This window comes from Peromyscus maniculatus, chromosome 7, assembly GCF_049852395.1.
Source record: "Peromyscus maniculatus bairdii isolate BWxNUB_F1_BW_parent chromosome 7, HU_Pman_BW_mat_3.1, whole genome shotgun sequence".
NCBI lineage: Eukaryota > Metazoa > Chordata > Mammalia > Rodentia > Cricetidae > Peromyscus > Peromyscus maniculatus.
The window spans coordinates 19,421,289-19,493,377 of NC_134858.1; the positions used below are offsets into that span (position 1 = coordinate 19,421,289).

Consider the following 72,089-nt stretch of genomic DNA (forward strand, 5'->3'; position numbering starts at 1 on the left):
CTTGTATATGCCTGAAACAGCTTTCATTTTATATTACAGATGCTCACTGTAACATGCTGAATGTGCTCCTTTCAGTAAAAACACAAAATCGGATCATTTTTAACAACTTAATTCTTATAAACATGTCAGTATCATAATGCTTTTAATCAGTTTAGAATAAGCACTGGGGGTTGAAATACAATCAATGAGTATGAGATACATAATCACTTTATAGATGTCTATTTCAACAGCATTCTTACTCAGGTTCTTTTCTTACAGATCTCAACAAATTTTTGCCTCCAAGTCATAGTGTGCCACCTAGTGCTACATAGAGATTTTACATAGGCTTTTTAAATACTTAACATTTCAAATAAAAGCAATAAACACAGCATTAAGTTATATTCAAATCTTGCCCAATACACTCAAAGAAATCAATTACTCAGATGTTCACCACAGTCTACATACTTCTGAGACTTGCTGCTATATTCAAATCTTCCAAGGAGGGACTTGGGCAAGACTACATTCCCTCTTCCTAAGCCCTCCATTTGAGTAGTTTCAGGCATATAGAAATGTCTGGAGACATTGAGCTGCCCAAGTGTGAGGAATGACAGCATGTTTGCTTCCATTCTTGGGGGGGGGGGTGTAATCTTTTTTCAATTAAACGCTGCTGGTGTTACGCCCAGATTGTGGGGACCCCCAAAAGACCACCATAGAAACAGACTCCCATATGTAAAAGCAAAGAGCCTTTATTTTCAAACTTGGAGCTTGGACTTTCTGTGGAACGCAACAGTGGGAGCAGAGAGCCCTGAACCCAAGCAGGGTGGGGTTTTTATCACAGCAGAGGTTGGGATGAGGGAATTCCAGGGTTCAGGACCCTGATTGGATAACATTTGTCTAGGAATGGGAATGTTTGGAATGTCAGGTATTTTCTCTTAGATGCAGGCCTCCCAGGGTGGGGTCAGCTTATGGCTTTTTCTGGGTCCAGGTGTTGCCTGCCAGAAGCTATATCTGGGCTGCTAAGCCCATCATGGCAGCTGTGTGGTCAACCTACTTTAGACCCCACACACATTGGCAGCCATCCTCAGATTCACCCTCGGACTATGTCCATCTCCTGCTGTCCCCACCCACTTTACACATCCTCTTTGGGACCTGAACACCCCCTACCCTTTGCCAGAGCAGGTCTCCTGTAGTGGAGTGTTGTGCATCTCTATGTTCTGGGGACGACCTGACCACTGCGTTCTGGCTCACATGACTCACAGCAGCTGTACTTGCCTGCTATATAAGTTACATGAGTGTTGTTGTGACAAATGCCTGCAATTTATCAAATGAAGAGTTTATTTTGGCTTGTGGTTGAAAATCCAATCCATCAGGGCAGAGAAAGCATGGAGGCATAAGTTTGTCTTCAACATTTAAAAAGCAGAGAGAGGTATATTGAAAAGTTTAAATCCCCCCAGTAGTAACGCAGGCAATGTAATTAGTCAGATCAGTCTGAATTACTAAATCCAGATTTAATCTGAGCAGAGCATTCCCGGGTGGTCCCAGAGGAAGAGGAGAAGCCATGAAGGGAAACCACAATGGGATGTCTTAGGCCAGATCTTAAATACCCTCGGGAGGTGGAACGGCAATGTGGCGGGCTTTCTCAGGGGCAGGGTTTGGAGGGAGAGATGCCCAACATGTATGTTTGTGCTCAACTCTTTTTCCTTTTCTTCTTTGCTTTTTTTTTTTTTTCAGGGGCAGGGGGACAAGCAGGATGGTTCAAGACAGGGATTCTCTGGCTGGAATTTGCTCTGTAGACCAGACTTGAAACTCAGAGATCACCCTGCCTGCCTCTGTTTCCCAAGTGCTGGGATTAAAGGCAAGTGCCTCCACTGCCCAGCAAGTTTTATACTTTTTATTCACTCTGAGACCACAGTGGATGGAATGATATAGCTCACATTTAGGGTGGGTGTTGGTTACACAGCAGTGCTCCTGTTGGGCGGCGGCCATGGTGACAGAGAAGAGTGCTGGATGTATTGGTGGTGGAGGAGTCATGAGCCATAGTTACCTTTCTAGAGCTTTATTGGGAGAGTAGGGTGAGAGAGAGAGACAGAGAGACAGAGAGAGACGGCACAGAGTGGGGAATACAGAAGGAGAGAGTGCGGAAAGAGAGAGAACAGAAAAGGCGCGCCTGCTTTTTTAGACTGGGATGCCGCCATCACAGGACGGTGATGTAATTAAGGACATAATTCTTACATCCCAGACTTTTGCTTATTATAAAAAAAAAGCAGGTAGATGGGAATAGGGGCGTCGTTTCTCTCAAAGACTGCTTCCAGCTGACTGTTGGACGTTGGCTGGCTCTTGGGGGAATGGGGAAGGGGAGTCTTCCAAGGTAGACAGGCGTTGTGGGATACTGTCTGCCATCCATTGCTCTGGAGACATGTATCCCTCTTGGCTGTGGCTGGGAACTTTCTGTCTGACAAGATGCTGGTGACACAGAAAAAAACTTAGAGAGAAAAGAATCATTATTATTTTATGTTGGTAGATCTGGCCTGTCCAGATGGATTTTGAAACATGTTAAGCTTTATCAGAGACAGATTATTTTAAAGTACCTGTTTCCTTTCCTAGTTTGGCATCCAGAAGACAGGTGATCAATTGTTAAAAGCATCTCACAGTAATAGATGTTTACATTAAAGTCTTTTTTGTAGCGCCCAGACACTTTTGGGTCTGGGGGTGTAAATACCTTTTAGCTGTTACAGTTTCTTACTTGATGGTCTCTGGACTCTGGTTCTGTGGTGGTCCTGTATCATTGGCTGAACAGTGAGTTAGAACAGGGAACTGGGAAGAGAAAAGCTTGTGGTGTACGAGAATTTATTTTTTGGAATTAAGGACAAGGCAAAGATCAGGGCCCTGTCTGTATGCACATGAGAAACATAGGCAATAGATCTGGAGTGAGACAATGAGCTCTTATCTTAGCTGGGAATCTTTTTTTATCAAGTAACTCTGAAAGTGTAATTAAATCCAGTGAGGTGGGTAAGGCTGTCCTCTGTACCCGACAATAGAGAAAGGAGAGGTGACATCCCAAAACTCCCAGGACCAAGTCAGTGGCTCTGGTGTCCAGAAGAAAAGAAATGGATCGCTTCCCTGCTGCGTTCTGGGTTCCCTGCCATATCTGTGGCCAAGCCTAGGTCTGCTGGAGGTCTTAGCTTGATGTAACCATGCATCTTGGTGCCTGGGGGCAGTCAGCTGACTGGTTGTCTTTCTAGGCAGCACTTTTAACAAGGTTGTTGATGGCTTGGCAGGGCATTCACTAGCCCGTGGCCTTTTTCCTCACTTAAAACAGGGACCCAACAGCTTTTGGGAGTCAGCAAGTGCCAGCACTTGGCAATTTTGTTTTCGGGCTTTTATCTCTTCCCTGGCACACCTTAAATGCCACAGATGTCTCTCTTGCCTGTGGGGTCAGGAGCCTTGCTCTCCAGATGCCTAAGTTTTAGTCGGGTAGGTCTGGGGAAAAAGAGATGGATTTTACTCCATATCCTGATTTTTTTTTTCCTGATGATTGGTGGCTTAAGGACAGCTTTTGGAAGATCTTCCAGGAGGCAGACTATAAACCGATCCTTTTGGAAGACTTGTCTGAGGCTATCAGCTGATTTTTGGCTTAAGAGCCATCCTGACTACTGTAAACTTATTTGTATGGATCTTAGCCACTACCAGACCTGTCTGTGTTTGAGAATGAGTGGGTGGAGTTAAGGTGAGTTAGGAGGAGAGTCCATAGATGCTGCCCAAGCCCGCCCATTTGAGCCCACCCACTGCCGGTGGAAGTCAGACAGAAATGGTTGCATGTGGCAGAGGCAGAAATGGGGAGGGAGAAGGGTTTAGAGCTTTAGCAGAAAGCTTGGGGATAAAGTAACTCTTTTATTTGCCCATTAGCTGACAGAAGTTCCTGCTACGCTGTTATGCAGCCAGATTTATCAGTACCACGAAGCTGTTATGTGGTCAGATTTACCAGTACCCGCCCAAATGGCCTTTGCCCATTTGTTGGCAGAAGTTCCCGCAACACTGTTATGGGGCCAGATTTATCGGTACCGCCCCTATCCACCAATGTAAGTGGTAAATGTATCCGCCCCTTTGTCCCATGGCTGTAGCTGAGAGAAAAATAAAAAATTAAAATAACAAACCGGGATCAGACTCCAATCTCAGGCGTCCCCAAGTGTGAAGAGAGATCTAAGAATCAGCTCAAGTTCGCCATCCTCTTCATCAAGGGATGGGAAGGGCTTCAGCTGTGCTGCAGTTGGTCCACAGTGGACCCGAGACGGCATTGACCCCCTTGTCAGGAGCGAAAATGTACCTGCCGTTGTCAGCACAGCCTGAGGACAACCCCCTCCCCCACAGCCCGAGGACAGCACTACCACCACCACCACCCCCGGGGTGTCCTTTGCAAAGAATATAGCTCAGACTACAGTCAAGAGAACTTCGGACTCGCTCACTGTGGTGAAGAATCATGGTGGTAGCAGTAGTGGTAGCTGTGTGGGGGTCCAGCGGAGGCGAGGGATACGTGCGCGCTCACGGTCTCACGGTCTTGCGGTCTCGCTGGATTGGGGAGGAGGTGGCAAGCATCAGTGGTCTATCCGAGTCACAGCACAAATGTTGGTTACATGGTGGCCTTCGTGTCTGGCCGCCGCCACAGTGGCCATGCTGACGGAGAAGAGTGATGGATGTATGGGTGGCAGAGGAGTCACGAGCCATAGTAACCTTTCTAGAGAGAGGGAGAGAGGGGTTGAGAGAGAGGGGGAGAGGGAGGGAGGGAGGGAGGGAGAGAGGGAGGGAGTATTCTGAGGGGGGAATATGGAAGGAAAGAGTGCGGAAAGAGAGAGCACAGAGAAGGCATGACCGCTTTTTTAGGCTGGGGCTCGTTGTAGGCTGGTGACATAATTAAGGACATAATCCTTACAGTGGGCCTTTCTACTTCAAGTAACTTACTCTAGATAATGCCTGGAGGCTCTTCACTGATTCTAGATCCAATCAAATCAACAAGCAAGACCAACATCGCACCTATACAAAATTGGCCTGTCCACATTTTGCCATGGGGATGTTGTGCCTGCCTTCTTGAGACACCCCCAAGCAAGACCGCCACAGAGTTGATATCTGATGCAAACCTGCAGGAGTTCATTGATTACAAGCTCAAGCTCGGTCCATAATCCAGCACCCCTATGCAGCCCCAAGCCCTCAGAGTAAGGGGTTTTTAAAGGGAAAATCTGCAAGCAGGGAGGTGGCAAGCCTTGGCGTCTTATGCTTGGGTGAGGGTATATAACCTTTGAATTCACTGGTCGGTGTCTGGAGGGATTTTCAAGAGTGGTTATCAGAAAGCCACAAGGACACCACCGCCCGGCGTTGTTTGTTTTATTGAGACAGGATCTTACTATGTAACTCTTTGGCTGTCCTGGAACTCACTTTGTAGACCAGGCTGGCCTCGAACTCACAGAGATCCCCTTCCTCTGCCTCCCAAGTGCTAGGATTAAAGGCGTGTGCCACCACTACACCCAGCTGGACTTGTCATATATCCTTATTTTCAGAGCACTCTTGGGTTGTGTATGTAGCTCAGTAGGTAGAGTGCCTGCCTAGCACGGATGAAGCCCTGGGTTCAGTCACAAACAACACATAAGTTGAACATGGTGGTGCACACCTGTAATACCAGAACTCAAAAGATGGAGGCAGGAGGATGAGGAATTTAAGGCCGGGCTTGGATGCATGAAACTGTTAAGAAGAGAAAGAAAGAAAAAGGGATGAGGGGACTGCTTCAGACATAAACACAAACCTAACACTATAAAATTTCTCAAAAAAAGAAAAGAGAAAAAAAAGGACAGAGCCGGGAGGAGTGGTGTACACTGAACGCCTGAAATCTCAGCACTCAAAAGCTGAGGCTGCCGGACCCTACTGCAGCCAGGGTCTGCCTTGATGTCCATGGCTCCTGCTGCCGTGGAAGGATTCCCGGGTCTGGGTCACCACCTGGGGGCCATGTTTGTGTCCCAGGACCACGATGCCTTGATGCAGATCTGGTGACCTGGGCTGCCACCTGGGGCCATGGTGACACCCAGGCCCAGCTGCTGCCAAGGACCATGTCTGGGTCCATGGTCCTACTGCTTCCGGTGGTTCTGTGTTGAGGTCCATGGCCCATGTTGCCACCAAAGGCCACATAGAAGGCTGGGGTCTAGGCCACAACATATGGCCTTTGGTGTTCGACATTAATTATATTAATTATAATGAAATCAGAGGGCCATGATAAACCTGCCCTTTACTGGCCCTACCCCTCACTGGGCACTGCAGGAAGAGAGCTGGCCCTGACCCTCATGGGAGAGCTGGCCTTACCCCTCACCATGTGCAAGGGTGAACTGGTGTAGGGCCCTGGCCCCCCATTTTGAGTTAATTGTTGCCTTGCTTGCCAACCTTGACCAGATGTCCTCCCTATGCTAATTCCCTGCTGGTTTCCACCCTCCTGAATGCTTAAGGGATGTTCCTTGTTTGTATATCCTGCATATTGGGCATTAACAGCTTAGATGTAAGATTGTAAACATCAGCAGTGAACTTCTGCCCTCTGGGGTTCTCCCATTGTGCTGTAAGCCTGTATTTAAGGTTTCCTCCCTCTTTCAATAAGCGGCATTTGGCATTCTGCTGAGGCGAATAAACTGCTGTCTTTTGTCTCTGTTTTTCGATCCACAGCCCCTTGCTCGGACATGGTGAACGGGTGGTGGTAGCGCGGGCATTATTGCTACAAACTGGCCCTGATGCCATGGGCATAGGGGAGCTGGTTCTGGCCCACAGCCAGGCCCTTGGTTGGCCCATCCTAACATCTACCCCATCTAGGATCTACTGGAGCTCGTAAAAGGGACTGGTCCTGCGGAATAATACTCAAAGGATCTCCATGACTCGGGGTCAATGGGATTTGCCAAGGGAGTTCTGGTGAGGGCCAGTGATGATGGTGTCCCAGAAACCAGAGGCCTTGAACCGGCCCAGTAACTCATTACAATGAACATTTTCAAGTAAAGCTGACTGGACAAAAGGGTATGCTGTGTGACACACCTGGGCCCCTAATGCCACCAGGACAACCGAAGAAGTGTGGGAGAGGTGGAAACCACACAAGAGAGAGGAGGGCTGTTTGTCTGTTTGCTTGTTTGGGTTTTGTTGTTCAAATCTTAGATGACCTTTTCATAAAAACCCCGGTACCAGATATTGGGGTGAAGGCTGAAAGATCAGAGAAGCAGAGCAAGCCACAGCCACCACCTATTACCTCACTAACTCCACGATTCCTCAAAATGAAATCCTCTGAATCTTCACCCCAAAGCAGCTAAACTGCTTTCGTTCCTGTCTCCTCAGCCTTATATACCTTTCTCTGCCCTGCCGTCACTTCCTGGGGTTAAAGGTGTGTGTGCTTCCCAGTACTGGGATTAAAGATGTGTGCCACCACTGCCTGGCCTCTCTGTCTAATCTAGTGGTTGGTTCTGTCCTCTGATCCTCTGACAAGCTTTACTGGGGTACGCAATAAAGATATCACCACAGGGTTTAGTTTGGTTTGAGTTTTTTTAATCTTCTCATGGGTGTGTGTGTGCTGCAGAAGTGAGGGGTGGATCTGGGGGCACTCTGGCAAGCTCCATGGTGGCAGGCTGGCTCTGGCAGGCATGGCCCTTCTCCCCCATTCCCTCTGCCTTGCTAAAAACCATTAGATTACATCCCTAAATCTAGCCCCCAAGATCTGTTTTCTATTTGTCCACTTCCTCCTCCTGAGGCTGATGACCAAGGTCCAGCTACCAAAGTATTGAAGTCTAACAATCAAAAGCCCCAATTGGTTCACCTAATTAACATGCCCAATGAAAATTGAACAGCTCATCCTAGTTCATTTTAACACAGACCTCCCCTTTTTTTCTTCTTAGAAATTGTACCTGCAAGGTCATTTGCTGCTGTTTTTCTGCCTGAGTCAGAAAGCAGCCACTTTAACTTCTCTTATTTGCTTAATAAAGGATCTACCTCTCTGTGAACACAGGTGTTTGAGTGTGGTTTGTGCCTAATCCGGGGTCCGGGAGGGAGCCCCCACTGTGCAGGAGGGTGCTCTCCTTCACTCCCTCCCCCAAAGAGAACATACTTCATGATTTAATTCATTTGAAATTCTAGAAAATGCGAATTACTTTATGATGACCAAAAGAGTGCATCTTGGGGAATGGTGAAAGAGGGGGAACAAAATCAGGAAAGTGAAATTGCAAAGACGTACAAGGCAATTTTGTGGGGTGATTTGTGACCATGTTTTCATATACATATGCAATATGCTAGCAATTACCTAATTCTGGTTAGGTGGATGGCTCAGTGATGGTATGCTTGTCTCTGAAGTATAAGGCCCTAGGTTCAATCCCCAGGACTACCAAACAATGAAGGGTGAGGACGTGCCCATTGACATGAGGTTGAATTGAGACTACTGTTTGGACTGCAGGGGCGGCCAGGTGGGTAAAGTGCTTCCTATGCAATCAGCAAGCATAAGGACTTGAGTTCAGATCTCCAGAACCCACATAAAGGACAAGCATAGTAGCGCTTGTGGGGCAGGCATGCAGGGGTGAGCACACCTGTACCCATGTGCACACACACACTCACACAGTGACAAAATGTAAAGAATAATGGAAATGGACAAATAACACACTTTAAATAGCTTCAGCTCCTTCTATGTTAATTCTAGGTCAATAGAACACTATTTTTCAAGTAGTTCTGTATCGAGATGGATCAGTAGGTAAATGCACTTGCCACCAAGCCCAATGACTTGAGTTCAAGCCCAGGGACCCATAAGGTAGAAAGAGAGAACTGTCTTTCACAAGTTGTCCTCTGGCATCCACAGATATCCCAGACATGGAACTGGGATCCTCAGGGTTGGTGACAAGCACCTTTACCGTTTTGCAGTTTTGCCTTTTCCAGAATGTGATATAGCAATAATTATGTAGAAAGCAGCCTTGTTCATGTAGGATTAGACACCTTGTAACTAAATCTTCCAGTGTGATCTTCTTTTCCTAGTATACATTTTTAGAAGAATATTGGGTTCTTACGGTTTTGAAGATTTTGATATTTGTCAAAATTCTTCTATACAAATTTTCTTCCAGCTTACATTCTCTTTAGCATTGTGGAGAAATATACCTTCCCCACAACCCACTGCCAATCTCTTGCCACCACCTCCAGGGAGTTCATTTCCTTTTATTTCTGAGTAGTATTGTCAAATTGATATTATGAAATGCTTTAGAAATGGAAATCACTTTCTTTTATTTGCTGAATATAAAGAGAAGTCATATTTATGCTATCATTTTAAGTTATTTGCAGATTGAAAGGTTAAAATAGTACTCCATTATTTAATTTGTATTTGTTCAATTGCTAACAATATAAACATTTTGTCAGGAAAAAAAATATTATCTTTGTGCCACTTAGATGGCATCAATCCAATGGGTAGGTGATACGTATGAAATTGCAGCACGGTTGTCTTAGTTAGGATTTCTGTTGCTGTGAAGAGACACTGTGACGGCAGCAACTCTCGGAAAGGAAAACATTTAATTGAAGTGGCTGGCTTACAGTTCAGGGGTTTAGTCCATTATCATCATGTCGGGAAGCAAGGCAGCATGCAGGCAGACATGGTGCTGGAGAAGGAGCTGAGTTCTACATTTTGCAGGTGACGGAAAGCCGTCTGAGATAGTGGATATGGCTTGATCATATATGAGACCTCAAAGCCCACCTCCACGGTGACACACTTCCTCCAATAAGGCCACGCCCACTCCTAATAGTGCCACTCCCTTTGGGGGCCATTTTCTTTCAAATACCACAATAGTACTCCTAAAAATCAAATTTTTGAGCTGTTATTGTAACCTAGTACTTTGCTGGGCATTCCATCAACATGTAGGGAGGAATCTATTTCTTTTTACATCTTTTTATTGATTGGAGGGAGGGCACATGAACTACAGTGGTTATACAGAGGTCAGAGGGCAATCTGTTCTCTCTTTTCATCACATATGTTCCAGGACCCCCTGGAGCTGGAGTTATAGACAGTTATGAGCTGCCTGACTAGGTGCTAAGGATTGAACCTGGGTCCTCTGGAAGAACAGTACAGGCTCTTAGCCATCTCTCCAGCCTCTAATTAGAAGGGGCTGGATTCAAACTCACAGAGATCCTCTGGTCTCTGACTCAGGAGTTCTGGCATTAAAGGCAAACACCACCATGCCTGGCTAAAAAAATTCCTTTAAAATAAATAAATAAATCTGCTGGGTGGTGGTGGAAAGGATCAGAGTCCAGCACAGGACAAACACCAAGACTAAGTTCTCAGCACAAAGGAGATTTATTCACCCCAGAGGGACAAAGGGCAGGAATAAGAGACAAAGACAGGAGATAGAGGATGAGGGAGAAGGAAAAAGGAACTAAGGAGAGGAGACAGAATATTTGCCGCAGAGGGACAGAGGACTGCTTCTGGATAGACAGGAGACAGATGTGGTCCATAGGCAAATACCAGTTTATAAAGGTAAAAGGAGAAACCCCATGTTAGGATGAGGTGTTTAACTTTAATTGGGTATGTTATTTAGGTGAACCAAAGGGGGCTTTTAATTCCTGGACTTCAATACTTTGATAGCTGGACCCTGGTAGTCAATCTCAGGTAGAGAAAATGGCCAAATAAAGGAATAGACCTTGGTGGTTAGCTTTAAGAATATAATCCAACGGTTTAGAAAGGAAGAGGGAATGGGGGAAGGGGAACGCCTGTCAGAGCCATGTTTGCTGTGCTTGGGTCTGTCAGAGCCCTTCAGGGGTGCCACTCGCCTTTAATTCTATCACTTGGGAGGCAGAGGCAGGTGGATCTTTGTGGGTTCAAAGCCAGCCTAGTCTACAGAGCAAGTTCCAGGACAGACAGGGCTCCACAGAGAAACCCTGTCTCAAATAAATAAATAAATAGGTAAATAAAATCTGAGTTATAATCAATTGCTAGTATTAATAGTTTACTGTATCTGGCACCAGTAGGACCAGGCAGGTGAAAGACATGCACACGCCCACCTGGAGCTGCCAGCCCTGGGTGGGTAATAGAAACCAGGGGCCAGCAGCACACTGAGCCATAGGATGCCATTATGGTGAGCAAATATATGGTGGGGTATGGGAGGGAGAGAGACAGAATGGTTCATGTTCTGTGGAGAGGGGCATCTCTAAAGAGGCGAAGATGGTGAGGACTGGGCTGATATTATCCTGTGACTTCTGCACTTGGGCTTCTGCCAAGGGCCATACTGGTGTCCATGGCCCTGCCACAGCCATGGTCTGCATTTAAGTCCATGGCTCCCGTTACCACCAAAGACCATGTGGACATCCGAGGTCTGGGCCACCATCTGGGGCCATGTTGGTGTCCAAGAGCTACCCTACAGCCAGGGTGAAGGCCATCTGAGTGGCTTGCACTGTCACCTGGGACCATGGTGACATTCAGGTGGGGCTGCTGCCGGGGACCTTGTCTGGGTCCGTGGTCCTACAGCAGTAAGGATCTGTGTGGATGTCCATGGCCTGTGTTGCCACCAAGGGCAAAAGGAATGCTCAGGTTCTAGGTCACCACCTGGGGCCATGTTGGAGTATGGGGACCACACTGCTGCTGGGGCTGGTGCCATGCAGATCTGGGAGGCCTACACTGCCACCGGACACAAAAGGTCACTCTTCAGGTGGTTTAGCTGCCTGAAGGCTGTGTAGTGTGTTCCAGGTTCCCAGCATTGTGAACTGTCACCAGTGCTGGGCGGGCTTTGGAGATGCTGCTATCTCTGAGTCATTTCTGCTCCTGTAAGTAACCCCTCAGCCATGTTCCTGTAAGTAATGAAGAACCAGCCTGCCTTCATCTTAGGCTTAAAAGCCATCATATACTAAAGACAAAGGAGGTTCATTCCTGTTTATGATTAAACCTGTTCTTCAAGGATTTTTAACCTTAACTACAGATGGTTCAGTACTGCTTGTTCCAGGAATGGTAATCATGTCTTTGTTTCAAAAAGCTGTTTATAACCATCTCGTAACCCTAACTTTGTTTCAGAAGGTTACACAACCACCTTGTTATGCCCACCTTGCAACCATGTCTTTGTGATGGTTTTTAGCGGCACTCTTACCCTGACAGGAACAGTCAGAAAACACGACAGAACCCACTAGCAAGAGTTTTATTGAAACTCTTGTTATTCAGGCCTGCTGAAAGGACAGGTGAGGGAAGGGGTGGGGAGGAGAACAGGACACTTGGGACCCACCCTGCACGTGCGCACACAGGCCCATGGGGCTACTCCACGCATGCGCATAGTTCACATGGTCACATGGTGTGCAATTACGGTAGGACATATGACCAGGAGATGACTAAGTGTCCTGCCTGGGCATGAGCAATCATGGGGGCATGGCTGGAATTCCTGTCACTTTCTTTCAGGAGATCCTTAGAACTAATTGGTATGCTTATATTCTGCTCTTGTAACTCTGCCTTTGGAAACCCCCTACCCCTGAGTTATAAAACCTTGTCTTTCTCACATCCAATGCTGACCTCTTGGACCCAGCTGTAGGGGAGGCAGTCCTTTACACAAATCAAAAAACTTTCTTTAATTAATTTGGCCATAATGGCTTGGGTCGGTGGTCTTTCTCCTCCCAACTTTAGGATTAACAGTAATCCCAATAAAACTCATAGGTTTGAGCCAAGCAGTGGTGATGCACACCTTTAATCCTAGCACTGAGGAGGCAGAAGCAGGTGGATCTCTTTGAGTACAAGGCCAGCCTGGTCTACAGAGAGAGTTCCAGGACAGCCAGGGCTACACAGAGAAACCCTGCCTCAAAAAACAAAAACAAAAACAAAAACAAAAAAAACAAACCAAAAACCCTCATTGGTTTACCAAATTGCACTTTGTTCTGTTGTAGGATCCCTATTTGGGCCGAGTAGATAGATGTGTGTGTTGAGTCTCCCCAGAAAAGACTTTGTCACACAACACATAGTGAGACACTGTACTGAGAAAGAAAGAAAGAAAGAAAGAAAGAAAGAAAGAAAGAAAGAAAGAAAGAAAGAAAGAAAGAAAGAAAGAGAGAGAGAAAGAGAGAGAGAGAAGGAAAGAAAGAGAGAGAGAGAGAGAGAGAAAGAAAGAAAGAAAGAAAGAAAGAAAGAAAGAAAGAAAGAAAGAAAGAAAGAAAGAAAGAAAGAAAGAAAGAGGGAGGGAGGGAGGGAGGGAGGGAGGGAGGGAGGGGAAGGGAGGGAGAGGAGGGAGGGAAGGAGGGAAGGTGGAAGGGAGGGAAGGAGGGAAGGAGGAAGGGAGGGAGGACGAACCCAAACAAAGGAAGCTAGAGAGGAAAGATGTGGCAGTCACACTCTGTCCCTCCTGAAACACTGTGACAGAACATTAGCAAGAGGATGAAAAGAGAGCCATCAAGATGTCTCAGGAGTAAAGACACTTTACATGCAAGCCTGATGACCCAAGTCTGAGGCCCCAAATCCGCAGTGAATGGCCCGAGTCTGACCCCCAAAATCCACACTGGAAAAAGAGAGCCAACTCTTGAAAGTCATCCTCTGAACCCCACATGTATGCCATGACAGATGTCTCCACATTCACACATGTACCATTCCCATGTACATAGTAATATGTAAATTCCTTTCTAGAAAAGGGTGGGTTGAGCTGGGTGTGGTGGTGCAGCCTTTAATCCCAGCGCTCAGGAAGAAGAGGCAGGTGAATCTCTGTGAGTTCGAGGCCAGCCTGGTCTATAGGGAGACTTCCAGGACAGCTAGAGCTATATAATGGAGAGGCTCTGTCTCAAAAAAAAAAGAGGCAGGGGGCAGGGGAGGGTGAGCTGGGTGTGGTCGCACACAGCAGAAGCAGGAAATCCAAAGTGAGTTTGAGGCTAGCATGGTCTACACAGTTAGTTCTAGGCCAGCCAGGCTATATGGTGGGACCCTTTCAAAAAAAAAAAAAAAACAGAGGTGAGGCTGGAGAGTTGACTCCACAGATACAAGTACTTGCTCTGCAAGCCTGCAAATGTGAGTTCTGTCCCTAGAACCCACAGTGGGAGCCGGGAACCAATCCTCAAAACCTGACCTCTGACTTCCACACACATTCTCTCTCTCTCTCTCTCACACACACACACACACCCCTATAAATAACAATACTTCAGTTGTTTTGTTAGTTTTTTTTTAATTGAGAATGATATGAAACTTGGAAACATATGCTTCCTTCAGATATATACCAAGGAGTTGATTAAAATACATCAGAAGCCCAGGGCATTGGCCACACCAACTCTGATGTACAAGCACTGGGTCCATTTATTCTTCTCCTATGTAATGAGACTATTTTTAAAATTATGATAGAAAGATATATGCAGTAACACCAGTAATCTCAGCATTTGTGAGGCTGAGGCAGGAGGATTTCCATGAGTTTGAGGCCAGCATGGGCTTCACGGTAAGTTCTAGGCCAAAGAGTAAAACCCGTTCTCAATACTGAAACAAAGCACAATAAAAAAAAAGAAAAAGAAAAAAAATTAAAAGACCCCAAAAAAGTACAACATGGATATATGTGTGCTGTGGAGAATTGTCTTTACCTGGGGAAAGGTCTGTCTTCGTGCACACTCCTCGGAGATTCTCTCTGAACTTTTGAAATTCTCTGAAAGGTAGAAGGAATGAAACCATCCTGACAATAAATAGAAGGCATATGAGTGAAACTGAGTTAGTTCACCCACGAAGGGAACACTAAGTCAAGCCTGCTTCCCTAATGAAGCTTCAACCTGAAGTCTAGACACTGGGCTAGGGTAGGCTCCTTATGACCCTCCACACATCAAAGTTCAGAGGATGACACAGTCCCTAGGACATAAAGCCTGGGACCTCTGCTGTAGGTGTCTCTAACTTTGGGTGGTTGTTTGCTTTGTTTTTGTTTTTGTTTTTTTTCCCTTCGAGGCAGGGTTTCTCTGTGTAGCTTTGCGCCTTTCCTGGAACTCACTTGGTAGCCCAGGCTGGCCTCGAACTCACAGAGATCCTCCTGGCTCTGCCTCCCAAGTGCTGGGATTAAAGGCATGTGCCACCACCACCTGGCTGCTTTGGTTTCTTGAGACACGGTTTGGCTATGTAGCCTAGGGTGACCTTGAACTCACAACCCTACTTCAGCATTCCCAGTGCTGGAGCAGGCATGGGGCCTCTATCCACTGACTGGTCCGTGGTTGTATCATTTCATTACTGACTTGTTCCAGAAGATTTTTGAACTTTCATTAAGAACTCCCTAATTTATAACCAGCTTATTAAAATCGAGTGAATCTGTTCATAATGAGTGAAATTGGCACATTTTACTTATTTAAGAGGCAATATGATCTCTCATACTATCAGACTTTCCCAGGGGAGGAGATAATTTATAGACTTCATTAGGACCAAAGTTGGGTGTCTAAGGAAACTTGTAGTTCCCAGAGTAAAGACTGCAAACTATCCCAGAACTGGTAACAAGCACATCTACAATAACATGTGTAATTTCATTAGTATACCACAAGATAACAAGCCAATAAACCAAGAGGACAACAAAACTGGTGAATACCAATTTCAAGAAAAGAAAATATAGCTAAGTAAAATACATCCAATTCCTCTCATACTTTGAGAAGTAGGAGTTAAAAGTACAGGGAGATGCCATTTTTTTTTTTTTTAAGGGGAGAGCGCGAACGCAGTCCCCCACTACCACAAATTATGCAGTCGAGTTTCCCGCATTTGGGGAAATCGCAGGGGTCAGCACATCCGGAGTGCAATGGATAAGCCTCGCCCTGGGAAAACCACCTTCGTGATCATGGTGGGAGATGCCATTTTTAACTATCAAATTGGCAAAGGAAAATTTTTGGATATCATGCCACACTGTGAGACATAGGGAAACCGGGTCTGGTAGCCTCACACCTCAAAGGTGCAATTGAAAATCAACACAACTTCCATGAAGGGTAATGTGGCAATGTCTCGGCAAACTCCTGATACATTTGACTCAGCAAGTTCACCTTTAGGAACTTACCACAGCTCTGTCCACATGTTGGCAAAGAGCCATTTGTTACAAGTTGGAGAACACTGTCCCAATATCCAATAACTCTTCTATTAGGATTGGAATCACTTAGGTCTTGGATCCAAGATAGCCCTGTGGTCTGGTTGTATCTGTAAAATGCCGCAGAAGGCACGTGGTGCTGGAGCCGAACCTCTACAGGCTTGTGTCCTCCATTGCCATGGTGTTGGAATTCTGCTTTTGAACCAGCTGGGGTTTGGAACTGGAAAGACACCAAGGAGGCTGTGAGGGAAGGCTGAAGGGTTGGTGGAGCAACAGCTGCTGGTGCTGGGAAAAAAGAGAGAGAAAAGAGTGTTGAAGCTGGGGAAAGGACAACTCGTGTTATGCAGTCCTCACGTGCCCGGCCTTTGGCAGACTGAGAGAGAGAAAAGATAGCTAATACTGCTTCAAACAGCTTTTGGATTTGTTTATTATTGTACATGTGGTGTGTGGATGTGGGGTGTGTGGATGTGTGAGTGAGTGGGAGTGTGTGTGTATGTGTGTGTGTGTGTGTCTGTATGTGTATGCGTGTGTGTGTGTGTGTGTGTGTGTAAGTGTATGTGTGTGTGTGTGTGTAGGTATGTGCTTACCATAGCATGCACATGCAGGTGAAAGTACAATTTAACTACAGAGCCATCTCATCGACCCTGGTTCAGATTTTTAAGTGAGGAGATGGCAGGGCTGAATGTGAATGTTCCATTTGGTATCCCTAACTATGTACAATAACACATAGGAGAGGAGAAATGAGCAAAAGAAGAAATGATACCTTTTGCAGGCAGAATTCGGAGGACCTTTTATTTTTTTTTATTTTTATTTTTTTTTAAGGCCAAGGGTTCACCAGTTTGGAAGATAAAGCTGTTTCATTCCTATTGTCAGTGGCTAAATTTTTTCTCATAGCCATGGGTTGTATCTGTAGCACTGAAGATAAAACAAATAAACAAGCAAAGCAAAGGACAGAGCCAAAAATAAATGAATGAATAAATAAACAAATAAACAAAACACCTCCCGTTCATATCTGAGATGGGGGCTCAGGACAAGGGCAGGCTCGGCCGCAGTGTCTGGGTACAGCTGAAGTGGCCCTGCTGCTTGGCCCACATGGAGTAGCTCCATGTTACTAGAGGAGTTTGTCATAGATGGGCATGCCACATGGAGTCTCTCACAAACTCCATTAAGAAAGTTATAATAAGGAGCTGAAGAGACGGTTCCACAGTTAAAGGCACTTGCTGCTCTCAAAAGAGGACCTGAGTTTAGTTCCAGAGTTCAGTTCCCAGCAACTACATGGAGGCTCAAAATCATCTGTAACTCTATTTCCAGGGGATCCACTGTCCTATTCTGGCTTCCTCAAAAGCGCTGCATTTATGTGGTGCACTTACACGCAGGCAAATCACTCATTCACATTAAAAAAGTTACAGTAGTTATAATATGCAGGGTTCTGTAAGGCCATTCCACACCTCACTCTCAGTTAAGAGAGATGGAGCTGCAGCAGATGGAGAGTGTGTAGACGAATATTCCAACTCTGCTCCCCCGGCAGAGTAAGTCTGAGATGAGCTTTACACCATCTCCCAGAAGATGAAGCTCCAACTCTTCACCCTTATTGGCTTCCTTCCCTTTCGTCACACATCTGTTTCCTTATTGGTGTCTCATTTCTCCTAGAAACTTCTGGTGCTTAAAACTTTGTTTCAGCATTCCCTCTGAAAGACCTACCTCACCCTACCAGAAATTAGAAGGTAAAATATCTTGTTCATCTTTGAAATCTCAAAACAGAGCTTCCTCCGAGAAGAGAAAATATTGCTTCAAAGAGTCAAAGCAATATCCTGGCTTACTGGGCATTCGGGGAGATTTTTGTTATATTTGCCCATACTAATAGATGCCAGTCGAAAGAGGAGAAAAATAATGGGTCTGGTGAGATGTCTTAGCAATTAAGACAAATTCTGTTTGTGCAGGCTGATTTTTTTTTTTTTTTGAAACAGGGTTTCTCTGTGTAGCCGTGGCTGTCCTGGAACTCACTCTGTAGACCAGGCTGGCCTTAAACTCAGAGATCTGGGTGTGCCACCACCACCCAGCATGCAGGCTGATTTTTTTTTTTTTTTGTCAACTTGCACAAGTTAGAGTCATTTGGGATGATGGATATGGTAGATATGACTGTCAGGCTACACACTCTAGAGTCACCCAGGAGACAAGCCCATGGCATGCCCATGGGGGTTATCTAGATTGGGTCAGCCTCTGGGTGTGTCTGAGAGGCATTGTGTAGATGAGGTTAACTGAGGTAAGAAGACCTACTTTGACTATGAACAGCACCATTCCACAGGCTGCAGTCCTGGATCGAATCCAAGGTGGCAAGTGAGTTGAGCATTGGCATTCGTCTGAGAAAACAGAGTGGCCAGCCTCTGGAGCTCTGCCACCTGTGGTGATATGTTGTGTCCCCCAATATATTGTGCATTTCTAATAAACTTATCTGGGGCCAGAGGACAGAACAGCCACTAGATAGACATAGAGGCCAGAAAATGGTGGCACACACACCTTTAATCCTAGCATCCTGGAGGCAGAGATCCATCTGGATCTCTGTGAGTTCAAAGCCACACTGGAAACAGCCAGGCATGGAGACTCACGCCTTTAATCCCAGGAAGTGATGGCAGGAAGCAGAAAGGTATTTAAGGCGTGAGCTAGAGCCTGGTTTTTTTAGGCTTTTGAGCAGAAGTTCAGCTGAGATCCATTTGGATGCGGACTCAGAGGCTTCCAGTCTGAGGAAACAGGATCACCTGAGGAACTGGTGAGGTGAGGAAGCTGTGGCTTGTTCTGCTTCTCTGGTCTTCCAGCATTCACCCCCATACCTGGCTTCAGATTTGTTTTTATTAATAAGACCTTTAGAGATTTGTGCTACAGCCACCATCCCATGATGGACCGTGCCCTCAAATTGTGAGCCAAGACAAGCTTCCTTAAGCTGCTTTCCTTGGAGTGTTTTATCTCAGCAACAGGAAAAGGAACTATGATGATAAGCAAAGATTTAGGGAACTGGGAGAAGAAGCAGATTCTCAAAGCAGCTCCTTAAAACGTCCAGACAGTAACATTTTCAGCAAGTGATCCTTAAAATATTTGTCACTTCCTAGATAAAAACGAGTAAAAGAGAAACTTGGGGTCCTAGACTGGTCACAAAGCTAAAGGTAAACTGATAACAGTAAATACAGTTAGCTGGGGCTTCGTGGCCCAAAGTTAATAAAGCTAAAAGGTACACTGAGTCTTAAATACTCTAAGTTATCTCCTCCCTCAAGGCTGTTATCTCCTAGAACTCCCCAAACAGTGCCGCCACAGGTGACCAAGAATTCAAACACTAGCCTGGCGGTGGTGGTGATGGTGGCGGTGGTGGTGGTGGTGATGGTGGCGGTGGTGGTTGTGGTGGTGGTGTCAGTGGAGGAACACACCTTCAATCCCAGCACTCGGGAGGCAGAGGCAGGTGGATCTCTGAATTTGAGGCCAGCCTGGTCTACAGAGTGAGTTCCAGAACAGCAGAGGCTACACACCCACACCCACACACACACACCCACACCCACACACACACACACACACACAAAAAAAAAAACCTGCCTTGAAAAAAAAAAGTTCCCTTAATCATTCTTTTGGTCTCCATTTGGTTTGTTTTCTTGGAAGGTACCTCAAGATGTCTCTAACCTTAGGCTGCCTCATCCACAGGCTGAGGCTCAGCCTGACAACAGATGCCATCCACACGTAGTCTGTCACCTATGAACCCCGAATGACCTCCTGTTTAGCTCACCAGAATGGCTCACAGAACTCAGGGAAACATTTTACTTGCATCTACTGATTTTTTTTTTTTATAAAGATTGCTTACTACAAAGGATTCAGATGGACAGCCTGATGGAAGAGATGCATGGGGCAAGCATGTGAGAAGTGGTGTGATGCCTCCTTACTCTCTGTGGGTTTTCAGACACCTGTTTCTCTGCAAACCTCCACCTGTGCAGTTAATCTAAAGCTCCACGGACTCTAGAAGCTTCACTAAGTAGGTGTGATTGATTCCATCATTGGTCATTAGTAATCAGCTCAAACACCAGCACCTCTCATCCTCCAGAGGCCCAGGGGCTGAAACTCCTAACCTTCATACCTCAGTCCTTTCTGAGAGCACTCGGGATGGTGCCCCAGCCACCTCAATAGCACATGAAAGATTCTTATCGCTCCCAGAGATTCTACGGGATTTAAGAGAGATAAGACAAAATGATAATAATAATAATAATAATTCACAATAATAGAGGTAAAGCAGTTGGAAGTCACAGAGGTCTGACCAGCTTCTGTTCACAGAGAAGTTTGAGTTCGGTGGGTCTAATCACTAATGCTTTGTATTCCAGCAAGAATTGTACAAGTGTTATTTTACTTCCTTTATAAGAGACCATACTACCATATGCTGGGATCAGGCTGTGTGTTCTGCCCTGCATTACTCCATATTATGCAAAATGGTGTTTTTCCAGGCTGCGTCTTGCCCTGAGAGAATCCATTTTATAAACAGCTTTTTACTCCATTCTGAGTGCAAACACTGAGACAAGATGACTCTGCACCTTGGCAGACCAGTAAACAACACCAGCTGTTCAGCACCACCCACGGGCACACAGGGATAAAGAACTTATTCTTAAAAGCAAAAAAGGTGCCACTTTATACATTTTTCAAAGTAAATTGGGACTAAAGAAGCACATGGGGATAGTAAAACCATTAGAAAAGCCAGGCCTGAGAACCTACCAGACACACACCAGGCTGTGGAATGGGAGCAACTCCTCTCCTGGGCCCCATGAAAAGAAGCACTGTGATGTCAAGCTGTCAAGTGAGAACATAGTGAATGATCAAGGAACTGACAGGCAGGGAACACTGGAGTGTCCCAGGGGATTGAGCTCAGCTTGTTTCCTGATGTTGATTCATCCTACTAGAATTGCTGTTTGTCTGTCTGTCAATCTGTCTGTTTGTTCATTGCTCTGGATCTGCCATCCACCTATTTGTCCTTTTGTTCACCTGGACCCAACCCTGTTCTTTCTCTTTGCAACTTCTCCTACAGCTTCTCTGGGAGTTGGGTGGGGGAGACATTCATCTAAAGCATTTATCTAATTATTCTTTCATCAATAAAAACTCAAGAGTCAGGTTAAAAAACCTGATGGACCAGAGAAACAATAAGGAATCCATCAGTAAGCTGGGCGGTGGTGGCACACGCCTTTAATCCCAGCACTTGGGAGGCAGAGGCAGGCAGATCTCTGTGAGTTCGAGGCCAGCCTGGGCTATAGAGTGAGTTCCAGGACAGGCTCCAAAGCTACACAGAGAAACCCTGTCTCAAAAAACCAAAAATAAATAAATAAATAAATAAATAAATAAATAAATAAAAGAGAATCAATCAGTGACCTCCTCTTTCTCTCCTTCCTCAATCCAGAAGACTAAGCCTCTTTCTAAACTCCTCCCTACTATTTTCTGTGTCTCTCTATATGTCCTGGGTCCTCCAAAACCTCTATGGCTAATTTTGACCATCTAGTAGCTAGCTTCACCCTCTGATTCAAGGTAAACTTTATTGGTAGTCTTGGGAGTGTCAGAGTGTGATCAAAATATCCCACAACACACCTCCAGCCCATTTATTATCTTTTAACTGTAGAGACTTTTTGAGTCTCTACTTGACACTCCTTGAGGGTCTCTTTAACGGTTTGCAGTTGTTATAATGCACAGAGAGAGAGAGAGAGAGAGAGAGAGAGAGAGAGAGAGAGAGAGAACATATGACAAGAGTATTAGTAATTACAATTAGAATAAATTGTAGGCAAAGTTCCTCTGTTTCTTGGCAGCCACTCCCAAATAACCTTTCAGAGACTTATTATTAATTATAAATGCTCAGTCGATAGCTCGGGCTTGTTACTAGCTAAATCTTACATTTTAAATTAACCCATATTTCTTATCTACCCTCTGCCATGTGGCTGTACCTTCTTTCAACACAGCACACTCATCTACTCATCTTACTTCTCTCTTGTGACTCTGGAGACTCCACACTTCTTCTTCTCAGCATCCTCTGTCTGTCTGTCCTGCCTATATCTTCTGCTGAGTTACTGGCCAGTCAGCTCTTTTATTAAACTAATCAGAAGGTGCCTTGGCAAAGACACATCTTTACAGTGTACAAAAAGATTATTCTATAACATTTCCCCCTTTTTGTTTAATTAAAGAAGATGATTTTAACTTTAACATACTAAAACTATACATAACAAAAACAGTTATTAAGCAAGAGTTACATTACAATATCCAGTCCATTTGTATTTGGAAAATTCAGAGAAAATACTCCATTATCTATCTTATCTTGGTGAGTCCAAAGTTTTGTACCTAATTTACTTTCTATCCTAACTTGTATTACCAACCCAAAACTATCCTTTTGTGTCTCTCAACCTTATATACTTTACACCTCTTTTGTGAGTTTCTTTTCTGAATTTGGTAACAAGGAAAACTATATATATTACTATCTCGTCTTCAAATCCATCAGAGACTCAAGAAGGATATAATATTACCCAAGTAAATAGAAAGTGCTGAGCAAACAACTTCCTAAACTAAGAAATGACAGAAACAGTTGGCAGCCTTGTCTCATGTCTCTCATGCTGGCTACAGTACCAAGAAGAGTCTTTCGGCAAAAAATGAACCTGTGTGCCTTGGTTGGCTATCCTGGAAACTAGGACTACTTGGTAAATTGCTGGAAAGATACAAACATACTTGTCTGTGTTTTTGACTTACAATACTCATGATACCATATTACTGGAAATGCTGGAGCTGAGCTCTGAGCTTGGAAATACCTGATCCCACTTTCTGCTTTAAATTTATAGTTTCCCTGAAGTTAGTCTGCACAGTTTCCCCATTGATGTCAGGAGAAAATGCTTCTTGTTTGTTTGTTTGCTTGCTTGCTTGTTTGCTTGTTTGTTTTAATTGAGGTTATCTTAGAGTTTCTATTACTGTGATAAAACACCATGACCAAAAGCAATTTGGAGATGAAAGGGTTTATTTTATCTTATAGCTTATAGTCTACCATTCAGAGAAGTCAAGGAAGGAACTCAAGGCAGGAACTGAAGCAGAGGCCATGGAAGAGTACTGCTTACTAGTTTGCTCAGCCTGTTTTCTTATAGCACTCAGCTTCCTGGTGATCAGGATTACAAGTGCACAACACTGTGTTCAACTATTGTACTATCCCTTTTTTAAAAAAAAACATTTATTTCATCTATGTGGTGTGTGTGTGTGTGTGTGTGTGTGTGTGTGTGTGTGTGTGTGTGTATCTTGTCCACTGGTGTCAGCAAGCGTCAAAAAAGGGCATTGGATCCCCTGAAGCTGGAGTTGCAGGCATTTATGAGCTCTTGACCTGGGTGCTTGGATTTGAACTTGTACCCTTTGGAAGAACAACATGTGCTCCTAAGGGACAAGCCATCTCCCCAGCCCTGTGCTTGCTGCAAGCTGCAAGACTATGTTATAGAGATTCAGCTGTATATAATAAAGCTATACCTAGAAAGAGTTTCTCTGTGTAGCTTTGGAGCCTGTCCTGGAACTCACTCTGTCGTCCAGGATGGCCTCGAACTCACAGAGATCCGCCTGGCTCTGCTTCCCGAGTGCTGGGAGTGCTGGGATTAAAGGCGTGCGCCACCACCGTCCAGCTCTGAAGACTTTCTTTAAATTTTATTTTTTTGTATGTGAGTTTCACATCATGTACCCCAATCCTACTCATTTCTCAGTCCTTCCATAACCACCCTTCACCTGGTAACAGCCCCCTCAAAAGAAAATAATGAAAAATCAATCTCACCATGGCAGCTTTGGCATGTCACAGTATGTCACACAGTATACCCTTTTGTCCAAAGAGCTTTGCTTGCAAATGTTCATTGCAATGAGTTATTGGTCTGGTTCAAGGCCTCTGGCTTTTGCTACTCCATCCATACTGGATCCTCACTGGGACTCGAATACCCTGCTGTTGTCCTGAGTCATAGAGATCCTGCAGCTTTGGTTCTGCAGGATTGGTCCCTTCACTAGCTCCAGCAGCTCATAGATGGGGTGGATGCTGGAGTGGGCCAACTCAGAGTCCTGGATCTAGACCTTGAGAGTAGCCGAGTTGGTTTGTCTACCAGCTCTCCCCAGCTCAAGACAACAGGGCCAGCTCTCCTGCTCTGCCTTGGCAAGGGGCGGGGCCAGCTCTCCCACACTCACACTATCACAACCAGCTCTCCAAAGCTGGCCTGTCCAAGGGCAGGACCAGGTCTCTGCATCCACACCACTGATGTTGCCACCATGCAGTGGCCAGTGATGGGTGGGGCCTGCTCAATGCAGAGCTCAGACATTAACATGGCCCCAGGTGGTAGCCCAGACCATAGATGTCCACATGGTGGTAACATGGGCCACAGACATCGACACAGACCACTGGTCATTGGCAGTGACAGGTCATCACCACAGCCTCAGGTGGCAGCACAGGCTACTCTCATCAGGCTGTTCCTCACCGAAATGGCATTTCCAGCTCCACCTCTCTTCCTCTCCCATCTCTCTACCACATACTTGCTTATTGTGGTAGTGGCATTCGTGTGAAGGTGGGTGGCCTGAAAACTCTTAATAAGACCCTATAGGGGCTGGAGAGATGGCTCAGCAGTGAAGAGCACTGACTGCTCTTCCAGAGGTCCTGAGTTCAACCACATGGTGGCTCACAACCATCTATAATGAGATCTGGCACCCCCTTCTGGCCTGCAGGTATACATGCAGACAGAATCCTGTATACATAATACATACATACACACATACATACATTTTTTTAAAAAAGACCCTATAACATAGATGCTACACAAGAAATGGGGGAAATTTCTAACCCAGGGCCTGAAATAGTCATGTAAATGTCTTGTTAACTAATTGAAAGGATTGGTCTGGAGAGATGGCTCAGCAGCTACAAGCACTTGCTCTTGCAGAAGACTGGAGTTCAAATCCCCAGTACTCTTATGATGGCTCACAGCTGTCCATCACTCCAGTTCCAGGGGAACTAATGCCCTCTTCTGACCTCCTCCAGCACCAGGCATGCATGTGGCAGCCAGCCACGCATGTGAGAGTGACAAACACATAAAATAATTAGGTAAACAATCAAAAGAAGATGCAGCCAACTGAATATATGCATATGCTAATAAGAGTTGAAATTTTCAATGGAAAAAAATAAACTTATGACATCTCCTTACATTTATAAATCAAATTCAAAGGCCATCTGTTGGCTTAAATGAGTCTGTTTTTATATTGGTCAAGAAAAGCAGACTTTTTTCAAGCCTAGTTTTCTGGCATGAAGGCATGAAGGTGTGACATTCCATGACTGTTATAGATGTGAACAGTTTTATTTACTGGGGTCATTAATAGCCTCTAACCTTCTAGGTAAACATTTAACTTTGAAGCATTAGCATATGATGATTCACTGGCTTGAAATCCTTCTTTCCTTATATGTACATGTTGGAACCATTAGGGCTTCAGCTTTTAAGTCCATATGCCCAGACAAAGGAACAAATTCACATGTATTATCTGCAGTGTGCCATGGTTTACGTAAGACCTGCCTATAGTTCAAATGAGATTGTTAGTTTTGTATCTCAAATTAGTTCCTGCCAACCCAGCAACTAAGAAAATGCCTTTGAAAAAACAAAAACTTTCCAAGCATGACCTGGTAATTGTTTTAATGGATTTTCAATGAAGGGTGAAGTGTTAAGTTATGTAGCCTGCAGGCATTCCATAAATATATTCAGACAGACTCAGCAGCCTGCATAGAAAAAAAAATCCAAATATGTACAGGTTCAGTCTTCTTATATTGTTTCTTCTGGGCCCTGGTAGCAAGATTCACAAGAACCTGCTGCGGTGAGTGTGGACCACCCAGAGCACAGAGACACTTTGTACTGGAGCCACTTGTTGGGCAGAGAGCAATGAGCTGCTTTAAGAGAGAGTGAGTGAGAGAGAGAGAGAGAGAGAGAGAGAGAGAGAGAGAGAGAGAGAGACGGGATTATATGAGCAAGAGATATCGAGACCATGATTGGAAAAAGACAACTAGCCAAACTAGTGGAAACACATGAACTGTGAACCAATAGCTGAGGAGCCCCCATGGGACTGGACTAGGCCCTCTGGATAAGTGAGACAGTTGTTTAGCTTGAACTGTTTAGAGGGCCCCCACGCAGTGAGACCAGGAGCTGTCCCTAGTGCATGAGCCGGCTTTTTGGAACCTAGGGCCTATGCTGAGACACTTTGCTCATCCTTGATGCAGGGAAGAGGGGCTTGGACCTGCCTCAACTGAATGTACCAGGCTCTGCTGACTCCCCAGGGGACACCTTGCTTTGTAGGAGGTGAGAATTGGGGATGGGTTGGGAGGGAAGGCTGGGGAATGGGAGGAAAGAGGACAGGGGAATTCATGGTTGATATGTAAAACGAATAGAAAAATCTCTTAATAAAAATAAATAAATAAATAAAAAGAAAAAAAGCTGGCTAGAAACAAGTCAAGCTAAGATTGGGCATTAAAAAAAACACATGATCATCTCATTTGATGCTGAAAAAGCATCCTCTTGCTTCCTGTGGACACAAAAGCAGAGCCTCCTTTCCAAAGAAACATATTCTTAGATCCAAATTTTGAATTCAAGATAACCTTTAATATATATAGGTTTAACTTAACAGCCTTTATAATCAAATGTCTTTCTGCAGTTAGCTCATTAACAGTCAAAAATTTAAAGAAAACATAATATACATAATCCAGACTCTGTAATTTCCATCTTTACATGGCTATTTTTATATTATTTTTATTGTCTCTTTAAAGACTTCATTTTTAAAAACTATTTCATTTCTTTATATAACTGCCTATATTCATTTTCCTCTGTCTTTTAAGCCTATGCACATTTTTACATACATTGTAAACCGTTTAGAGACTTATTCCATCTGAATCTGTCTTCTTGTGTATCTGTGATTCTTTTCTGACCAGGAGAGATTTTAAACTGCTAAGCTGCGTGGCTAGGATGAAAGCGGCAGCAGCCCTGGCTGCTGGTTCCACCCTGCTCGGCTTTTCAACATGGCGTGGGTACCTCGGGTACCAAGGTGTCACGTTCAAACTCCCAATTCTAGGAAGCAGTCTTAAGCAATGTGCCTGTGTTTTTAAGCCTGAGGCTGTGCTCCCAAGCCCACAGGCAGCAGCTGAGAGAAGCCTCTTTGTATTGTGGCCCATGAGAGCCCACCGGAGCCCACCGTGTAGCCGCTGAAGCCTGCCGTGACCAAGGGACACGTCTCTCTGTACCACTGCCAGTAATGAGATACACAAACTAGGAAACTGTTCTTAGCTCCATTTAGGACCTCCTTTTAAGTTCTCTCAGGTTTTCGGTGGAAACTCTTGCCCCATGTTGGGTGCCATTTGTAGGTGGTCATGGTCCCACCTGGCCCCGTGGTTTGGACAAATCTCTCCCATCCGCAGTCCCGGGACCACTTCAAAAGTAATTACACAGAGGCTTATATTATTTACAAACTGTATAGACTATGGCTCCAATTTATATTAGCTAGCTCTTTCAACTTAATTCAACCCATTCCTATTAATCTATGTCTTGTCATATGGCTTCAAGGCTTACCAGTACTTTCACATCTTCCTTCTTATGTGGCTGGATCATCTTTCCTCACTTTGTCTTTCTTCTCTCTCTCTCTCTCTCTCTCTCTCTCTCTCTCTCTCTCTCTCTCTCTCTCTCTCTTTGATTTCCTGCCTGGCTGTAAGTTTTCTTGCCATAGGCCCAAACAGCTTTATTTATTAGCCAGTGGGAGCAACACATATTCATAGCATATAGAAAGACATACCACAGCATGAGTGCAAACTTGTACAGCCATTTTGGAAACCAGTATGGTGACTTTTCAGAAAATTGGAAATCAATTTGCCTCGGGACCCAGCAATGCTACTCTTGGGCATATACCAAAGGGATGCTCAATCATACCACAAAAACATTTGTTCAACTATGTTCATAGCAGCATTTATTCATAATAGCCAGAGCCTGGAAACAACCTAGATGCCTCTCCACCGAAGAATAAATTTAAAAAATGTGGTACATATACAAAATGGGGTGCTACTCAGCTGTAAAAAACAATGGCATCATGAAACTTGAAGGTAAATGAATGGAACTAGAAAATATCATCCTGAGTGAGATAACCCAGGATAAGAAAGACAAACAAGATATGTACTTACTCATAAGTGGAAACTAGATGTAAAGCAAAGGATAACCAGATTACAACCCACAGCTCCAGAGAAACTAGGTAACAAGGAGGACCCTAAGAGGGACACATGGATCATGCTGAGAAGGGTAAATAGGTTAAACTGGGGGTGGGGTGGTACACCCATGATGGGGGATGAGAACATGAGGGAATGGCTGGTTAATCTTGGGGAAGAATGGAGGGGGAAAGCAATGAAAGAGATATCTTGATAAAGGGAGCTATTAGGGAGAAATCTGGTGCTAGGGAAATTTCCAGGAATCCACAAGGATGACCCCAGCTAAGACTACTAACAATAGTGGAGAGGGTGCCTGGACTGGCCTTCCTGTAATTATAATGGTGAGTACCCCAACTGTCATCATTGAGCCTTCATCCAATAACTGATGAAAGCAGACACAGAGATTCATAGCCAACCCGAGGCTGAGCTCCAGGAATCTAGCTGGAAAGGGAGGAAGGATTGTATGAGTAAGGAGGGTCAAGATCATGATGGGGAGGTCTGCAGAGACAACTGAATCAGGCTCGTGGGAACTCACCAACTCTAGATGGAGAGCTGTGGAGCCTGCATAGGACCTAACTGGGCCTGCTGCAAATGAAGACAGTTGTGTAGCTTGGTGTGTTTGAGGAGCCCGGGCAGTGGGATTAGGATCTATCCCTGGTGCATGAGTTGGCTTTTTGGAGCTCATTCCCTATGCTGGGATGCCTTGCTCATCCTTGACGAAATGGGGAGGGGCTTGGTCCTGCCTCAGCTGAATGTACCAGGCTTTGTAGACTCCCCATGTAGACTTACCATTTTGGAGGAGTGGATGGGGGTGGAGTGGGGGTGGGGAGGTGGCAGGGAGAGCAGGAGGGGTGATGGGAGGGGCAATTGTGGCTGGTACATAAATTTAAAAAAATAAAGCATGGTGAAATCCAGCAGCCCTCACATTCCAGTGTGTCTTAGTAGATATCACTCCTTTCCCAACAGTCAAAAGGTTCAAAGACAACACAACATACAGTATCCACACTCTGTGTATTTTTCATCTTTATGTGGCTTATAATATAATATATATGTATATATATTTCATTTTTAAGGATTTTATTTTAAAACTATATTTTTTATTTGACTATTTTTTTCTCTTCTCACTCCTGAGCACATTTTAAAAGACAGTGTGACCCTTTTAGAGGCTCTCTTTGTCTGAATCTGTCCTTATTGTGCATCTGTAACCTTTTTTTGTCTGCATGAGCAAAATCCAAACTGTTGTGAAACTTTGATCAAGGTGTGCTGGTGGCTGGCTCCTCCCCAACTTGGTTCCCTGAGAACTTAGCCTTACTGTGGAGGTACCTGTGGGAGCCATGGTTACCTCACCAACTCTGGGGAGTTTTGGGGTCCACACTGCCACCAAGTAGTGAGCTGCCCAGTTTTTGATGCTAATGCTAAGTCAGGAAGCCATCTCTTAAAGGATCTGTGCCTCTGTTCACTGCTAGAAAGCAGAGCTTACTCAAGAAAAAACGGTTACCAAGAAGCCGAGTTTGACTCCATTCATGTACGCCTAGAATCCTTTTCCAAGTTCTCTCAGGTTTCTCAAGGAAATTCAGGCCCCACATTGGGCACTATTTGTAAGCTGAAGATCCCCCTACCCCATGTTCCGAAATAATCAACACAGAAACTTTTTTAATTTAATTTTTTATTTTTATTAAGAAATTTTCTATTCATTTTACATACCAACCACAGATCTCTCTCTCCTCCTTCCTCCTACCCCACTGCCTTCCTCCCCAACCCACACCCATTCCCACCTCCTCCAAGGCAAGGTCTCCCATGGGGCCAGCAGAGCCTGGTACGTTTAGTTGTGGCAGGTCCAAGCCCCCCTCCCCCTGACCCCTGCACCAAGGCTGCACAAGGTGTCCCACCATAGTCACTGGGCTCCCAAAACCTGGCTCATGCACCAGGGATGGTTCCAATCTCACTGCCTGAGGGCCCCCCAAACAGTTCAAGCTAAACAAATGTCTTGCCTATCCACAGGGCCTAGTCCACTCCCATGGGGGCTCCACAGCTACTGGTCCACAGTTCATGAGTTTCCACCAGTTTGGCTGGCCATCTCTGTACATTCTGTACGTTTTACCATTATGTTCAACACAGAAACTTAACATGAATTACAAATACTCGGCCAGTAGTTCAGGCTTGATAATATCTAACTCGTACTCTTAAATGAACCAATATTTCTTATCTATGCTTTGCTTAGTATCTTGTTACCTTATTTTTTACATGTCCTGCTTTCTCTGCATCTAGCAGCAGCTCTCTCCGACACCACCCTTCTTCATCCCATCTTCATCTTCATTCTGAGTTTGGCTTTCCTGCCTAACTTGCCTGTACAGCTATTGGTCAGTCAGCTTGTTTATTAAACCTATCATAGCCATATATATTCCCACAGGTTTATTTCTCAGCACAGGCCAGGACCATACTGACCCCTCAGTGCCCAGGGTACTCTGCCCCAGGCCTGTGTCCATGTATATCTTTGCCCAGCTGTCTGTCCATGTGCTGAGCAGCACCATACAAACTTCTCAGTGCCTGGGGTACTCTGCCCCAGGCCTATATGTGTGTATACCTTCACCCAGCTGTCTGCTGATGCGCTGGACCATACTGACTCCTCAGTGCCTGGGGTACTCTGCCCAGTCCTTTGTGTGTGTGTGTGTGTGTGTGTGTGTGTGTGTGTGTGTGTGTGTGTGTGTGTGTCTGTGTGTGTGTGTCTGTGTGTGTGTGTGTTTGTGTGTCTGTGTGTGTTTGTGTCTTCGCCCCATCAGTTCGTTTTGGAGCAGGGCCATGTTTTCTCTTCTTTCTCAGAGCCTAGGGCAGAGGGCCTCCAGATCTTCCTTCATGCATGTGTTTTCATGGCTCGTTCCTCTCATTCCTCCCATGCAGCCCGTGGAGGTCCGACAGAGGCTGTTTCCAGCTCAGCTGGATCTAGAAACAGAATAAGTTTCATCAGGAGACATGGATGAGGTTTTGACCAAGTTTTTTTTTTTACAATGTTTGATATTCCCCAGACAGATCCAGGTGAGGTGACCACCCTCGGTCCCATCCCTGCTACCTTGTGTTTGGGGAAAGTTTCTGCTGGTTTTGATTCTTTTTCTGTGTCTTGTCTCAAGCTGGGAACAACACTTCTTAGGGCACTGAGCTCTTCCCTCTTGGGGCAATTCTCCTGCTTGTCACCAGCAACCTTCACATCTGCTCCCCAGTAAAAGGACCAAAGCAGATGATGTACTACGTCTCACATGACTGTCTTTCTAAGAATATTCCTAAGAAGTGCTCAGTTATTCCTTCTCACCACTGGGCTTAAGTCTGTGGGAGCAGCTCTGTGAGGGACTCATGAGAAAGGGACAAGGTACTCGGATGGAGACATAGCAGATAAATGAAGAGTTATTAATAAAACACTCAGTTCTGAGGCGGGGGAAACACAACGAAGGTTTAGGTCAGGTCATGTGGGCAATGAGGCCAGGGACACAGGTCAGGAGCAAGTAGAGGGTGAAAAAGATCCCAAAGCCTCCATGGACTGCCAGGTACAGAACTCAGTGCCAAAATGGCCTGGGGCAACTGGAGGAGGAGGGGAGTGGGCTCTGGGTAAGAAGAGGTAATCAGAGAAAGTGTGATTGAAGGATGTAGCCAGGGAGGTGGGCTCTTGACGCTCTAGGCAGGACACACAGGACAATCCCAATGCATGAACAATGAGAGAATGTGGTCATCACATCTAGTGATGAGCAAAGGCTATGACGTCACTGCAGAGGCTCCTGGGAAGACAACTGGAGGAAAAAATAGTTTACAAACCAATGCCTACAGAAGAGGAGAAAGAGCTCAGAATTCATTGACTGGAACACACAGGAGTCCCACAGACCTCAGGGGGCAAACAGAGGTGGCCGGAAGCAATGGCAACGTGATAGTACAAGATGGGAACAGGAAAGTGAGTGCTGCACATGTGTGAGTCTGTGGCCCTCGTGTTCTAAGGAGAGGTGATGCCCAAGTGTCCAGGCCTTTTAGCCCTACGAATGTCTACCATAGTCATAGGGAGGACTGCAAGGCCCACCCTCTGCATCTTGAGTACTCACACAAAAATATTTGAAATGCAGGCCAAAACCGGATCACAAGCCCATATCCCTCATCACTCACTAGGTCTGAGGCTCCCAGATGGACAGGCAGTGCTCTAACCTCCTTTGCCTGGTACCCGATCGCACCTCACGTGTGAAGAGCACAGGCTGCAAATGTCGTGAAAGTAAGTTCTGTGCTCACCTCCCAGCTCCACGGTGAGCAGAGCAAAGGCAGAGTCAACTCTGTTCTCACGGCACATGGGCCCTTTAAAGTGTGACTGACAGGACAGAAGGAAACCTGCATGTGGTTGCACATGTATGCACAGACCAGAAAGAGATGTTCTTCTCTAGCACTCATGGACCCAATCTCTAAGACTCATGTCTGCAGGTTTGTGCCACGGGCCCATGAGAAAGTTGTGCCCCACCAAGTAGATCCCTCTATCACGGGTCAGCATCCCAAAGCCAGACTTTGATGGACACAGTTGACTAGAGTGAGCACCACAAAGGAGACAGGAGGGAGCAGATGTTCTGGCAAAGATCCATTTGAATGGCGGAGCCTCCAGCACGCACGGCAGCGTCCACAGCCAGCGCTGCTCACCCTAGTGCATTGAAAGGAAAAGCATCTCTACCCACACAGATCTCAGCCTCTTCTCTGTTCCCTCAGCCTCTGAAGCACAAGGTGACCTGGCTGCTCCTGGTCCCTCACTGCATCCCACAGGGATGTGTTGACTTTACCCCATTCTCCTCCTCCCTCTTCAGGGTCCTTACATCCCAATGTACCATAACTGCTATATTTGTCAAGAAGAATAGATGCTGGTTCCCACATTCCTGCCTGTGCCAGATGAAGCCAAACTGCCTCTCATAAGATCAACTTCAATTTTCCTCTGGTTCATAGACTATCAATGGAGTTTTCTAAATGCCAACATACAACAATTTAGAAAACCAATTATGAGGCTAGAGAGATGGCTCAGCAGTTTAGACCTGAGTTGAGGTCTCAGCACCCATTTCAGGCATTTCATGACTACCTGTGATCTCAGCTCCAGGGATGGGATCCAACACACAGTTCTGACCTCCACAGGCACTGCACACATGTGGCATGCACTCACAGGGTACACACACACACACACACACACACACACACACACACACAGAGAGAGAGAGAGAGAGAGAGGGAGGGAGGGAGAGAGAGAGAGAGAGAGAGAGAGAGAGAGAGAGAGAGAGAGAGAGAAAATTTAAAAAAATGAAACATCAAAAATGTACTCAAGTATTTCTCACAGCATTTTGTCTACATACCCTTTTGTTGCCCTATGATGAGAAGTCAGAGGTTTTGGCCACTCTCCCTAAAGTTGCTACCCTTGAGATCTGGTCTCATTCACAGAGGTCATGGGGCTTCTGCACTTCCTGATGTCTGTATTATAAACTGCTGCCCACTAGATTTACGTGAAAATTTAGGGCTGAACTTCAGTCCTCACAAGCACGTTCCTAGCTCCTGTCTTCTGGATGTGAAAAAGAACATCCGGAGGTTTGGTGATACCTGATTTATAAAAAGACTAATGCAGCTGAGTGGTGGTGGCATGCCTTTAATCCCAGCACTCGGGAGGCAGAGGCAGGCAGATCTGTGTGAGTTCAAGGTCAGCCTGGTCTCCAAAGTGAGTTCTAGGAAAGGTGCAAAGCTACACAGAAAAAACCTGTCTCGAAAAACCAAAAAAAAAAAAAAAAAAAAAAAGACTAATGCTTTTGCATCCCATGTCTATGCCATCAGACATACAAAATGGTTTTTAGGGCTTCACAGATTTTTTTTCATTCAGTGATGCATGTTCATTGTCTTTTCTCCAATGTATATATGAGACTCTCCACAAAAGACAACATGTAATAACTAAAATTCTAATAAATGCAAGAACAGAGAGGACCAGGAGACAGGAAAGCAAACTTGACTGGGTTTGACCATTTAGATAATAACAAACTATTTTAAAATCTTGGGCAGATAGCACAGGCGTTACTTTCTCCCTGGAACACACTATCTTCCTGTGTTGAAGGATGACAAGGGACAAAGTATTAAAGAGAAGTTGAATCCTGTGTTGATGCTTAGACAACACAGTATGGGATGGAATGTCACTCTAGACGAGCGTGGAACTGCAGCCCTCTGCTCCAGTGACGCAGGCGGAGCACAGCTTCCACACACCTGAAAACCACGACCTGACTCTCCCAGCCCTTTGCCGCCCCTAACGGAGGTGCAAACTCTCCACTTCTGGGTCCTTTCCCATTGAACCTGACCAGGGATGCATTATTTACCACTCCTGTATTCTGTATTTCTCAAGCTGACCACATCACTCTTTGAGTCTGTAGTGTATGGAATAAAGTGAGTACAGAAAATAACTTACACATACACTATTGTCTCTAGCAGGGGAAGCCACACTGCTTCACTAAAGGACCACCTCAGCTTTCCTTTCATTCATATCATTCAATAGAATTAAGATGGGTATTAAAATACATTTGTAAATCCTGTGGTTGTAGTTGTACTGATGACTACATAATGTACACTTAACATAGCAAAAAATATTATAAAACATCATATACTTATGAAATGCAAAATAATATATGACTACTCTAAATAATTCAAAATAATTACAGAAACAATCTCCCTTAGACCAGGAAAATACTGAAATAAGTATTATAATTAAAAGAGATTTCAGCTGGGCAGTGGTAGAGCACGCCTTTAATCCCAGCACTCGGGAGGCAGAGCCAGGTGGATCTCTGTGAGTTTGAGGCCAGCCTGGGCTACCAAGTGAGTTCCAGGAGAGGCGCAAAGCTACACAGAGAAACCCTGTCTCGAAAAACCAAAAAAAAAAGAGATTTCTATCACTTCTTCGGGCCATTTTCAAACCAGGACAATTGGCACTATTTTAAACATCAGTCAAACTGCTTTTCTCCACTGCAGATCAAATTCTATATATTGCATTATTAACCAAACATGCTTTTATTCTTAATTGCTTTTATATTATTATTATTAATACAATTATCATTATACCCGGGTAGGTACATGAAGTATGTGTTAGAGTACATGCCATGGCACATGTGTGGGGTTCAGAAGACAACTTGGAGCAGATGATTCTCTCCTTTCAACTTTATGGAGGTTGCAACTCATGTCACAGGTTATAAAAGGCAAGTACATTTACTAAGGAAGCCATCTCACCAGACCTAGCATAGACAATTTGAATCTTGATAGAGTATACATTGTTTTAGAAAAAGGAACATACCACCAAGCATATGATGCAATCATACTGAAGTATTCACTCTTTGTGATATAGTGATAGCTTATTGGAGAGTGGGTAATTCATTATTACACTTAAAAACCGACTATTACGTATCATTTATTCCTCCTTCTGGTTTTCTTTTACAATGAAATCATTTGTATTCACTGCATAAAGTATCTGTCCAGGTTCAGACCAGCAAACTGACATTAAGGTGAGCAAGAATGATGATTTGGAACGTGATCAACACCATGGCTTGGACAAAGTTCCAAATGAGAATTTTCACAAGAGTGAGGCATTGGGTAAATACTGAGTGCTACTCTGAGTAGTTATCTATTTCTGCCCCAGGGTGTGTAGCTCGCACAGCCTCACAACTTCTAGATGACACTTACACTGCCTTGACCTATCACTAAAGCATCTTCCCATTCCTAAATGCACTAGAACAGGGTAAGGGGTGATCTGGTACTCACAGGGTGTGTTTCTCCCAAATCGTGAGCCTCGACACTGTATCACCATTGGTTCTTTCTATGTGCTGTGGACATCACCACAGTGATGAGATCAGGGTTCCTGCAGCAATGACTACCCTGGCATATGTTACCTCAATCTCTACCTTATCATATGCATTCATATTGGATTTGGAAATCCAGAAATTTACACAGACTACAAAATCTCTTGTATGACAATTAATGATCTCAGATCCTAATAATGAGCCCAGATAGCGATATTTAGAGCCACAGAATTTGGAACTCTGTGTGGGATTCCCCTCTCAGCCCTCTCACCTAAAAGCAACACAGGTTTGGGTTCATTCATCATTGTGTCTCCTTGATTCCACCCAGGGGATGTGAATAACTAAAGACATACTGTAGTGCTGTTCCCGAGTGACTCAATGAACACAAGGCATGTGGTGTAAATGCTGAGGAAGGTTAGTTATTGGCAGAATGTGCTGCCACAGACCTCACAACTTAGTTGGTTCATAGACACATAAACCCACAGGTAACACATTCTCAAGCAATTGTTCTTCTGGAACATAACCATGCTTTTTGTGAAAGTGTTCATTTTTAATTTCACATGGACTTGGCTTGGACAGAGTTGTAGAAAGGTTTAAAAATAGTTCCTAATTTGGCCTGAGTGCATCCTCAGAATCTACTTCTAACATAGGCCACCATTATTCTCCAGAATGTTGTAGATTCCTAACTATGGCTATTATATCCTGTTTGAATGAGAACTCACAAACACTGAGTAGACTGAAATTCTACTGAAGGTCTGCTATGGCTACAGAAAATTGACCATCATACATTATTAATGCCTCACAAATACGAGGGCTACTATGTTTAGCCACTGGCCAACTCATAGGAAAGGCCAGTTTATCAAGGCAAGCACTGCATCTCCTGAGCTACCAACACAGCCCTCAAAAGGGGCATAAAGTCTGACAGGTTTACCGAATGGAGTTTTTATGTTCAGTTTCTAAGTCATTAGACATGCACAATAAATCTCAGGAGTTTGTTAATGTGATACATGTTCCTTCTGTCTGCATTCTCTATACCATAGGTGATATATGTTCCTCCCCTCTGCATCTGCCATACCATAAGTGATATATGTTCCTTCCATCTCCATCCTCTATACCATAAGAGATATATGTTCCTTCCGTCTGCATCCTCTATACCATATGTGATACATGTTCCTTCCATCTACATCCTCTATACCATATGTGATATATGTTCCTCCCCTCTGCATTTCCCTATACCATGGGTGATATATGTTCCTTCTGTTTCAGTAAGAAGTGGCACGTGGAAAATAACTAAAATACATAATACTGAAAACTGTCAGGTCAAGGACACAGGAGAAAATGGGATTCAGTCTGAGGAACTAAATAAGGATAAACAGAAACACAACAATGTCTTTGTACTCAGATGCTTTTGAGGAAGATGAAATAGAAGGAATAAATGAAGAAGTGAGTCTTCTTTTTTACAATCCACATTCATGACATGATGTGGATAATTCATACAAGACCATAAACTGATGACTTTGTGTTCTAGTTTGAATGTAAAATGTCCCCCATAGCTTTGTGTGTTTAAACATGTAGTATGGAGCTGGTGGTGTTGTTTGGGAAGGGTTTGGATCCTTTAAAGGTGGAGTATCCTTGGGTGAAGGGAGGTTCTGGGAAGACCCCATTCCTACCTCAGTTAACTCTCTGCCTTCTGATTGTGGATGTGAATGCAATGTTAATGTTGTTGTTTGCTTTTGCTCTTTTGAGGGGTCCATCACCCAGTTCCCAAATAAATCACACACAATGGTGTATTCTTAATTATAAATGGCTAGCCTTAGCTTGGCTTGTTTATAACCAGCTTTTCTTAAATTAAATTAACCCATCTATTGTAGCAAAAATCTTAAAAGGTCTTATTAATAAAAACAAACCCAGGAGCCAGGTATTGGGGTGAATGCTGAAAAGATCAGAGAAGCAGAACAAGCCACATCCAACCTCACCTTGACAATTCCTCAGCTGATCTTGTTTCCTCAGACTGAAAGCCTCTGTGTCCTCATGCGAATAGATCTCATTCAAACTGCTGCTAAAAGCTAAAAGCTTAATCAGCTCTAGTTCCTGGTCCTCATGCCTTATGTACCTTTCTGCTTCCTGCCATCACTTCCTGGGATTAAAGGCATGTATATATATCACCATGCCTGGCTGTTTCCAGTGTGGCTTTGAACTCACAGAGATCCAAACGGATCTCTGCCTCCAGAATGCTAGGATTAATCCCATGTGCTACCACTGCCTAAACCTATGTTTAATATAGTAGCTATTCTGTTTTCTGACCCGCAGATAAGTTTATTGGGGTACACAATATGTCAACAACAGTCTATCTTTTGGCTCTGGGCTTTTATGCTTCTCTATTTCTGTCTGTCTGTCTGTCTTACTCTGTTGCTAGTTGTGCAGCTGGGGGACTGGCCCCTTGCATCGTTCTCTCCTTGTTCTCCTGCTCATTCTTCTTTTTCTCGCAGATTTCTCCTTCTATTTATGATCTCTGCCTGCCAGCCCCCCCCCCATTTCTCTCTCCTACCTAGCTGTTCAGCTCTTTATTAGACCATCAGGTGTTTTAGACAGACAAAGTAACACAACCTCACAGAGTTAAACAAATGCAACATAAAAGATTGCAAACCACCTTTGCATCATTAAACAAATGTTCCAGAGAATAAACAAAAGTAACACACCCTAAAATAATATTCGACAAGATGTTACTGTTGTCCCCTGTACCTACAGCCCTCCCTCCCCTGCCAACATCCATGTCTCCACCAACATGATGCAGTGATCCACTTGACAATAAGCCACAATAAACCCTTCCTCCATCAACCTGTTTCATGTCACTGATTTTATCACAGCAATGAGAAAAGGAGATGAAATACGATGATTCAGGAATAGACCCTGGCTGATACTTCTGTCCACTGAAGGACCCTTGAGTGGACTTTCTTCCCCTGCCTTCCAAGAAAGGAAGAACTTGATTGCTGCTAGATTGTTCATTGGATCTGACCTGGAATGCCTTTACCTACCACTAACAAGTTCAGCATTTTGCAGGTTGGTCTCTCTACCCAAGTCATTATCAATGTTGTCCTCATCCATTCCATTGAAATCTGGATGAAAGTCAGGAGAGAGATGGATCTGACCAGGAATGACCTACCACCACCAACATCATTGCTTTGAAGGCTGTTCTCCTTACCCAAGTCATCCTCAGAGTCATCCTCATCACTATCATTGATACATGGAAGTCAGTGGAGAGGTGGATGTGGCCAGGTATACCATTACCTACTACTACCAAGAGCATCACTTTGAAGGTTGTTCTCCTTACCAAAGTCATCTTCATTGTTGTCCTCCTCCTTATCATCGATGTCTGGAAGGAAGAAAGTGGAGAGAGTGAGTGAATGACTCATACCTCAGTGACTGTAGTAGGTGAAGCCTTGCTACCTTACACAAGAACAAACTCAGCATTTCTTTGGTTCACATCACTCACTGAGAACCACAATAGACATTCTACTCATGAGATAAAGTAACACTTCACATATTAAAAATACTGCAAAATATGTTCATTCTTTTTACAGAGGAGATACCATCTTATTTGCAGCTACTGTTAATAACAAACTAGGGACTTGAGAGATGGCTCAGTGGTTAAAAGCACTGCTCTTCCCGAGGACTAGGGTTTGATTCCCAGTACCAACACAGTGGTTCACTACCATGTGTAATTCCAATTCTTGGTGATCCAATGCCCTCTCTGGCCTCCACTGGTACTAGGCAACACGTGTACCAACATACATGGCAGGTCAAATACCTTCAAATTGCTTAAATCTAAAGCACAAACTATTGAATTTCCACAGTACCGTCATAAGTGCTACAGGACTTTTCGACTTTTTGCATGGTCTTTTTTTGAGGTATGTCACTCTGTTCAGGAACCTTGGTACTTCTGAAACCCATTTTTTTCTGTGTAGCAGAAACTAGAATGCATCACAGCAAAAATAGGTTTGGTGAATCATAAAATAAAAGGAAAATTAGTCTTTGTTCTATGATAAACATTTGATCTCATTGCTGATTTGTAAGCACATTGTTTTAATTCAGAATGTCACTTCTGGAAGATCAAGGACATCAGTGAACATTTAAAGCACATCCAACATGGTCAGTGTATGGAAGATCTCAATCCAGGTAGATGAGACAGTATTGACAGAAGAGCATTTGACTGAGTGTGCAGAATGGCCAGCATCCAAAATAATTTTATGTACTAATACTGCGTGTGTGTGTGTGTGTGTGTGTGTGTGTGTGTGTGTGTACCATGTCATGGGTGTGGGTTCAGAGGACAGCTTTGTGGAATTTCTTCTCTCTTCATGTAATCTGGGAATCAAACACGTTGGGTTTGTTTGTTTGTTTATCTATGAGTGCCTGTATGGATGTATGTGCACCACTTCCATGCCTGAAAACATCACCTTCTCCACCATGCCTTGGCCAAAATCCACTGTATCACTGCAACGGAAGCCAAAGTTGTTTTCTTCCATTGTGATTCTGGTGTTTTATTATGGTAACAACAAAACAACTAATACAGAAAACAGTGCCAGAAAGATGGGTTATTGCTGTGACGGACCTGATCATGTTGCTTGGGGGAGGATTATGGAAATGTGGTGTTTTGACACAGAAGATCCACTGAATGCTCAAAACTGAATAAGCTTACATGTAGAAATTTGGAAAACAAGAATGGTGAAAGGAAGGTAGACAAGCGAGTCTTGGCTTGTGGAGGGGGAGAGGGCAGCCACGTCTCTTGGGAACTGCTTGTGAGAAGTTTGGGTTAAGAATCTGTGAAGTGAAACCTTCTGTCCTTTACTGGGACAATGGCTACTGGGTATCCAGGACTGGGAAATCAGATGACTAGGGGACCAGCATCACAGACACAAGCTCTTCTTAGAACTATTTCCTTCACATCCGCACACAGAAGCTCTGGCTCAGAGCGGGGCCAGGCCGCATCCCAAGCTGGCACCCAAACTTGGTGATGTGTCGGGGTCTCCTATGTGCTACTTGCTATGGTGGCAGAAAAGCTACAGGACTGAGGGGTCACGGAAAGAAGCTGAGGCTTGCCACCATGTGGAAGGGCCAGAGTCCCTAGAGAGAGGCTAGGCAAGGCCATTGGTGGATGTCCAGGCTCGGTTGCTAGGAGACCTCAGCATATTAGAGATGGCAGGATGTGGAAGGCAGTGTTTTTGGAGTGGAGCTGGCATGAGCCTCCAAGACAGGCCTGTATGCTGTGGGTGACTGTCTGAGAGCTACAACTCTGCAAGCCTTTGAGTTCCCTGCCAGCTTCCATGTCTCCACCAACATGATGCAGTGATCCACTTTAACAATAAGCCACAATAAACCCTTCCTCCATCAACCTGTTCCATGTCACTTATTTCATCATAGCAATGAGAAAATAAACTGAAACACGGTGATTCGGGAACAGACCCTGGGTGATACTTCTGTCCACTGAAGGACCCTTGAGTGGACTTTCTTCCCCTGCCTTCCAAGCAGAAGGAATAACTTGATCGCTGCTAGATTGTTCACTGGATCTGACCAGGAATGCCTTTACCTACCACTAACAGGTTCAGCATTTGCAGGTTTGTCTTTCTACCCAAGTCATTATCAATGTTGTCCTCATCCATTCCATTGAAATCTGGATGAAAGTCAGTAGAGAGATGGATCTGACCAGGAATGACCTACCACCACCAACATCATTGCTTTGAAGGCTGTTCTCCTTACCCAAGTCATCCTCAGAGTCATCCTCATCACTATCATTGATACATGGAAGTCAGTGGAGAGGTGGATGTGGCCAGGTATACCATTACCTACTACTACCAAGAGCATCACTTTGAAGGTTGTTCTCCTTACCAAAGTCATCTTCATTGTTGTCCTCCTCCTTATCATCGATGTCTGGAAGGAAGAAAGTGGAGAGAGTGAGTGAATGACTCATACCTCAGTGACTGTAGTAGGTGAAGCCTTGCTACCTTACACAAGAACAAACTCAGCATTTCTTTGGTTCACATCACTCACTGAGAACCACAATAGACATTCTACTCATGAGATAAAGTAACACTTTACATATTAAAAATACTGAAAAATATGTTCATTCTTTTTACAGAGGAGATACCATCTTATTTGCAGCTACTGTTAATAACAAACTAGGGACTTGAGAGATGGCTCAGTGGTTAAGAGCACTGCTCTTCCCGAGGACTAGGGTTTGATTCCCAGTACCAACACAGTGGTTCACTACCATGTGTAATTCCAATTCTTGGTGATCCAATGCCCTCTCTGGCCTCCACTGGTACTAGGCAACACGTGTACCAACATACATGGCAGGTCAAATACATTCAAATTGCTTAAATCTAAAACACACACTTGAATTTCCACAGTACCGTCATAAGTGCTACAGGACTTTTCCACTTTTTGCAAGGTCTTTTTTTGAGGTATGTCACTCTGTTCAGGAACCTTGGTACTTCTGAAACCCATTTTTTTCTGTGTAGCAGAAACTAGAATGCATCACAGCAAAAATAGGTTTGGTGAATCATAAAATAAAAGGAAAATTAGTCTTTGTTCTATGATAAACATTTGATCTCATTGCTGATTTGTAAGCACATTGTTTTAATTCAGAATGTCACTTCTGGAAGATCAAGGACATCAGTGAACATTTAAAGCACATCCAACATGGTCAGTGCATGGAAGATCTCAGTCCAGGTAGATGAGACAGTATTGGCAGAAGAGCATTTGACTGAGTGTGCAGAATGGCCAGCTTCTAAATTATCTTTAGAGCTATGTAATCACAGTGAAATCTGTGCAGTTACTCAATTCTCTGTTCTTGAAACTGACAGTACAACTTCCTAAGGACTCCCATTAAGCCTAACGAATCTAAAAAAGTAAATGAATGTCAAGCCCCAAAGAAAATCACTAGCACTAAAAAGGGAGCTCTGTGGGGTTTACCAAAGGCCAGAAAAATCGGCAAGAGGACACAGTCAGATTCAGAGATTGTGTATGTACACTGCCAGGTCAGGGGAAATGGTTGCTTCTTTTCTTTTTCTTTCTTTACTCTTTCTTTCTTTTTCTTTTTCTTTTTCCTTTTCTTTCTCTTTCTTTCTTTTTCTTTCTTTCTTTCTTTCTTTCTTTCTTTCTTTCTTTCTTTCTTTCTTTCTTTCTTTCTTTCTTTCTTTCTGTCTCTCTCTCTCTCTCTCTCTCTCTCTCTCTCTCTCTCTCTCTCTCTTTCTTTCTTTCTTTCTTTTGAAATATTAAATTTCCTTTTTATTTCCTTCACCACTTTTCATTCCTCACATAACATGATGTTTTACAATCCGTGTTAAATATATAAGATCACCAACAAATGGAGGCACTGGTAAGGGACCATCTCTACTTCTTGTTATTGTCTGAGGACACTGTAATAATCACTTTAAGATTACAGACCGAGCTGGGTGGTGGTGGCACAGCCTTTAATCCCAGCCCTAGGGAGGCAGAGCCAGGCAGATCTCTGTGAGTTCGAGGACAGCCTGGGCTACCAAGTGATCTCCAGGAAAGGTACAAAGCTATGCAAAGAAACCCTGTCTCGAAAAACCAAAAAAAAAAAAGATTACAGACTGAATTATCTGACAGAACAAAGAAACTGAAACAAGGATCGCTATTCTACTTTTGCAACCCTGACTCAAGAAAAAATAAATAAATAAATAAATAAATAAATAAATAAATAAATAAATAAATAAATAAATAAATAAGACCATTTCCTTTAGAAGAAGCAATATGAGGAACCAGGTTAGTTCAAATGACTAGTAATTTATCACTACAATGTCAGGCTTCTCTCAGTGCAAATTTATAATGATCAGACAACCACACTAGGAGAAGGCCCTCACCAGGAGTCTGACTCCAAGTTACTTTGAAACACTTGTCACGTGATGACTGAGAGAAAAGATTCCCTTCAGTCAACAAACCCCGCATAAGCCCTCAATCTTGACTGACAGGGTGGGACAAATCTGGATGCTTTGCCGAGTTAATGGACTGCATCTGTACATACCACTTTCTTCATAACTACTGCCCTCAGTGCTGTCTGTATTGCCTCGACTAAACATGCCTAAGACGAGGGCAATGGCTTTTCTAGCTCAAAGTATGTACTTAACCTTGCTTGCTCCTTTCTCAGAGTCCAGTTTCTGCTCTACAAAATTTTCTGTTCATACTGTACCCAAGAGCAAGATAGTCCCACATTCCCTTAACCAAAGCCCCCCTTTACCTAATGCCTAATCACATAGATATGCCTTGGGGAACAAAAGGCATCTTAGAAATGATGACTTGTCAATGCTGGCTGTGTGGATCCACTGAGTACACATGTTCCCCATGTTCTCCCTTACCAGCCAACATGGAGACCGACCATCAGTAAGGGCAAGTATTTTGTGGAGACACAGTCTAGATCCCCTGAAATATTTATGGTCAATAGAATGAGTGAAACCAGAATAGTAACTTAGTGTTGGGGGCTGGAGAGATGGCTCAGAGGTTAAGAGCACAAGCTGCTCTTACAGAGGTTCTGAGATCAATTCCCAGCAACCACATGGTGACTCACAGCCATCTATAATGAGATCTGGTGGCCTCTTCTGGCCTGCAGGCATACTTGCACACAGAATACTATATATACAATCAATCAATCAATAAGTAAATAAAATAACTTAATGTTGACTGGGGTCTTAGTAGATAAGAGCTCTAAATGGCCTTATGATAGGGTGAGGGGAGATCTGGTAGTTATAGGGTGTGGTTTTCCCTTTCCCCAAATTGTGAGCCTCAACACTCTGTGTCAGCATTGGTTCTTTCTATGTGCTTTTGACATCACCACAGTGATGAGAAAAGGATTCCCGCAGCAATGCCCACCCTGGGCTATGCTTTAACATATTACCTGAAACTCTACCTTATCCTATGCATTCACAAAGGCTTTGGAAATCCAGAAATTTACACAGACTACAGAACCTCTTATCTGGCTAATGACAGCAGAGGGGAGCCTCCAAATCTGGACCCACACGTTGGAGTCCCTCATTGCCCCTTTCACATAATAGCACTGGGTGTTTTCATTCACTCATCATTGTGTCTCTTTGAATCTGCACAGGGAATGCAGATCTTAATTGAAAATGGACACACATCTGTGCTGTTCCTGAGTGACCTAATGAACACAAGACACAGGACAGAAATGCTGAGGAAAGTTAGTTATTGGCAGGATGCTCTGCCACAATCCTTACATGGTCCCACAGAAGGCCTACGTCACGGTCTCTAAAGCGATTGTTCTTGCATATATCCTGCCTAACATGACAGCAGTGTCCTCTCACACAGGGCTGGGTTGAACAGACAGAATCAAAAGTTTTAAAATAATTCCTATGTTTGCCTAAGCGCATAGTCAGTGTTCACTCCTAAGGAAGGTCAGTAATGGTCTCTACAACGTTCCAATTGCACAACCATGGTGAGTAGAGACTCTCTGAATGACATGAGCTCAGAATTCTGGGAGGAATAGCACTGTCTATGACAAAGTCTTGTACTGTTAGGCCTAGAAAACGCACCATCTTACATTATTAGTGTGGTGAAATACTGTGAACCCTAATAAAGTTTACCTGGTGATCAGTGGACAGAGGCAGCCACTAAATCAGACATAGCTATCAGGCTGTGGTGGCACACGCCCTTAATCCTATCACTCAGGAGGCAGAGATCTGTCTGGATCTCTGTGAGTTCAAGGTCACACTGGACTACACATGAGAGAAACAGAATCAGGCAGTGGTGACACACGCCTTTAATCCCAGGAAGCAATATGGCAGGACATAGAAAGGTACATAAGGTGTGAGGAAACAGGAACTTCTCTTGAGGCTGAGGATTTCATAGAGGTAAGCTAGGGGCTGGCTGTTCTGCTTCTCTGATCTTTCAGCTTTCACTCCACTATCTGACTCTGGATGTTTTATTATACGACCTTTAAGATCAGTGTTACAAGTAATGCCTCACAAAGACGAGGGCTTCCCCCTTGAGCCACTGGCTTGTTTGTAGGAACAGAAGAAGCCCTGAGGGAGTGAAGTCCTGAGCAAGTGTGTATTATTGACAAGGGCACAGCCCAGGGGAAATGGGCAAAGTCTTTCTCCCAGGTGGGCCAGGCTGGATGTCGGCAAAGCCTTCTTCTTGTTCAAGTGCAAGTGTTTACTGGTGCCTGATCAGTGTGTACAAAAACCAGCAGCTGCATCTTCCTGGTCTGGAAGGTTAGGCCTGAGACTGCTTGCCTGTGGAGACTTCCTGCCAGCAAGCAGCCAGTCACTCCCCTTGTGATGTACCTAACACACACACCGAACTTTCAGGTTGCTAGAGTTAGTAGATGCCCTGCATCAGAGCTTACACCTCAACCCTACACTCTGACCCCGTCTTTCTGTACATGTGTCTGTGTGTCTGTCCTTTCTTCACTCCCTAACATCCAACTCTAGCCCAGTGTGTTGATGTGCCAATGCATGGCAAAATTGTTATGTTAGCGAGGCAGGCACCTGATTGCCTGAAAAACCCACCCTATCAAGATCAATATAAACAGGGATAGCGACAACCCCTTTTTTTGGGGGTGGGTGGGGGGGTGAAATTCTACCCTTTCTACCAAAGTATAATTTTTGCATTCCCAGTCTCCACAAACTATCTATGAGATGTATATTCATTCTGTCTGAATGTCTGTCTGATTATGATGATCCTGAAGATACTAATTTTACTTTCACACAGACTCAGGTTTGCAAGACTTAGAGAAAGGTTTACAAATAACTCCACTACTGGCAATAGTGCCTGTTCTTAAAGTAAGTCCAGCATTGTTCCCCAGAGTGTTCCAGTTACCTAAGATCCATAGATCCTGCTTGAATAAAATGAACCCCAGAACAGAGGATGGATTAACATTATATATTAAGATATCAAGTGTTGCAAGATAAAGAAAGGCCATCATCTTACATCATTAAGGCCTCATACATGTGAAGGTGATTCCCTTTAGATGTGGGCCAATTGATGGAAGCCTCAGGCTTACAAAGCAAACACTTTATCAAAAGAGTTACCTCCTTTGCCCTCAAAAAGATATAGAAAGGGACATGGGAAAACTTACTGTTCAGAGACAGGCTGATCTTTATACAACAAGTAAGTTCTTCCATTCTATTTATTCACATGCCCCTAGACAATAATTTTTAAGATTGCAAAGATTTTTGTTTGTATGACATGTGTTCATCTGATTGACCTTGTCAACAATCAGTTCCTATTTTCATATGCATATTTTCCATAAGTGATGGCATGAAGGAAATAATTATAAATGAAAGTATTGGGAAGAGAAGGCGGCAGGAACATGGGCTATGGTTTGCTAACACAGATGAAAACAAACTACATGCATTTCTGGACCACACAACACAGTCATTTCTTTGTACTTTGAATTTACTGTCTTCCTCTGTGAAAAAGAATGGCAAAGGGGCAATAAAATAGAGTGGGTTCTTGTAGCCTCTCAGTTTCCTAAGTAGACTCATATTAAGTGGCAGGACACGGTCAATGTACATGGCTATGTGTGTTCTGGATTGAATTGTATGCAGGTGGTGCTGCATGTGGAGTGTTTGGGAGCTTTGGGGTGTGGAGCCTATCCTGAGTTAGTGAGTCATTTAGGGCCAACCTCCAGGTGTTGGAGTCCAGTTCCACCTCTGCTTATTCTGTTTCCTTGGTATGGATGCAACATACCAAAGTGGTCTCCTGCAAATGAGGCCACCTAGCCTTCCCTGCCAGCTGCCAGGTACTCTCAAACATTACAGAATGATCCCCCTTCAATAAGTCACATGGACACTTCCTTCCTTCAGTGAATCTTCTTAGGTCATATCAAGGTGGAAAAAAAACCAAACAAAACCAATGAATGATTCCATGAGAGTCTCATCATGGTTTCTGTCTGTTTAGAAGGCCTCACACTGCATCTGACCCAGAGTCCATGACCTACAGGTAAGAGTCTTTGTTTTTCAGGTGGGTCTGACTACACAAGTCATTCTCAGCACTGTGATCATCATCATTAGCCATGACTGAAAGAAAGCCAGGGGAGAGAGTGAATCACACACAGTGTCTGCCATAGGTGAAGCCACACTGCCTCACACAAGAACCATCTCTGCTTTCCTTTGGTTCGTATCATGCCACCAGAACCAAAATAGGCATTTCAATGTGGTTTTATGCTCTGTGGTGGTAGTTCTACTGGTGGACTAGAGAAATTAATTTCCACTTTAAAACTACTACAATGATTCTTCATTCTCTTTATAGTGGGGATACTATACAATCTACAACTACTGATAATAACTATAATTAATTACTGAATTTCCACTGTACCGTCATTAGTGCCACAGGTCTTTTGCAGCATTGTTTCAGACCTTTCATTGATTGTAGAGGTAACGGAGCACCGAATGCCTAGCTTCCGCAATATGGCTACAACTTGAATGCAATCAAAACAAGAATGTTTAGTTCTGCTGAATTCATTTAAAAAAATAAGGAACTAACAACTGTTTTATGTTTAACATTCCATCTCATTACTGATTTGGGAGTACACTCATCTGATTCAAAATATCACCTTTGGACATTCCTGGAAATCAGTGTTGACTCATTGGAGATATGACATGGTCGGTATAGGTGGGGTATCAATTCACATGGGTGAGACAGTATCAACAGAAGGGCAGTGTGACTGTGTGAAGTGACCAGCATCCAAATCCCTCCAATAGCCATGTAAACACATTGAAAATGCAATTGCTCACTTCTGCATTCTTGACTCTTGACACTGTAGTTTCCTAAGAACTTACATTGCACCTAAAGAATCTAAATAAGCAAATGAAGGAAGAGCTCTGGTTTGCTGTGGATAGTGCTCTGTATACTGTGAATGTGTGGCTATGATTGGTTAATAAATAAAATGGTGATTGGCCAGTAGCTAGGCAGGAAGTATAGTATAGGCGGGAAGAGCAGAGAGGAGAATTCTGGGAAGAGGAAGGCTGAGTCAGGAGTCTCCAGCCAGACACAGAGGAAGCAAGATGTGAAGGCAGAACTGAGAAACGGTACCAAGCCATGTGGCTAAACATAAATAAGAATTATTGATTAGTTTAAATGTTAGAGCTAGTCAGTGGTAAGCCTGAGCTAATGGCCAAGGAGTTTTAATTAATATAAGCCTCTGTGTGTTTACTTGGGTCCAAGTGGCTGCAGGACTGGCAGTTGAGAGAGGTTTGTCCTGAGCATGGACCAGGTGGAACACAGGAAAACTTCAGCTACACTGGTAACAAGCACTAGTACCACAAAGGTGCTCTATGGTGCTTGGTCTCTCCAGAACCACCACCTGGATGGTGATACTTACAACCAGAGAGGCTGTTTGGATGACTTCTGGAAAGAACATAAACATATGCTTGCTTCATTATTTATACAGCACAGCTTTTTAAAGTTCACACACATATCTCGTATTACCTTCACAGAAAGGCACTAGAGAAGAAGACAATCAACATCTCCTACTTTGGACCTGAAGGCACTGTGCTAGTTAGCTACTAATGGCACTGTGCCTGAGTAGATGACAGAAAAAAAGAACAGGACAGATGTTCTACTTTTCAATCCCTACTACAAAAAGTCACCATTCCTCACAAAGGAGTGGAGTAAGGGAACAACGCTTGTTTAATTGTATGGCATTCCTCTGCCACTACTTCACATGGTCAGCTCCTCTCAGTGAGTCTTTCAGGCATTTTCTTATGGCCTAGACTGGCCAGTGATTGGAGATGAGATTAAATTCATGAGAACCATGAGCCCCCTTCTAGAGTACTAGATTAACCAACCTATGTTGTGTCCACATCACACTTTATGCACTGTTGAGTATCAAACCCAGAGACTCCTAAATGAAGACCTGCTACTCCAATGACAGAGCAAAAGCACAAACAAAGTACACCATAGCTTTCTCTGTCTTTCACAGTTGTGAATGACTGTCACCTGATCCATGGATGCTACCTATGTTTTCTGATCGCTGATACAGAAAGGGTACTGTTTGTGTTTTCTATAGGCAGGATTTTTTCTGGGTATATGCTGGAAAGCTGAATGGATTCATGCAAAATGACAGCTCATGTCTCCATGGGGAGAAAATCTGAGCCAATTCTAAAAATGTCACTTTCATCCCAAATATCTGGGAACATGGTTGGCTCTTGTAGTCCCTAGCTATCTAGCTTGGTCACTCACATCCCTCTCCTAGTTGGTTGTCCTGTAGCAGTAGGGTATGCTGAGAAATGAATTCAACATATATGGCTATGGTGAGCTCTGAACCAAGTAATGTAGGAAAGGCATGGCCTCAGATCTCTTCATTGACAAAATTGACATGTGTAATTGGAAAATCTTTTGGGAGAAAACACATAAAGATGTTTGTTGATACATGAAATCCCAACAAGAGTAAATTAGAGAACCACATACACAGGACCATGATAGGTCTCTTGGGATATCTGTTGTTATCTTACCTAAATTTACAATCTTGTTGCCATTAGATTGCTTTGAAAAGAATGAGGAACCAATATGACCTCATAGAGCCTGTGACAGCTTGACTTCACAGGTTTAAGCCAGACAGGCTCCTAGAGCTGAGAGTTGGAAGTAGACATGGGCTCCCATCCCTAACCAAGAAGCTATCTGCAGCTGACAAGCTCTCACAAAGGAAAAAGTACTTTTCCCCAGTGGTGTGTCAACCACAATCCAGGGCAGTCCCCATGCCCAACAGGAGATGGCCAACACAAAACAAACTCAATGGTGTTTTTCTAGATTTCTGTGTCTTACATTGTTTTGTTTGGCATTTTCTGTTTTACTGAGCTTTTGCTAGTATATTATAGTTTCTGATTCTGTGTTTAAATGCGGTGTGTGTGTGTGTGTGTGTGTGTGTGTGTGTGTGTGTGTGTGTGTGTGTATGTGTGTGTGGTGTGTATATGTGTGCTTTTTCCTTTTTTTAAATTACTTTTATTGTTTTTCACATTGCCTGTTTGCTTTCTAAAGAGAGAGGAGGCATGGAGTTGTCAGGTGGGGAGGTGGGGAAGATCTGAAAAGAAATGGGAGAGGGGAATAGGATGATTTCTTAAAATTTAAAAAAGATTTGTACATAAACAAGTAAATAGAAGTTGTGAACCAGACAAAGACAACAAGTATATGCAGAGTTCTTATCTACAGTGTGTCCAAAAATGTCATTCCAAGATACATACTGTATCTGTGCCTCCTTGACTGGACCTGCAATTCAGAGAAAACACTCTTAGATCAGATCATACTGAGTTATGTTTGCACAGATTTCTGTTTTTTTTTTTTTTTCCTGTGACTTAGGACAGTTTGTAAACAGGACTGAGAAGAACAGCCCATTTGAAGATTCTATATTAGTCTGTTATGTGATTCTCTTACAAAACACCTGCAGCTAGTTACTGTGTGAAAAATATAAGTGAATTTTACACCTTTGCCTGTTTAGTCCACATCCGGCAAACTCACCCCTTGATTCTCTACTGAGGGTTTCCTCAAAGCTTCTTTGGAAGGTGGCAGAGAAATATTATAAGAATCTGTGAGATGAATCCCTCCAAGGAGTGTCTCTGTTGCTCAAGTATCTACTCTAACATCATACCTTAAAGGTCTCACTGCCTCAATATCTCTTAGCGGACACCAGAATCTTTTGCCACATCAATATTTGGAGAAACACATTCCAACTGTGTTAACCTTAGGAGACCCCAGCAGAAAGACAAGAAGACACTCACAGAAGAAACAGGAACTTTTCCTATATAATATGCCTGTTGGCTTCTTATACATGTTTTAGTCTGAAGGGGAATCTTATGTGAGAAGAAAAGCTCCTGACACCCACTATGGTAACTGACATGGTTTACAATTTCCTCTCGTGCTGTGTCGTATCATGGGTGACTTGTGTCCTTTTCCTATGTAAACACTCTAATACCTATAGTTTGTGGACAGTTTTTTTATTGAGATCTGATGCCCATAAAAATAAAGTATCATGAAAGAAACCTTTCTATGTTAGGATATGGAAAGGCCATCTTACCGCAACCAACGATGGTTTTGACCCTTCTTCTGAGGCCTGAGGATGCTCCTCACACAAATCTAGGGGAACAGGATATAACTTTCAGCTCATGGTACCACCTGTTATATGTCAAGGGCTTTTACGTTGCTAGGGACAGTGACATGTGGACTTAGTCCCTATGCCTTGCCTCAGTGCACAGAATTAATAAACATGGCTGAAGGGCTGCAAGACAGTTTTCCCTGCCAGGAAAAGTGAAAACAAGGCAAGACCTCAAGAGACCTGAAGTAGAGACTTTTTGTTCTCCTAAGTAAAGGGAATCTAACACACTGTGAAATAATCCATCTTGGATCAGGCTACACTTAAATAAATGTTATGTTAAATGACAGATTGCTATCACTTTATGACCATTTCAAGTCTTTCTAGATCTCTGCTAACCTCTTTCAGCCGCTACAGATCAACATAGACAGACTCTTCATTCATTTACTATGATCTTACTTTTTAAATTGCTTATTCGCCATTGCCTGTGTATATGCATATACAAAGTGTATGTACAGGAATACATACTATGTGACATCTGTCCAAGGGTCAAAGGACAAGATTGTGGATTCTCTCTTTCTACCTTCATATGGATCTGAGAAATGACACTCAGGTACTAAGCACTGGAAGAAATATACATTTACCCTTTGAATCATATTGTCAGCCCTAGCATATAGAATTTTAATCTTCAAAATGTACACATTGTTCAAGAAAAATTCATGCAGTATCAGGAACATGATGTAATGACACTAAATTTTTCACTCCCTGATACATAATCATACTTTACTGATAAGTGCAAGATACTGACATTATTACACTTAAAGAACCATTATAGATTGTTTTTTTCTCCTGCTAGTTTTTCTTTACTGGGTCATCCTTTGTATTCATTCTGTGAGGTGAATGTCCAGGTTCAGACTACCCAACTCACATTAAGGCAGAGAACACTGATCATCTGTCCCCTGGAATTCTACTTGCTTCCACAATTAAGAAATTTAGATAGAAGATAGATTCTTTTGTATGGTTGTTAATGTCCTCATAGCCTAAATATAAGTTCATGGTAACAGTTTGGAACCTCATACTAGGGGGATACATATCTGATTTCAACCTTGGCACTTTCACCTAAGAACATCATGACCTTGAGTCTATTCATCATCACATCTCTTCAATTCCTGTGCATCATCATTAAAGAAGTAAACAATGTCCATGTCTGTTTTCCTCCTGAGTAACTTAGCGAACCTAACTTATTGGTGTAAATGCTGAGAAAGGCTAGTTGTCAGCACAATGTACTGCCATAGACAGTGCACCCTCACATACTCCACAGAGTCACAAAAACCCTATAACAAATCCTCAAGCTATTGTTCTAGATAGATCCTGTTTTTCCTAAAAGTATTTATTTTAATTTCACACAGACATTTGTTGCACAGAGACAGCTAAAACTTTCAAAGTAATGCCTATGTTGTCCTGTGTTGGCCTAGATGCATATTCAGATTCCATTTCTAAAGTATGGTCAGTATTGTTCTTTAAAATGTTCCAATTGCATGACTTCAGTTATTAGATCTTCAATGAATTGGCCAGAAAAGACTAGTAGGTTAACATTGTTTGTTTAAATGTCTAGTACTCTTAGACTTGGGAAATCCACCATCTTATATCTGCCTCAGAAATGTGGTCACACAATGGGAAAGTCTTTGTGCATGAAAGCAAGTACTGTGTCAGCTAAGCTAGCCATTTACTGGTCTAGAAGAATGCAAAGACTCAGGAACTAATGATTCTGAATGAAAGATGGTCCTTTTACGTAACAAATGAGGTCATTTGCTTTCTATGCCATTAGACATGCATAACAATCTTAAGTGTACACAGATGTCTGTGTTTTATATTTTCATTTTGTCTAACTTCCCCAGTATCCAAGCACATTCCCTACATCAGCTGTGCAGTCTCAGCAAAAAGAAGTACACAGGAAGTTACTAAAATACTTATTAATGAAAGAAGAGGTAGGATAAAGACACAGGAAAGCAAGCAGACTTCAAATCAATTGCCAGGATTATGACAAACTATGTTAAACTCTTGATCAGATGTCATGGTCATTTCTTTGTTCCTGAAACATATTGTAGTCCTCTGAGAGAAGATGACAAAGTGGAAAAAATAAGAAAGCAGGTTCTTGTATTTTTGCCTAGAGTTCAGATTATGTGACATGAAATGGTCAATCTACATAAAGCCTTAAATCATATACTGTGTGTTCTGGTTTGATTAGGGAATGTCCTGCACAGCCTGATGAGTTTGAGCACTCTATCCTCACCTTATGGTACTGCCTAAGAGAGGCTTCAGGAGATGGAGCATCCCTGGAGAAAGCAAGCCCCTGGGGAAAGACCTCTGTCTAACTTCTGTTTAGTCTCTGCTTCCTGAGTACATGTGTATGCACTTATGTACAGATGCAATGTGACCAGCCAGCGCCATACACCTGCTGAGACATTTTCCCTGCCAGAATGACCACCTTGTCATAATAGCCCAAATAAACCTTTCCTCCATTAAAATGCTTTTCTCAGTTATTTGGTCACAGAAAATAAGAAAAGCCACTAATCTTTAATAGAATCTCATCGTTGTTTCTGCCCATCTGGAAGTCCTTAAATTGACTTTCCTCTTTTGCCTCCCAAGCAGAAGGAACAACCTGACTGTTGATAGACCCTTTCATTGGATCTGGCCAAGAATGCCAGGACCTACCATGGTCTTCGAGATACATGTTGTTCTCAGGAGACAACTCAATTTCAGTGTTGCCATCCTCCATGATGTCAATGTTTGGAACTATGTCTGTGGAGAGTGATTTACATACTACTGTCGATAGTGGGTGAAGCCACATTGCCTCACCCGAGAACCTGCTCTGCTTCCCTTTTTTTCAGATCATTCAGGGAGAAGCACGACAGTCATTGAAATGCATTTTGAAGTTCTATCATTGCAGTTCTACTTTTGAATACTTCACTCATTAAAAATACATGAGGCATTTTCCACCTTTTAAATAAGAGATGTAGACTGTGGTTTGAATCAGAAATATCCTGTTTAGGTTCAGCTATTTGGATATCTGGTACCCAGTTTGGGGCACCAGTTGGGAAGATTGTGGATCCTTTAGGAGCTAGCCTTGCTGAGTGAATTGTATTACTGGAGGTAGGGTTTGAAGCCTCATAGCCTCACCCTAATTCCAGTTCATTCTCTCTCCTTCCTATTTGTAGGTTTTTGAACATGTGACTTCTCAGCCTACAGATATAAATACAACTTATTCAATCCATCTGTTGTTACTTGTATGTATATGATTTCAGGGTTGACCACTTGTTATTGAATAAGCAACTGGGGCTTCGTCTCTGAAGAAGACTATATCTCCTGCTCTCAGTATTCCTTAGTTGTCTATATTTCTTTTTCTGTGAGTGGGGCTCCATGAGATCCCCCACTTCCATGTTAGCATGTCTATTGGTGGTGTACTTCCAGTCTTGTTTAGGTAGCCATACTGTTAGGTAGCATGGATGAAGCTTCCCTGCCATTTCTAGGAGACAACCTCAAGCAGAATTCCTGGTCTTCTGGCTCTTACAACTTTTCTATGCCTTCTTTCTTAATGGCCCCTGAGCTTTAGGTGTGTTGCAGATGTATCATCAATTGGGGCTGTACCCTCTGGGGATTTTTCAAGTTGAGCTAAAGGCATTTTGCATTATAATACGGTCATTAGCTTACAGAGGCAAGGAAGTGGAATATGGTGGTATGCTGAGAAATGTTTCTCATAGGCTCCTGTAATTGAAACCTTGGTCTCTGGTGGTTGATACTGTTTGGGAAAGTTGTAGCATGTTTAGGAAGTGGAGCATTGCTGGAGAAAATGCATCACCGTGGGCAGGCTTTGAGAATCTCTAGCCTCACCCAACTTCCAGTTTGCTGTTTCCTGTTTGCTGTTGAAAATGTGATCTCTCAGCCTACTGCTCCTGACAGTATGCCTGCCATGACTTTCACCCACCATGATTGATATTTACCCCTCTGGAAACCTAAGTCAACATAAACTCTTTCTTCTGTAAGTGTCTTTTGGTCATAGTGTATTATCGTAGCAACAGAAAAGTATCTAGTACAATTACCATCACCAATGACTATTAATAACTCAAACACATTACTGAATATCCACAGTACCGTCACTGGTGCCGCATGCCTTTTCCGTCACATGCACGTTTGCTGTTTCAGATCTCACACTGAAGGACTTGCTGTGCCTAAGCCCCAGCTTTTGCATCATAGATCTCACTGCAACGCATTCACAACAAAAAGAGGTCAGCTCAATTGCATTTAACAAATAAACAAATGACCCCCACCCCCGGGGAAAACTAACAACTGTCCTGTGTATAAACATTTGACCTCATTAGTGATTTCCAAGCATGACTCAGAATGTTACTCTGAATGGAGGATCACAAACATAAGTGTCCACTTAACATAAGAATGGCATGGTCAGTCAGGTCTCAATTCATGTGAATGGCCCAGTATTAGCAGAGAAGCAAAGTGACTCAGTGTGTGAGACAGCCAGCATCCAAATCACTTTAGGATCCATGTAAACCTAGTGAAATTTATGCAGCTACTTATGACACCAATTCTTGGCACTATGACACTCCAACTGCCTAAGCACTTACATTAAACCTGATGAATCTAAAGCAGTAAGTAAACATGAAGACTTACAGAATAGTACTAGGTCTAGAGAAGTGGTCTGTGGGGTTTACTGAATGCTAGAACAATCCCAAGACAGCAATGGGTGGATCCAGAGACAGCTCCAGAACAGTGGACAACAGCTATTTCTTTTCATTCTTTACCTACCCATGGTGTTTTACAGTCCATGAAGATTGTGTATCACATTGAGGTAGGGAAGCAGGTAAGGGGTTATCTTCATGCCACTGTGACATAATTGCCCTGACAGAAAAACCTCAAAACAGGGAAGGAAGTTCTACTTTTCAGTTCTTTTCTCCAAAAGAAGTGATATGAGAGAGTTTGGTTAGTTCAAATGTGTCCATCTCTTCTACACTGTCATTCTAATGATGAGACAACCATGCTGACCAGACACCACATAATGACTCAGACTCCAAGTCATTCTAACACTGATGTTACATTACAGTCGTGGTGGGGATGGGGAACACTTCCCTACAACTGACATACTCTGGATAAGATTCAAACTCAGTGAACAGGACAAGAAGTTAGGTGGCGTGGTGATTTAATGGATGTGTCTGCGCACATCACTTTCTAGGTGACGACTGCCCTTGGCACTCTCTGTGGAGCCTGAAAAAGTCCAGAGAAGAGAAGGGCAGAACCTTCACTAGCTCTAAGTGCGCACCTCCCCTGCTCACGCTCCCTCAACCGTGTCCAGTTTCTAAACTACAAACTCTACTATTCACAGTCCATCCCCGAGCAAGATACACAGTCCTATCTCCCCCTAACAAAAACAATCTGTAGCAGATGTCTTCAACCTAGAGAGGTACTCTCAGTCACAAGGCATTTAGAAATCCTGACATGAAATCAAATTGTTCGATAATGACTGTATATATCCATTGAGTGTAATGGCTCCCTATGCTCACATTTCTTGGCCAACATGGAAACAGAGCATCTGTGAGGGGAAGTTCCCTTCAAGTATAAGTGTACCTCATCTTGAAAAGAAGTGTGGTTGCCGGGCGGTGGTGGTGGTGGTGGTGCATGCCTTTAATCCCAGCACTTTGGAGGCAGAGCAGGCAGATATCTCTGAGTTCAAGGCCAGCCTGGTCTACAGAGTGAGATCCAGGACAGGCAGCAAAACTACTCAGAGAAACCCTGTCTTGAAAAAAAACAAAACAAAACAAAACAAAACAAAAAACAAAACAGAATAGAAGTATGGTCAAAATAATGAGACTGTATTAATAACTTAGTAGGCTTCAGTTCTGATGGGTGGCTCTTTGGACTTATACTAATGCCTTCTACAATGCTGAAGCATTCACCTGGAATCAGCCATGTTCAAGTAAAACCCAATTATGACACATGTCCACCATGTTTTCCAATGTAGAGTCCCCCATTGTCAAAATCAATTTGACAACAAGCAGATAAGCTTTAACTTTTTTGAGTTTTGTTGTGGTGGTAGCTGTTTTAATTTTTCAGACAGGGTCTCATGTCACAATCTGGGCTGGCCAGGGAATGCCTCAGATTGATCACCATACTCCTTACTCTACAGTCCTAGAATTACAAGAATTACCAACTTCCCAGGGTTTGCAGTGCTGAGGATCAAGCCCAACACTTTCTGTATGATAGCCTAGTTTTCTGTAAGCTAAACAATCTGAGCCTACCTAGGCTTTATTTTTTAAACTTGTATCTCCAGCACAATGCATAGAGGCTATCTGCAGTTTTGACCAGTGAGACAGCTAAGAGTTCTCTGTCAGTTGGAATTATTCTAGAAATGGAAAGCTAGGATTCCTCCATAATTTCTACCCATTTCTTGACAGGGTCAGAGGCAGAGTTTATAGCTGGGAATGTGACCTATATACTTCATATCTGGGAACACATTTTGTCCTTGTATTCCCTAGCTTGCCCTCTTGCTCATGTGCCTCCCTGTCCTGGTACATTCTTCTTTAGTAAGGTTATGCTGAGAAATGAATTCATCATATGTATCTGTAATGAGTTTTAAATTAATTGATGTGGCAAAAGTGAGAACAACTCTTTAATTTTTTCATTTAAATTGAAAATTTGTTGGAAAATCAAGATATTTTGGGGGGAAGCACACATAAAGATATTGTCAGACACACAAAATCCCAAGGTTAGTAAGGTAAATAAGAGAGAACTAAAGACACATAACCATGATGTGTCTCTTGGAATATCAGTAGTTGTTTGAAACTAAACCTGCCATTCTCATGGCTACCAGGTCTCTCTGAAAATAGCGGTGCAGTAAATATGCAATTCTTATCTACAGTGTGACTTTTAAAACAAGTCATTCCAGAATACATACGGCATCGGCACTTCCGTGACTCGACCTGCAATTTAGAGAAAACACTCTTAGGTTCAGGTAATACTGAGTTCTGTTTGTCTTTGGTTCTTCTAGTGACTTGGGGAAGAGTGGCCAAGTGAAAGATTCTGTATTAATTTGTTGTGTGATACTGCTACAAAACACCCGAGGCTGGGTAATGTGTGAAAAACATAAGTATTTTTCATACTCTTGATCATTTATCCCAGATCAGGCAAACATACCTCTTTGTCCCCTACAAATGTTTCCTGGAAGCTACACTGAAAAATGGCAGAGAACTATTAAGACAATCTGGTACTGTGAGATGAATCCCTACTAAGGGGTGCCTCTGTGTCAGATTATTTACTTTAACTTCACACTTTAAAGATCTCAACACCTAATGTCCTTATAATGGACTTAAAAATCTTTTACCACATCAATAATTAGGAAAATACATTCCAATTGCCTTAACCTTAGACGTCCCCTGAAGAAAGGTAAGAGGACACTTAGAAAAGAAACTTTTCAGCCGGGCGGTGGTGGCGCACGCCTTTAATCCCAGCACTTGGGAGGCAGAGCCAGGCGGATCTCTGTGAGTTCAAGGCCAGCCTGGGCTACCAAGTGAGTTCCAGGAAAGACGCAAAACTACACAGAGAAACCCTGTCTCGAAAAACCAAAAAAAAAAAAAGAAAAGAAACTTTTCACAGGTAATGTGTGTGGTGATATTTTATTTGTACTGAAATGTGATTTTATTTGTATGTTAATAAATAAAGTTGTCTGGGGGTCAGAGCTATTAGCAAGCCATAGCAAAAGCCGGGTGGTAGTTCAAGCCTTTAATCCCAGCACTTAGTAGGCAGAGCCAGGAGGATCTCTGTGTGTTCAAGGACACATCCAGCATTGGAGACACACGCCTTTAATCTCAGTACCAACCATAGAAGACCTGGAGGTCTGTACAGACAGGCAGTGACAAGGTGGTTATGTGGTTGGGTTTACAACCAATGAGAAGGCAGAACAGAAGGTCTTTATAAAGACAGACACACAGGAAGTAGGTCTCTTTTGGAGAGGAAGGACCACCGCGAGAAAAAGGGTAAGGTTTTTAGCTCTTAGCTCTGACCTCTTTGGCTTTCTTCTTTGCATTGGTTCTGTGTTTCTTATTGAATAAGACGGTTACTTCTACAAATGTGTGCCAACTTTTGAGTGAAAATCACTCAGGTTTTAATCTAGACAGAAAAACTTTTGCCAGAAGAAAGGTCCCCTAAAAATACATGTGGAAACTGGCACTGGCATTTTTTTACAACTTGACCAAAAACTGCTTGATCTAGTTCTACTTCCTCCTTTTACTTAGAAAATACTTGAATACCTATAGTGTAGGTAATCAGTTTTATCATCCCAATGTGATAAAAGAAAATATAAAGGAATCCTAAATCCAACCTTTTTGTTTTAGAAAAGGGAAAAGATATTTTACCTTAATTAGTGATGGATTTATCTTCTCTTTTGGGGGGGTCTTCATCTGGTCCTTGTCAGACATCCCTAGGAGAACACAAAATAAACCTGAGATCATGGTACCACTTACTGTATCACAAGGGATCTTGGATTGATGTGGATAGAGTTCTATGGATTCAATCTAAACATTCAGGCTTAATGCACATAGTTAATTAATAAACATAATTGTGTTGATGCGAGAACATCCTCTTGACTAGGGAGAAAAAATCAAGACCTTGAGAAATGAGAAAGGTAAGTTTTGCCCTTCTATATAATGTGAATCTAAAGCAACCTGAAAATGTTTCATTGGGGAAACACTGAAATAAATGTTAAATGATGGGTTTCTAGCCAGGTGTAGAGGCCCATGCCTTTAATCCCAGCACCTGGGAACCAGAGGCAGATGGATCTCCAAGTTCAAGACCAGCCTGGTCTACAGAGTCAGTTCTAGGACAGTCAGGACCACACAGAACCCTGTCTCAAAAAAACTAAAAGAGAAAAAAAAATAGATTTCTGCTTTCTCTTACTTCTTCAGAACATTTTGAAGTCAGGACAACTGGCACTTCTTTCTAGATATCAGTCAAACCTCTTTTAACCCCATAGGCAAGCATCTATCTAGATGCATTAACCACATATGATTTTCAAAATTAATTTTATGTACTAATAGTGTGTGTGTGTGTGTGTGTGTGTGTGTGTGTGTGTGTGTGTGTACCATGTCATGGGTGTGGGTTCAGAGGACAGCTTTGTGGAATTTCTTCTCTCTTCATGTAATCTGGGAATCAAACACGTTGGGTTTGTTTGTTTGTTTGTTTGTTTGTTTATCTATGAGTGCCTGTATGGATGTATGTGCACCACTTCCATGCCTGACAACATCACCAACTCAACCATGCCTTGGCCAAAATCCACCGTATCACTGCAACGGAAGCCAAAGTTGTTTTCTTCCATTGTGATTCTGGTGTTTTATTATAGTAACAACAAAACAACTAATACAGAAAACAGTGCCAGAAAGATGGGTTATTGTTATGACGGACCTGATCATGTTGCTTGGGGGAGGATTATGGAAATGTGGTGTTTTGACACAGAAGATCCACTGAATGCTCAAAACTGAATAAGCTTACATGTAGAAATTTGGAAAACAAGAATGGTGAAAGGAAGGTAGACAAGCGAGTCTTGGCTTGTGGAGGGGGAGAGGGCAGCCACGTCTCTTGGGAACTGCTTGTGAGAAGTTTGGGTTAAGAATCTGTGAAGTGAAACCTTCTGTCCTTTACTGGGACAATGGCTACTGGGTATCCAGGACTGGGAAATCAGATGACTAGGGGACCAGCATCACAGACACAAGCTCTTCTTAGAACTATTTCCTTCACATCCGCACACAGAAGCTCTGGCTCAGAGCGGGGCCAGGCCGCATCCCAAGCTGGCACCCAAACTTGGTGATGTGTCGGGGTCTCTTATGTGCTACTTGCTATGGTGGCAGAAAAGCTACAGGACTGAGGGGTCACGGAAAGCAGCTGAGGCTTGCCACCATGTGGAAGGGCCAGAGTCCCTAGAGAGAGGCTAGGCAAGGCCATTGGTGGATGTCCACGCTCGGTTACTAGGAGACCTCAGCATATTAGAGATGGCAGGATGTGGAAGGCAGTGTTTTTGGATTGGAGCTGGCATGAGCCTCCAAGACAGGCCTGTATGCTGTGGGTGACTGTCTGAGAGCTACAACTCTGCAAGCCTTTGAGTTCCCTGCCAGCTTCCCTGTCTCAACCAACATGATGCAGTGATCCACTTGACAATAAGCCACAATAAACCCTTCCTCCATCAACCTGTTTCATGTCACTGATTTCATCACTGCAATGAGAAAAGGAGATGAAATACGATGATTCAGGAACAGACCCTGGCTGATACTTCTGTCCACTGAAGGACCCTTGAGTGGACTTTCTTCCCCTGCCTTCCAAGCACAAGGAATAACTTGATCGCTGCTAGATTGTTCATTGGATCTGACCAGGAATGCCTTTACCTACCACTAACAGGTTCAGCATTTGCAGGTTGGTCTTTCTACCCAAGTCATTATCAATGTTGTCCTCATCCATTCCATTGAAATCTGGATGAAAGTCAGTAGAGAGATGGATCTGACCAGGAATGACCTACCACCACCAACATCATTGCTTTGAAGGCTGTTCTCCTTACCCAAGTCATCCTCAGAGTCATCCTCATCACTATCATTGATACATGGAAGTCAGTGGAGAGGTGGATGTGGCCAGGAATACCATTACCTACTACTACCAAGAGCATCACTTTGAAGGTTGTTCTCCTCACCAAAGTCATCTTCATTGTTGTCCTCCTCCTTATCATCGATGTCTGGAAGGAAGAAAGTGGAGAGAGTGAGTGAATGACTCATACCTCAGTGACTGTAGTAGGTGAAGCCTTGCTACCTTACACAAGAACAAACTCAGCATTTCTTTGGTTCACATCACTCACTGAGAACCACAATAGACATTCTACTCATGAGATAAAGTAACACTTCACATATTAAAAATACTGCAAAATATGTTCATTCTTTTTACAGAGGAGATACCATCTTATTTGCAGCTACTGTTAATAACAAACTAGGGACTTGAGAGATGGCTCAGTGGTTAAGAACACTGCTCTTCCAGAGGACTAGGGTTTGATTCCCAGTACCAACACAGTGGTTCACAACCATGTGTAATTCCAATTCTTGGTGATCCAATGCCCTCTCTGGCCTCCACTGGTACTAGGCAACACGTGTACCAACATACATGGCAGGTCAAATACCTTCAAATTGCTTAAATCTAAAACACACACTTGAATTTCCACAGTACCGTCATAAGTACTACAGGACTTTTCGACTTTTTGCAAGGTCTTTTTTTGAGGTATGTCACTCTGTTCAGGAACCTTGGTACTTCTGAAACCCATTTTTTTCTGTGTAGCAGAAACTAGAATGCATCACAGCAAAAATAGGTTGGTGAATCATAAAATAAAAAGAAAATTAGTCTTTGTTCTATGATAAACATTTGATCTCATTGCTGATTTGTAAGCACATTGTTTTAATTCAGAATGTCACTTCTGTAAGATCAAGGACATCAGTGAACATTTAAAGCACATCCAACATGGTCAGTGTATGGAAGATCTCAATCCAGGTAGATGAGACAGGATTGACAGAAGAGCATTTGACTGAGTATGTAAACACAGTGAAATCTGTGCAGTTCCTCACTTCTCTGTTCTTGAAACTGACAGTACAACTTCCTAAGGACTCCCATTAAGCCTAACGAATCTAAAAAAGTAAATGAATGTCAAGCCCCAAAGAAAATCACTAGCACTAAAAAGGGAGCTCTGTGGGGTTTGCCAAAGGCCAGAAAAATCAGCAAGAGGCCACAGTCAGATTCAGAGATAGTGTATGTACACTGCCAGGTCAGGGGAAATGGTCGCTTCTTTTCTTTTTCTTTCATTCCTCTTTCTTTCTTTTTCTTTTTCTTTCTATTTCTTTCTTTCTTTCTTTCTTTCTTTCTTTCTTTCTTTCTTTCTTTCTTTCTTTCTTTCTTTCTTTCTTTCTTTCTTTCTTTCTTTCTCTCTCTCTCTCTCTCTATCTCTCTCTCTCTCTCTTTCTTTCTTTCTTTCTTTCTTTTGAAATATTAAATTTCCTTTTTATTTCCTTCACCACTTTTCATTCCTCACATAACATGATGTTTTACAATCCGTGTTAAATATATAAGATCACCAACAAATGGAGGCACTGGTAAGGGACCATCTCTACTTCTTGTTATTGTCTGAGGACACTGTAATAATCACTTTAAGATTACAGACCGAGCCGGGCGGTGGTGGCACAGCCTTTAATCCCAGCCCTAGGGAGGCAGAGCCAGGCAGATCTCTGTGAGTTCAAGGACAGCCTGGGCTACCAAGTGAGCTCCAGGAAAGGCACAAAGCTATGCATAGAAACCCTTTCTCGAAAATTCAAAAAAAAAAAAAAAACAGATTACAGACTGAATTATCTGACAGAACAAAGAAACTGAAACAAGGATCGCTATTCTACTTTTGCAACCCTGACTCAAGAAACAATAAATAAATAAATAAATAAATAAATAAATAAATAAATAAATAAATAAAAGACCATTTGCTTTAGAAGAAGCAATATGAGGAACCAGGTTAGTTCAAATGACTAGTAATTTATCACTACAATGTCAGGCTTCTCTCAGTACAAATTTATAATGATCAGACAACCACACTAGGAGAAGGCCCTCACCAGGAGTCTGACTCCAAGTTACTTTGAAACACTTGTCACGTGATGACTGGAGAAAAGATTCCCTTCAGTCAACAAACCCCGCATAAGCCCTCAATCTTGACTGACAGGCTGGGACAAATCTGGATGCTTTGCCGAGTTAATGGACTGCATCTGTAGATACCACTTTCTTCATAACTACTGCCCTCAGTGCTGTCTGTATTGCCTGGACTAAACATGCCTGAGACGAGGGCAATGGCTTTTCTAGCTCAAAGTATGTACTTAACCTTGCTTGCTCCTTTCTCAGAGTCCAGTTTCTGCTCTACAAAATTTTCTGTTCATACTGTACCCAAGAGCAAGATAGTCCCACATTCCCTTAACCAAAGCCCCCCTTTACCTAATGCCTAATCACATAGATATGCCTTGGGGAACAAAAGGCATCTTAGAAATGATGACTTGTCAATGGTGGCTGTGTGGATCCACTGAGTACACATGTTCCCCATGTTCTCCCTTACCAGCCAACATGGAGACCGACCATCAGTAAGGGCAAGTATTTTGTGGAGACACAGTCTAGATCCCCTGAAATATTTATGGTCAATAGAATGAGTGAAACCAGATTAGTAACTTAGTGTTGGGGGCTGGAGAGATGGCTCAGAGGTTAAGAGCACAAGCTGCTCTTACAGAGGTTCTGAGATCAATTCCCAGCAACCACATGGTGACTCACAGCCATCTATAATGAGATCTGGTGGCCTCTTCTGGCCTGCAGGCATACTTGCACACAGAATGCTATATATACAATCAATCAATAAGTAAATAAAATAACTTAATGTTGACTGGGGTCTTAGTAGATAAGAGCTCTAAATGGCCTTATGATAGGGTGAGGGGAGATCTGGTAGTTATAGGGTGTGGTTTTCCCTTTCCCCAAATTGTGAGCCTCAACACTCTGTGTCAGCATTGGTTCTTTCTATGTGCTTTTGACATCACCACAGTGATGAGAAAAGGATTCCCGAAGCAATGCCCACCCTGGGCTATGCTTTAACATATTACCTGAAACTCTACCTTATCCTATGCATTCACAAAGGCTTTGGAAATCCAGAAATTTACACAGACTACAGAACCTCTTATCTGGCTAATGACAGCAGAGGGGAGCCTCCAAATCTGGACCCACACGTTGGAGTCCCTCATTGCCCCTTTCACATAATAGCACTGGGTGTTTTCATTCACTCATCATTGTGTCTCTTTGAATCTGCACAGGGAATGCAGATCTTAATTGAAAATGGACACACATCTGTGCTGTTCCTGAGTGACCTAATGAACACAAGACACAGGACAGAAATGCTGAGGAAAGTTAGTTATTGGCAGGATGCTCTGCCACAGTCCTTACACGGTCCCACAGAAGGCCTACGTCACGGTCTCTAAAGCGATTGTTCTTGCATATATCCTGCCTAACATGACAGCAGTGTCCTCTCACACAGGGCTGGGTTGAACAGACAGAATCAAAAGTTTTAAAATAATTCCTGTTTGCCTAAGCGCATAGTCAGTGTTCACTCCTAAGGAAGGTCAGTAATGGTCTCTACAACGTTCCAATTGCACAACCATGGTGAGTAGAGACTCTCTGAATGACATGAGCTCAGAATTCTGGGAGGAATAACACTGTCTATGACAAAGTCTTGTACTGTTAGGCCTAGAAAACGCACCATCTTACATTATTAGTGTGGTGAAATACTGTGAACCCTAATAAAGTTTACCTGGTGATCAGTGGACAGAGGCAGCCACTAAATCAGACATAGCTATCAGGCTGTGGTGGCACACGCCCTTAATCCTATCACTCAGGAGGCAGAGATCTGTCTGGATCTCTGTGAGTTCAAGGTCACACTGGACTACACATGAGAGAAACAGAATCAGGCAGTGGTGACACACGCCTTTAATCCCAGGAAGCAATATGGCAGGACATAGAAAGGTACATAAGGTGTGAGGAAACAGGAACTTGCTCTCTTGAGGCTGAGGATTTCATAGAGGTAAGCTAGGGGCTGGCTGTTCTGCTTCTCTGATCTTTCAGCTTTCACTCCACTATCTGACTCTGGATGTTTTATTATACGACCTTTTAAGATCAGTGTTACAAGTAATGCCTCACAAAGACGAGGGCTTCCCCCTTGAGCCACTGGCTTGTTTGTAGGAACAGAAGAAGCCCTGAGGGAGTGAAGTCCTGAGCAAGTGTGTATTATTGACAAGGGCACAGCCCAGGGGAAATGGGCAAATCCTTTCTCCCAGGTGGGCCAGGCTAGAAGTCACCAAAGCCTTCTTCTTGTTCAAGTGCAAGTGTTTACTGGTGCCTGATCAGTGTGTACAAAAACCAGCAGCTGCATCTTCCTGGTCTGGAAGGTTAGGCCTGAGACTGCTTGCCTGTGGAGACTTCCTGCCAGCAAGCAGCCAGTCACTCCCCCTGTGATGTACCTAACACACACACCGAAATTTCAGGTTGCTAGAGTTAGTAGATGCCCTGCATCAGAGCTTACACCTCAACCCTACACTCTGACCTCTGTCTGTGTGTCTGTCCTTTCTTCACTCCCTAACATCCAACTCTAGCCCAGTGTGTTGATGTGCCAATGCATGGCAAAATTGTTATGTTAGCGAGGCAGGCACCTGATTGCCTGAAAAACCCACCCTATCAAGATGAATATAAACAGGGATAGCGACAATGCCTTTTTTTGGGGGTGGTGGTGGTGGTGAAATTCTACCGTTTCTACCAAAGTATAATATTTGCATTTGCAGTCTCCACAAACTTTCTGTGAGATGTATATTCATTCTGTCTGAATGTGTGTCTGACTATGATGATCCTGAAGATACTAATTTTACTTTCACACAGACTCAGGTTTGGAAGACTTAGAGAAAGGTTTACAAATAATTCCACTACTGGCAATAGTGCCTGTTCTTAAAGTAAGTCCAGCATTGTTCCCCAGAGTGTTCCAGTTGCCTAAGATCCATAGATCCTGCTTGAATGAAATGAACCCCAGAACAGAGGATGGATTAATATTATATATTAAGATTTCAAGTGTTGTAAGATAAAGAAAGGCCATCATCTTACATCATTAAGGCCTCGTACATATGAAGGTGATTCCCTTTAGATGTGGGCCAATTGATGGAAGCCTCAGGCTTACAAAGCAAACACTTTATCAAAAGAGTTACCTCTTTTGCCCTCAAAAAGATATAGAAAGGGACATGGGAAAACTTACTGTTCAGAGACAGGCTGATCTTTATACAACAAGTAAGTTCTTCCATTCTATTTATTCACATGCCCCTAGACAATAATTTTTAAGATTGCAAAGATTTTTGTTTGTATGACATGTGTTCATCTGATTGACCTTGTCAACAATCAGTTCCTATTTTCATATGCATATTTTCCATAAGTGATGGCATGAAGGGAATAATTATAAATGAAAGCATTGGGAAGAGAAGGCGGCAGGAACATGGGCTATGGTTTGCTAACACATGAAAACAAACTACATGCATTTCTGGACCACACAACACAGTCATTTCTTTGTACTTGGATTTTACTGTCTTCCTTTGTGGAAAAGGATGACAAAGGGGCAATAAAATAGAGTGGGTTCTTGTAGCCTCTCAGTTTCCTAAGTAGACTCATATTAAGTGGCAGGACACGGTCAATGTACATGGCTATGTGTGTTCTGGATTGAATTGTATGCAGGTGGTGCTGCATGTGGAGTGTTTGGGAGCTTTGGGGTGTGGAGCCTATCCTGAGTTAGTGAGTCATTTAGGGCCAACCTCCAGGTGTTGGAGTCCAGTTCCACCTCTGCTTATTCTGTTTCCTTGGTATGGATGCAACATACCAAAGTGGTCTCCTGCAAATGAGGCCACCTAGCCTTCCCTGCCAGCTGCCAGGTACTCTCAAACATTACAGAATGATCCCCCTTCAATAAGTCACATGGACACTTCCTTCCTTCAGTGAATCTTCTTAGGTCATATCAAGGTGGAAAAAAAAAACAAACAAAACCAATGAATGATTCCATGAGAGTCTCATCATGGTTTCTGTCTGTTTAGAAGGCCTCACACTGCATCTGACCCAGAGTCCATGACCTACAGGTAAGAGTCTTTGTTTTTCAGGTGGGTCTGACTACACAAGTCATTCTCAGCACTGTGATCATCATCATTAGCCATGACTGAAAGAAAGCCAGGGGAGAGAGTGAATCACACACAGTGTCTGCCATAGGTGAAGCCACACTGCCTCACACAAGAACCATCTCTGCTTTCCTTTGGTTCGTATCATGCCACCAGAACCAAAATAGGCATTTCAATGTGGTTTTATGCTCTGTGGTGGTAGTTCTACTGGTGGACTAGAGAAATTAATTTCCACTTTAAAACTACTACAATGATTCTTCATTCTCTTTATAGTGGGGATACTATACAATCTACAACTACTGATAATAACTATAATTAATTACTGAATTTCCACTGTACCGTCATTAGTGCCACAGGTCTTTTGCAGCATTGTTTCAGACCTTTCATTGATTGTAGAGGTAACGGAGCACCGAATGCCTAGCTTCCGCAATATGGCTACAACTTGAATGCAATCAAAACAAGAATGTTTAGTTCTGCTGAATTCATTTAAAAAAATAAGGAACTAACAACTGTTTTATGTTTAACATTCCATCTCATTACTGATTTGGGAGTACACTCATCTGATTCAAAATATCACCTTTGGACATTCCTGGAAATCAGTGTTGACTCATTGGAGATATGACATGGTCGGTATAGGTGGGGTATCAATTCACATGGGTGAGACAGTATCAACAGAAGGGCAGTGTGACTGTGTGAAGTGACCAGCATCCAAATCCCTCCAATAGCCATGTAAACACATTGAAAATGCAATTGCTCACTTCTGCATTCTTGACTCTTGACACTGTAGTTTCCTAAGAACTTACATTGCACCTAAAGAATCTAAATAAGCAAATGAAGGAAGAGCTCTGGTTTGCTGTGGATAGTGCTCTGTATACTGTGAATGTGTGGCTATGATTGGTTAATAAATAAAATGGTGATTGGCCAGTAGCTAGGCAGGAAGTATAGTATAGGCGGGAAGAGCAGAGAGGAGAATTCTGGGAAGAGGAAGGCTGAGTCAGGAGTCTCCAGCCAGACACAGAGGAAGCAAGATGTGAAGGCAGAACTGAGAAACGGTACCAAGCCATGTGGCTAAACATAAATAAGAATTATTGATTAGTTTAAATGTTAGAGCTAGTCAGTGGTAAGCCTGAGCTAATGGCCAAGGAGTTTTAATTAATATAAGCCTCTGTGTGTTTACTTGGGTCCAAGTGGCTGCAGGACTGGCAGTTGAGAGAGGTTTGTCCTGAGCATGGACCAGGTGGAACACAGGAAAACTTCAGCTACACTGGTAACAAGCACTAGTACCACAAAGGTGCTCTATGGTGCTTGGTCTCTCCAGAACCACCACCTGGATGGTGATACTTACAACCAGAGAGGCTGTTTGGATGACTTCTGGAAAGAACATAAACATATGCTTGCTTCATTATTTATACAGCACAGCTTTTTAAAGTTCACACACATATCTCGTATTACCTTCACAGAAAGGCACTAGAGAAGAAGACAATCAACATCTCCTACTTTGGACCTGAAGGCACTGTGCTAGTTAGCTACTAATGGCACTGTGCCTGAGTAGATGACAGAAAAAAAGAACAGGACAGATGTTCTACTTTTCAATCCCTACTACAAAAAGTCACCATTCCTCACAAAGGAGTGGAGTAAGGGAACAACGCTTGTTTAATTGTATGGCATTCCTCTGCCACTACTTCACATGATCAGCTCCTCTCAGTGAGTCTTTCAGGCATTTTCTTATGGCCTAGACTGGCCAGTGATTGGAGATGAGATTAAATTCATGAGAACCATGAGCCCCCTTCTAGAGTACTAGATTAACCAACCTATGTTGTGTCCACATCACACTTTATGCACTGTTGAGTATCAAACCCAGAGACTCCTAAATGAAGACCTGCTACTCCAATGACAGAGCAAAAGCACAAACAAAGTACACCATAGCTTTCTCTGTCTTTCACAGTTGTGAATGACTGTCACCTGATCCATGGATGCTACCTATGTTTTCTGATCGCTGATACAGAAAGGGTACTGTTTGTGTTTTCTATAGGCAGGATTTTTTCTGGGTATATGCTGGAAAGCTGAATGGATTCATGCAAAATGACAGCTCATGTCTCCATGGGGAGAAAATCTGAGCCAATTCTAAAAATGTCACTTTCATCCCAAATATCTGGGAACATGGTTGGCTCTTGTAGTCCCTAGCTATCTAGCTTGGTCACTCACATCCCTCTCCTAGTTGGTTGTCCTGTAGCAGTAGGGTATGCTGAGAAATGAATTCAACATATATGGCTATGGTGAGCTCTGAACCAAGTAATGTAGGAAAGGCATGGCCTCAGATCTCTTCATTGACAAAATTGACATGTGTAATTGGAAAATCTTTTGGGAGAAAACACATAAAGATGTTTGTTGATACATGAAATCCCAACAAGAGTAAATTAGAGAACCACATACACAGGACCATGATAGGTCTCTTGGGATATCTGTTGTTATCTTACCTAAATTTACAATCTTGTTGCCATTAGATTGCTTTGAAAAGAATGAGGAACCAATATGACCTCATAGAGCCTGTGACAGCTTGACTTCACAGGTTTAAGCCAGACAGGCTCCTAGAGCTGAGAGTTGGAAGTAGACATGGGCTCCCATCCCTAACCAAGAAGCTATCTGCAGCTGACAAGCTCTCACAAAGGAAAAAGTACTTTTCCCCAGTGGTGTGTCAACCACAATCCAGGGCAGTCCCCATGCCCAACAGGAGATGGCCAACACAAAACAAACTCAATGGTGTTTTTCTAGATTTCTGTGTCTTACATTGTTTTGTTTGGCATTTTCTGTTTTACTGAGCTTTTGCTAGTATATTATAGTTTCTGATTCTGTGTTTAAATGTGTGTGTGTGTGTGTGTGTGTGTGTGTGTGTGTGTGTGTGTGTATGTGTGTGTGGTGTGTATATGTGTGCTTTTTCCTTTTTTTAAATTACTTTTATTGTTTTTCACATTGCCTGTTTGCTTTCTAAAGAGAGAGGAGGCATGGAGTTGTCAGGTGGGGAGGTGGGGAAGATCTGAAAAGAAATGGGAGAGGGGAATAGGATGATTTCTTAAAATTTAAAAAAGATTTGTACATAAACAAGTAAATAGAAGTTGTGAACCAGACAAAGACAACAAGTATATGCAGAGTTCTTATCTACAGTGTGTCCACAAATGTCATTCCAAGATACATACTGTATCTGTGCCTCCTTGACTGGACCTG

The 72,089-nt window shown here is 43.3% G+C and overlaps 1 long non-coding RNA gene and 1 other non-coding gene across 2 annotated transcripts; both read right to left on the minus strand.

Moving 5' to 3' along the window:
* Positions 1–15,609: 15,609 nt before the first annotated feature.
* Positions 15,610–15,773, minus strand: LOC143274420 (U1 spliceosomal RNA). The gene has a single exon (XR_013053047.1). It is a non-coding gene; the product is annotated as a U1 spliceosomal RNA (small nuclear RNA).
* A 14,076-nt stretch (positions 15,774–29,849) lies between these two features.
* LOC143274205 (uncharacterized) lies at positions 29,850–39,410 on the minus strand. The gene is made up of 2 exons (XR_013052651.1): positions 39,349–39,410; positions 29,850–31,140 (listed from the first exon to the last, which is right to left on the minus strand). It is a non-coding gene; the product is annotated as an uncharacterized LOC143274205 (long non-coding RNA).
* Between the last annotated feature and the right edge of the window lie 32,679 nt (positions 39,411–72,089).